Here is a 72089-nt window from a genome sequence, read left to right as displayed (position 1 = left end):
GATGTGAAGTTACTCAAGGCCTCAAACTACTGAACAACACGCTAGAGCTCAAAACAACCGGTCGATTCGTTATATTCTCCCTCTCTTAAATATAAGTTCACCCTCAAACGTGCCAAGAACTATTCCGGAGTTGTCCAAAATTGTTGTTTAACACCTCGTGTACCTGCCCGTGCCACCATGACCCAGTTGAGCACATGAGCTCCAGCCAGACTGAAGATTATCCCTGCAACCTTAGCTAACAAGCTTTAGAGCTAAATTCAAACATCCGAAATTCTCCACGACGCTCGATTCTAATACAAACATCATATCAATCTCCATATACTGAACCAACACATGATCAAGCACTTTTGCTGAAACCACACCATGCACCGCATGCCCATAATAACATTCCCCGACATCAATAGCTGCAATTTCACAAATCTGATGGCCAAAATATGCCTCATAACACACGTACGCCCTATTCAACTCTCACAATACTGCCATGACGAAGGAGACATGTAGAAACTCATAACCACCTGCCAGAACAATAAATCATGGGGTCTCTCCTCCTAACAAGAACCATTACCTCATTATGAACTGAATAGCTAAATTTGCTCTTTAATATACCTTATATAAATCTGATTGCACTTATTTCAGGTCCAAGAAGGTCGTCTCGCCCAGTACAAGCTGGTCAGGCAATAAGCCATTTCAAAAACTGCCAAAATCTCATATGACGCAAACAATGTGCCAACAAGCTACAAACTCGAACATAACTCATAAGCAAGAACGAACTCTAATAGGGAATTACCCAGCCCGCGTAATGAATAGAACAACCGAATAGGTGCTATGAACCTACCTAAGGGATGAAAAAGGCACACAAAATAAGTGTAAGGGATTATGCTCAACATCTCACTGTTGCGGCGTGCAACCCGATCCAATGTGACACTATTGCGGCGTGCAACTCGGTCCAAATATAACAATGTTGTGGCGTGCAACCCGATCCACACAACATTCCTGTGGTGGCGTGCAACCCGATCCACACAACATACCTTTGGCGGCGTGCCACCCGATCTGCACATAACAATCAAGAAGAACACACACACATCAAGTCGTAACGCTTATAGTCTTATACTTACGAAATGCACGAATATCGACTACAAGCACACCAAGTGCATAATACAAATCCCGGGGAGACAGATAGTGCCATATGATAGGAAATCCAAACACAACTAAGGTGCAATAAATGACCTGCATCTGGAGAGTCATCCTGCTCATATGATACCCCAAGTTACATGGGACCACAATACAAGTGTGAATAAGCAAGTAGCTTACAACCCACATAGCACAATGAAGTAAAACACGGAATAACTGATGATGGAATAACATCCAATGCCCGATGACTCCCTTATAGGAAATGCTATGATGAATGAACACATCCGACCTGACGTAGAATACCTATTCACATTAGACCCACCGACGGACCTCAAACCGACCCTTATCATACCATACTAGGACAATAATTCTTCAAGGATCCACAAGGGACCTACTCATGACACACACAAGCAGCTGTCCAATCTGGAACAAACTTCTAGAGTACACAACCAACCGAATAAATCGTTGTTAACACATAAACTCTCACATTAGCTACAATACCAAAATCTCCATACTTGGTCGTAATCTTTGATCATACAGTGACTAAAATGTCACACTTATACAAATTTCTCCGTGGGATACGTTCTCATGACCTTACATACAGGATAGCAAAGCTCTTGCCATCAATGGCCATCGAGCATGATATTTTTGTAATGCCAATTAAGAATTTACAAACCAAGGCACAATGCCTCTTACACAAAACACCATTCTCAGGTGTCACTAAGATAAATCCAGCTTACCGTGAACATTTGAATCCTTCCTTGCTCATCCGAGCTCGTGACATCCTTAACAACACTGAGTCGCGACCTTGATTCTCAAAATCCAATTCTCATGCCGCTTACTGCACCTATCATACCGCTACGCGAGAGTACCAAAACCTTATCATAACTCCTGAACCACAAGTGTAATAAACACTTCATCGGTTAGAAGCCTTTCACTTAGCTCATATCAAAAGAACCAATGCAACACGCGACTGAATTCCTTAAACTGTAGAAAATACAAACCTCAATTCATGATCTAAACCGCCATGACTCTTTCGGAATCCATTTACACCACAAGGCCTTTTGAATCAAATACCTCCCAAATCAATCAAGATGTGGTGACTATCAAGCCCGCACGTACAACAACAAACCACATGTATAATTTTGCACATTGAAGGAGTTAATCAGTGCCACAATCGCCAATTCAACCATTACTAACTGACCCAACTTATTACAATTTACTCTTGACCTGACTCGAGAATAATAATAGCCCCCTTAATAGCATAACGAACTCATTAGAACCACTATTGAGAGTCACCCACTCTGACTTGGTCCTGAATATAAGCCAAACTCTAGTGCGTTGTCAGTAGATGAACACTCCCAAAGAAACAAATAAATGAATTATCTTTCTATGTATATCACATCTACTAGAAGCATAGACTCTGTGTCTTCCCAAAATTTGCGCATGAATTGATAAGGCAAAATATATCAAACATTCATCAAACCCTTTGCTCGAATTACCCTTGATGTTTTCTTTTCCTAATCATAAATAATCCATAAATGCACCGATAACTAGAATCCGTACAAGAAGACAACCACGCGATCCAATCATAGACGGTGGGATCCCCCACTTAGCTTTAAGCTACCATCACATACTATAGGACCCACAAAGATTTCTCCTTCTCAATCATCCTGATCTCGCATCGTTAACCCGCCAAATTTCTCGAAGTCTTTTGTTAAGTTTTTCATGAACATTAAGACTTATCATTCACAATCACATATTCGACCTCTTATCGAGTAGCAAGTAGTATTCTTCGTAGAAGCTTCATCAACATCATGCAACTGCTAACCTGCTCACGGGAAATAACGCACATGTGGAAATTCCATGCCGACATCTTCCAACGGTTCTGCACTGGGTACAACCACTACAAAATCAATAGGCCCTCCTGAGCCCATGCTCACCCACCTGCTGTACAAGTCCGTTCATTCCCCATTGACATCAACTAAAGGTGCGACAATACATTCGGAACTCGAAGTCATGTTGCATCCCAATGATAATCATGTTTTCACATCCTTCTTTATTTCAAGCAAACTCCTTCCTACTATGTACAATGTACTTCAGTACATTAGCCATCATCCTAAATGGCATTTATAGACTTGGTCACTGTCCACCATGATTCCCAAATCGATCTAAACTTCTCGCAAGGTATGTGGCTACCCTACCACAAAATTCATATGCTACTCTACCACTCCCACTTAGGTTAATCCATCTTCTTTAAGCAACTTCTCGACCTCTGCTTTCCATACTTGACCTGCTAGTAATTCAACCACCGCGAGACATTTCCTATGCCCTTCCTCATACTTCGCTATTCGAATATTTCCTCATACCAAATCCATACCTATAGCACTTGAACAAATGAGTCGCTACCAACTCTAGACTTCCTAGCAGATCATTTTTCTCAAGCCATCAACATTAGAAATACCAATTTGATTCTGAACCACTACATATCGCCATCTCTGACACCCACTCCTCAGACACCATTTCTCAACACCCTACAACAAAGGCCAAAAATCAAAGAAGACCATAACATCGGTGAACCTTAATGCATTCCAACAAGGATGATGACACCACATCACAAATGAGAATTCCACCATGCTCTAAAATATCAAGTCTTGTTACTCCATCAACCAAAGCCTGAACATCCATAGTCTGATTGCCTTTCCTCCGCTAGAATCAAATGTCGAACCTCCAAAGCATGGACCGAAACACACAAAAAGCACCATACTATTTATACCAACAATGCGCGATAACCACTCATGAATATCATAATACACTGTACGTATCAGCGAAACCATAGGCAATACTAACATTGCGTCGAAATGACAAAACATCCCTTCACGATGCGGTAACAATAGCCCAATTGAATATACAGGGAGAAACATCATGCACTACATCTGTAGTACCATTACAACTCATTTATACCCAATTGATAACCAACGCTCCACGTCGCATAAGATTGAGTAGAAAGGAAATGAAGGCATAAGCTTCAATGTAATCAAATCGCACAACGAGGAATCAAGAAGGGAAGTGCTCCTAACAGCCCTATAACCTCTCGAAGGTAAGTACAGACGTCTCTGTATCGATCTGCAAGACTCTATTAGACTTGATCATGACTCGTGAGACCCAACTGAACCTGGCTCTAATACCAAGCTATCATGACCAAAAATCAATTAAAGGTCATGATGGCGCCTAACACCGCTGTCAGGTAAGCCAACGGTGAATGATCAGCTTAATTACTCATTTTAGTATATTGAAATCATACATTTTTTTTCCTTAATAAAATTGTTCGAAATAGAATTTACATGGTTAATGATAATATTTTCACAACTACAATAATGAACAACCCGTAAGAACCCCTAAATCCGGTGTCACAACTACATGAGCATTTACTAAGGAGTACAATGATGATACATGATCTTTCTAGAATGTAAATGAGACAGAATAAAATAAATAGTACGATGGAGACTCGATGGACTACGATGCGTAGCCTGAAATGCAGCACACATAAAGACTCCTCAACTGTTGCGCTTACGCGCCAGGATGATTACCAAATGAACCTGTCAGATCCTACACATTTAGTGCAGAAGTATAGCATGAGTACGTAAATCAATGAGTACCCAGTAAGTATCTAGTGTAACCCGATAGAAGTAGTGACGACGGATCGACATCGATACTTAATAGAGGTGCAATAAAACAATATAATAAACCGTAAGTAGATATGAAGCACGCAACAATAATGGGATACTTTGCAAGTTACATAATCTTCCAAATATTTCTTTTAAAGTATGATTTTCTCAGTCTTGTAATCTATTTTAACAGCTCATAAAATGCAAAGTGCCAATATCAAATGAATAGGGAATACCATATAAACTGTCGGGCATCAGTGGAAGGTCTATCTCGTGAATATTTTGACTTCTAGAGATATAATGCACGATTCTGCCGAGGTCGTTTGGCCCGATCCAGAATAATGTGTACACTACTGAGGGTCGACAAACGCGTACCGTAGATGCAATTATATACTGCCGAGGCTTTCGTCCCGCTCCACAAGAAAGGAATGAAGTTACCGACTTACAAGAGACGTGCTTCCAATACAATACATGAGCACAAAATAAATATAATCTTTATCGTTTCTCAACTAACTCGCCCACAACTCAAAAGTGATAAGGCTCTTCCTAGAATAAATATATTTTTTCTAAATAAATTTCAGTTATAATTTTAATTAATTAAGCCAACAGAACTAGTTCAAATAATTCAATTATTACATGATAAAGTCCTAAGTCTACCCAGACATAAATATATTTTAGCTACATACGGACTCTCGTCACATCGTGCGTACGTAGAAATCACAACTAGTTGCACATAACAATAAATATCACCTAGGGGGTTAGACAGGAGACTTACCTTGCTCCGAAGTTCCATAACCGGCTCTAACACCTCTCTAACCCTTCAATTCAAAGCCCAACGATCCGTAACTAGTCAAACAAATGTGCGATTCAATCAAAAAATATACTCTAATGCTTATAATTAATCAATTTATAATAAATTCACAACTCCGCTCGAAAAAGTCAATACAGTCACGGATTCCAAAATATTTCAAAGATAAACATTACCCATAACATTGCGAACTCAAATATATAATTTATTCACAATCCCATGTACAATTTCGTGGCCTAATTCCAAAAATACTAATTTCTAGGTTTTCTCTTAAAATCCCATAATCTCCACAATTTTCCATGAATTTACAAGCCTAAATTCGTATATTTAACTCACAACTTGCATAAATCACCTACCTTATGATTGACGATGAAAATATTGCACCCAAATTTGCTCCAAGATCGACTCACATGGATGAAATGAAATGAAAATGGCTCTCACGACCCAAAATCTACTAGTCGTGATGGCACCTAACCCAACCCGCTAGGTAAGCCAACTGTACTATCCAATTCCCATAATATTTAATAAGGCAGTTTAAACAAGAGAATTATCTAAATCTTATAAACTTTTTGAAGGACTGGTAGTACAAATCATGAGCTTCTAAGAATAGAATTTACATATCTAATATAAAGTATATACATCTTCTATTTGAAAAGTAGATAAACAGAGTTTTATAAATCTACATCTACCATGAACAAGAGGCAGCTACAACCGGAATATAGGTACATCTTTAAATCCAGCAACCTTCGAATACAGCAACAACAACAGACAACATCTGCATGCAATGTGCAGAAGTATATTATCTGTACAACTGACCCCATGTATAGGTAAGTAACAAACCTAACCTTAGGTTGAAAGTAGTGACGAGCTGAAACATAGGTCGGGTCCAACACCAATAACCAATAGCAATTCATAACAACATAAAACATATAAATGAGGAAGTAACTCGGAGATAAAATGCTTAGCTTTTTCATAGTTTTTTTTAAAAATAGTTCTGCTGTTCAAGAATATCAGTGAAACTTAAATCCTTCACCGAAATCGTTGTAATATATGAGATAGTTTAAAAACTATAATTTTTTCTAAAATCTTTTTCACAATAAATAAGATGTTTCATTTTCTTTCCAGATAACAAGTGTGAAATACCTCTCTATGCCACATATCAATATGTGTAAAAGTGATGAATGACGTGATACCATACAACATGATGGAAAATACATCTCTATGCCTATATGTCATGTGTGCATGCCAATGCCATGTATCTCAGAGATAAATCATGCACTCACACTCTCAGAATACTCAATCTCACTGTCTCACACTTTTCACTCATCATGCTCAACCACTCGGTATTGTTTATAGCCATTTGTCCCAGGGAAGATCCATCCCAAAATATATACATCACTGACCATCAGTCACTCAGTATCGAGGAAGTTCCAATCCGACCCCATGGACAAGATCCATCTCCAGGTATATAAATGTTGCCGACAAGATCCATGTCCAGGGAAGATCCATCCCACAATATAATCAATCGCGCTCACTGGGTGTGTGTACAGACTCCGAGGGGGGGCTCCTTTAGCCCAAGCGCTATCACAAGCCAGATCTAGGCATAAATCAATATAACATATTGCGGCGTGCACCCCGATCCCATAACTGTCACTCATAATCAGGCTCTCGGCCTCACTCAATCATCAATCTCTCTAGACCCACCCACAGGCTCACAATGTCATGAAGACTAACCCGGAACAATGATATGTGCCAATGAATAATAACTGAGACTAAGATATGATATAAATGCATGAATATGACTGAGTACGAAATATCAATGAAAACTAGTGGGATGACAACAATAAATGACCACTATAGGTCTCAACAGTATCGGCATAAAGCCTAAACATAATATCTAGCATGATTAACAACTCAATTACTTTATCACATGGTGAAAATACATATATCACCAAGATAGGGCCACTATACAGTGCCATGAAAAATAACATATTCATAATTCACAGGGTGCACGCCTACACCCCCGTCATCTAGCATGTGCGTCACCTCAACATCAATCACATAACACGTAATTCAGGGTTTCATACCCTCAGCACTAAGTTTGGAAGAGTTTCTTACCTCAAACAAGTCAATTCCAATACCGAGCGTTTCGACTTCTAAACGGCTCAAAACTAACCAAAAACAACTCAAATACATCAAATAATACTAAAAGAATCAATCCCAATTGAAAAAGGTCGAATCTTTAATAAAAAGCCCAAAATCGACCAAAAATCCCAAACCTAGGCTCATACCTCATAACCCGAAAAAACTCACAAAATCCGGTAACTCGTTCAATTATGAGTTCAACCATATCAATTTTACTTAAATACAACTCTGAATTGATGTTCTAAACTTAAAAATTCACATTATGAAACTTTAGGCAAAACCCCCCAAATTTCACTTTGAAATTATCAATCAAATCCCAAAAAACAAAGATAGATTCATGCAATATAACCAAACCGAGTAGAAAAAACTTACCTCAATCTATATGGTGAAAATCTCCTCCTCAATTTATATATATATTTTGCCAGTTATTCTGCCTCGTTTCTTATGCCAAACAATCCCAAAACTCACTTTTATGTGCCCAATGGATTCCTTGTGAAATTTTAGTCAAGTTAGGCTTTTAAATCACTCCATTAGACCATATAATGAAGGAGATATGTTGGTTTCAGTATTTGCAAATAGTGCAGATTTCTAAATACGAATTCAGTGGCAATTCCGTAATTAATCTGAAAAATCTGGCAATTCTTAGTAAAATAACCATAAATTCATCATACGATGTCCAAATTCGACGATTCTTTTTTATATGACTCCGTAATTACGATACGGATCTAATGCTTAAATCAAAATAGAAATCAGAGATCATTTGCTTAATATAGTACTATTTATGCTTGAAGAAACGACGTCAAAATATAAGAAAAACGAGCGCAATGCAGCTCAAAACTATCTGAAACTCACCCGAGCCCCTCGGGACCCCGTACAAACATACCAAAAAGTTCCATAACATAACACAGACCAATTCGAGGCCTCAAATGATGCATAACAACATTGAAACGACGAAACACGCCTCAAATCAAACTTAATGAACTTTCGAACTTTCGACTTCCAAAATCTCGCGCCGAAATATATCAAATCAACTCGGAATGAATTCAAATTTTGCACACAAGTCCTAATACATCATACAGAGCTACTTGTGCCCTCAAATTACCGAGCGAAATGCAAATGCCCAAAATCACCGGTCGGGTCGTTACATTCTCCCCCACTTAAATTTACGTTCGTCCTCGAAGGTGCCAAGAGTTGTTTCTAAGCCGTCAAACCACCGTTTAACATTACCATGCACATAACCGAGGGTGATCCCATCACCCTATTCCATATAGGCCCGACAACACAACATTGTTGAAGATCATTACTTAAACCTTAGTCCGTAAGCCACATAATCCAATTTTCAACATCCGAAATTTACTAGAAGACCCGAACTTTGCATATATACACTGTATAAGCCTAAACAAGCTATATCAAGTCATAACCACAGGCCAAGATGTAATCACCCAACATACCACACGACTCGCATACTCATTGTAAATTTCTAATCGCAGTAGCTGCTCAAAACAACCCAATACCAGTAATAAACCTCATGTCAAACTCATAACCATTCATCAGATCAACCATTTGTGGAACTCCCTGTCCTTCGATAGGAACTATAACAAATTTCTAAGTCGATCAGCAACAATATCCTTCCAAATATACCGCAATCAGATCTGATAGCACCCATTCGAGGTCCGATGACCTCATCTTATCTAACATAATTACTATTGTGACATGCCACATCCATACAATATAAATCCATAACCCGTGCAATATGTGCACCAGTAAGCAACAATCCCAATGTACTCAAATCATAGAAAATGACTCAAACGAGAGGATTGTCCCGCAAGCTTAACAAGTACTGCCACAACGAAATACCGAAAATCTATCACACACAATAGGACCATAACATGAATCTAACACAAAGGTTCATACCTTAACATAACCGCGCTGCAATGCGTGACCCCATAGAAATACTGGTCCATGGCATATACCTCAAGCCACCTTGCTCAAAATCAACAACCACGCAAAATTCGACATCAAGTACCCAAAGTGAATTACCATAACCATGGAGAAGCAAATGATACAATGCCACACAAAATCCGAAAGAGCATAACCAATACGCAATCAATTATGCAATACCCAAATACCCATGTCACTTAAACTTCGCTATAAGGCCCCAATAGAACTGCACCATGTGTGGATATAACCAATGAATAACAACTCCTCGTAGCATAGAAGCGTAACTCACATATCATATCAGAACACGAATGAGCTAAATAACAATCAAATGGCACATCCCTCAACCAAAGAATTATGGAGTCAACCAATCCGACCCAGTGTAGAATGCACATCCTAATTGTGCCTACCAATGGACCCCAAATCAACTCTGTTTATCCACAAATCGATAAATAACCCTCTGAAGGTCCATAATGGCCTAACCATAACGTATACCATCCTCTGACTAGGTTTGACCACATTTTCATAGTCCACAACCAAAAATAATTTGCTACCGAGAACTCCCAGACTCCAAATCCATAGAACACATGAATCACCATATCTAATCCCCAACTCCACCGCCTGAATGTCTAACACATATCAAATACACGATCATCACATGAGGAATACTTCTAAAATTCTTCTGTGCCACAAAGCAAAATTTGAATATCAATAGTCGATCAACTAGAAGAGTACCACAATACCAATGAAGTATCCATAAATCAAAATGTCACTCCCCAAACCTGGGGAGGCGTGGCTGGCACTCGGTGTCGTAATGGCCCGAGCGAACCACTCTGTAACTATTCTTTTTTCTTTGTAATTATCATGAGCCAATATGGCCACAACTCGTAATGTAAAATTCTAAGTGGGCAAATGTTATATCAATGAATCATCGTTCATAAAACATGAATACATATAGGTCGTCAAGGCCTCTAACATACTGTACATAGTAAACCTGTGTCTACAAAGCCTATAAGATTATTTGACATAAAATGGGACAGGGTACCGGCCTACCCATAAGTCTGTAGTAAAACTCTGACATGTGACTCATAGACTCGGCTGCACTCCGAATGAGATGAAGTCTTACCTATCCTTCGTTGAATGCCAATCTCGTCTACGATGAAGGCTCGCCAAACTGATTATCTATACCTACAGGCATGAATGCAGTTTTCCCAAAAAAGGACGTAAATATGAATAATGTACTGAGTATGTAAGTCATGTAAATAAGTATATAAAGAATATGGAAGAAAATGTGGAGTAAATGACTCAGCCTGTAAATCTAGATGGCTCTGTAAATCATGAAATATTTATAAGGTCATGCATATGCATATAAATGTCATGTAATGCATAGGTCCGTACGTACATAACATCATCAGGCTTCCGAGGGCATCCCATCATATCATTTCAGCCACTGTGGGCAACATCAACATCATATACCAGCTGATCAGGTGGTGGTGCGTATATAACACCGTAACGTTTTCCCATATCCCATATACATATATTTACATATATAGATGTATATAACACCCATCTAGTGCCATTGTGGGTAAAATCATCAACGTATACCAGCTGATCAAGTGGTGTTACGTATATAATGCCATAACCTTTTTCCCATATCCCATATATATATATATATATATGTACATATATGCGCGTATATAACGTCATCTGGTGCTACTGTGAGCAAAATCATCAATGTATACGAGTTGATCAAGTGGTGGTGCGTATATAACGTCGTAACTTTTTCCCATATTCCATATACATATATATGCGTATATAACACCGTCTGAGTCATGGGTAAATGCACATGTAAACGAGTGCAATGCATGAGAAGTACATTAATAAAACTTCTCGAAATGTCATAAGACCATTATACCTCAAACTAATATCGTGAAATAAAATTTTTTCAACTTACATATATTTCTGATATCCATGAACAGACAATAGAATAATAAGACTTATAGGAATTCAAAAACATAGGCATCTCAAATACTTCTATGAATATAATCATTCATGGAAATTGTGCATTTGCTCGTTTCGCTTTTATCGTATGGATCATGCCAAAAAGAAAGAAGGGATAGCCTTAACATACCTTTCTCGTTTACCTAACCACGCTGTGTATACGAATTTGGAAAATAGTTTGAATTCCCAAATTTTCATTTTCAAGTTCAGCTTCTTTGACTTGTAAAGTGCTACACATTTAGTGCCAAAGTTTGATTTACCACATGCAGCTATAGAGATGGATTGTGATGTTCATTTCTATCTTGGTGGACCCCAAACATTCTGTAACCTGAAGCATCATAACAAAAAGGAATGCAATATGTAACAAAAATAGAATAATTTGGGTAGTTTTTCACAGTAAGGTTCAAAATTCCGTTTTTTTTCCAACTCTTAGACCAATCTCTTCTCCTCACCTTAAAATATGCCAAGAATTGAAGCATCAGATTAATAAAAAAAAAGTGCAACAAGTCTGTATCCAATCTCTTTTCTTCCCATTAAAACATGCCAAAAGTTGAAGCAAACAGGGGGAAAAAATGCAATCTTTTAATACAGTTAACAAATGAAGAATAGGTCTGCTTCCAAAAATATATAATTACAAGAAGAAAATCTCAATTGCGAAGAGAGAAGTCGAAAAGTTCAAGGAGAAATTAATAAGAATCACAATGAATACAAGCAAGGTCAGACCATACAATTATTTTATTAAGGAAAAGTGATGAAGTAAAGGAGAGAAAAAATAAGTTAAACCTGCCAAGAACGGAAGCTAAAATTTTGATATCGAATGAGAGCACACCCCAAAATAAGTAAAATAGTCATAAATCTATATGTTTGAATGGGTGTGTTTCACGTTATTGCCACCTTTCAATTTTATCAATGAGTCACTTTGTTTGATTTGTATTGCTGCCACGTGATGTCTTTCCCAATTATTTTAGATAATTATCAATTTACCTGTATAATTAAAAATTATTTCAACTTACTTAAAATACTATTTATTTTTAATACACTTTATATAATTTATTATCATGATCATGTGGTACAATAAAGAAATTAATATATACACTATATTTCATTAAAATATTTATTTAAAAATACATATATTTTCTCAACTTCTAATTTTCCTAATCTCATATAAAGATTAAAAAAAATTCGTATGCTTAATTCTTAAAATAGTAAAAAGATTACCTTCTTTTTTGTGCAAAAATAATTTCTATTTTTACAATAAAGAAAATCAGATAAACTTTCTTATATTATGAGTATAACTTACCATATCCGAAAATAGTAATATTGGTAACTATTCAAACTTATACTTATAAAATCATTATTAAAATACTCCGCTTAAAAGAAAATACCACACTAACGTAATATCTAACAGTATCAAGGTTGTTAAACTTACGAGGTCTTATAATAACATAGTCACAAATCCTCTATAAACTCATGAATGTTCTTAATCCCTTCAAGCTCATATGGATTACTACGAATCATCTTAATATTAAAGTATGGGATGTAACACGAAACACATTGCCCCTTCTGAATTATATACTCTTATCAAGGCATACCAAATAGTAATGTCATTTAACTAGTCATCTGAAATCATCCATGCTGCTTAAGAAATTATGTCCTTCCCTTCGAAACCGAATCGTGCCTTGCACTTGCCAATTTCAATCCCACACAACACACTGCATATACCATGCCATTATATAAAAATATGAGAACTTCATAATGCACTCCAAGTCACGAGTAACTACATACTCAATTATCCAAGAACCTTCCATTTGATCTCATCCAGGAGAAAATCACAATATGAAACTTGTCCCACACACCAGTAGGAAATGTACATCTCAAATCGTGGTAGAAACCATCAAGAACTCTGTGAAACCCATTTGCATTTAACCAAACCGCCTGGGACTAAATCCCTCTAACTCAACCAAGTTACGCAAGCCATCAAAACCCAAGGGTATCGCCACAAAACACCTATAGAAACTCACTACATCATAAGAACTAAAAGAGCCAATCACATCCGTTACCATACTGATCCAACATGTTACTAAGATGTCCTAATACTTCGAGTCCCATCTGAACTGCCTTCAAAATGATACTTTTCCTTGCTAGACCACTACTATCCTTACCCAAAACTTGCCCCATGAACTAGCATAGGACCACACCGTCTTAAGACTCATAAGCCGCTGAATTCCCTCTAAAGCACCCCAAAAGTATCAAAATCGAGATACCTACTTCGAAGAGACCTTCTGCCGATCTAAAGTTATTCCTCTTACATTCCTGATACTGAAATGTAGAACTCATAAGGATATAGAAATTCCGGAAGTCTCGACATCATCCAATGTAAATCTCAGTTTCTAGCCATATGTAAATCCTGAAGATTGCCAATTTCTACATATAATTCTTGAACCAATTAGAACTATTTTCGAGAGACATCCACTCTGCTCAAATCTAAATTAGACTGATCAAACGGACCGAACGACTTGTACCCCATTAACACACCAACACCCAAGGAAGTAACCCCACCTTAATGCAACCAAATAAATTCCTGCTCCATGCACATTACATCATTCACCTATAACAACTCAAAGCATTCCGTGATTTCTATATACCCATAGATTGTAATACAACCCGTATCCAGAAATCCCCTTACTCAAGTCATCCTCAATCTCACCCTCTGCAGAACATAACTCATTCACAAGTATACCTCAAACTGAAACTAATACAACACATAACCATATAATCAACTTATCAATATCGAACTCCCCCACTTGGCTCAAAGCCATAGATCAAAACACACCATAACCCACAATGCTCATACTTTATTACAGCCATAATACCACAATGAGATTCAACTAAATCCTCCATAAGCTCGTATAACACAAACCATCTAGCATCTCAAATCATCTACAAATCTCCCATTCGCCCTTGTAATAGTCAAGCCAACTCTCATAAGCGCTGCAAACTCAAAATTGCAGCACATATAATTCACTGGTAAAAGAGAACTTGCTACAAAAAAACATAGGGATCACGCAATCTCAGGACACCCGGCAAGAGATAACTCACCTGCTTAGCCTCAAACTGACATCTTTCCATACCCTTCCACAGTCATAATTACTATGAAATTACTTAATTTTCCTAATTCTAAATTCATCAACAAGACAGGAGAATCTAACTCATTCCAAAATCAAACAACATGAAAGATTCCCCAATGTGCTCATAACTCGATTCTATACGTCACATCAAGGTAGAAATCAGACACCCAATAGTCCTTCCTACATTGCAAGCAAACTCTTCTTGTCAAATCCAACACAGATAAAAACATCTTGCAGTCACATCATACTCATCACGTAGTCATGCAACCACAAATTCCACTAATAGAGACATTATCAGACATATAAATCCAAAAGTACGTACTCACACAATCAGCACCTCTGTTCTCAAGCTACAGCCAAAACCCGACCACAAGTCCTCCAGACTAGCCCATCATCAACACACAAAAATCACATCTCGCACCTCATTCATGGAATCACAAGCCGCTGATGCACAACTGATACCGAGCGCTCATGTGTGCATACGAATGCGTGGAAGGAATTCAAAGGATTATGCTTCAAGCTGAATCAATGCTACACAATAAGGAATGAAAGATGGGAAGTATATCCTAAATGCCATGTAGCCTCTCAAAGATAGGTATGGACGTCATCATACCGATCCGCAAGACTCTACTAGACACTTTCTCATGACTTGTAGAACCTATGAACCTAGAGCTATGATACCAAACTCTCATGACCCAAAATCCACTAGTCATGATGGCACCTAAACCAACCTGCTAAATAAGCCAACTATACTATCCAATTCCCATAATATTAGATAAGACAGCTTAAACAAGAGAATTATCTAAATCTTATAAACTTTTCCAAGGACTGGTAGTACAAATCATATGCTTCTAAGAATAGAATTTACAAAGTTGATATAAAGTAAATACATCTTCAGTTTGAAAAGTACATAAATAGAGTTTTATAAATTTACAGCTACCATGAACAAGAGGCATCTACAACTAGAATGCAGGAACATCATCAAATCTAGCAACCATCGAACACAACAACAACAACAACAGACAACATCTGCACGCAATGTATAGAAGTGTAGTATCAGTACAACCGACCCCGTGTACTAGTAAGTAACAATCCTAACTTATGTTAAAAGTCGTGACAAGCTAGAACATAGGTCGGGTCCAACACCAATAACCAACAACAATTCATAACAACATAGAGCATATAAATGAGGAAGTAACTCAAAGATAAAATGCTCAACTTTTTCACAGTTTTCCGAAAATAGTTCCAATTTTCAAGAATATCAGTGAAACTCAAATCCTTTATCGAAATCGTCGTAATATATGAAATAGTTTGAAAACTGTAATTTTTCTAAAAATTCTTTTCACAATAAATAAGATATTTCATTTTCTTTCCATATAACAAGTGTGAAATACCTCTCTATGCCATGTATCAATGTGTGTAAAACTCATGAATGACATGATACCGTACAACATGAGGAAAAATGCATCTCTATGCTTGTATGTCATGCGTGCATACCAATGCCATGTATCTTAAAGATGAATCATGTACTCACATTCTTATAGTACTCAATCTCACTGTCTCACACTTTCCATTCATCATGCTTAACCACTCGGTATTGTATATGGCCCATTTGGACAAGGAAAGATTCATCTCGGAATATATACATCACTGATCATCAGTCATTCACTACCAAGAAAGGCCAATCCGGCCCCATGGAGAAGATCCATCTCCAGGTATATGAATGCTTCAGACAAGATCCATGTCCAAAGAAGATCCATCCCTCAATATAATCAATCGCGCTCACTGGGGGTGTGTACAGACTCCGCAGGGGCTCTTTTAGCCCGAGCACTATAACAAAAAAGACCCAGGCATAAATCAATATAACAGGATGCGGCATGCACCCCGATCCCATAACTGTCACTCAAAATCAAGCTCTCGGCCTCACTCAATCATCAAATTCTCCAAAATCACCCATGGGCTCACAATGCCATGAAGACTAACTCGAAACAATGATATGATGTTGCAATGAATAACAACTAAGACTAAGATATGATATAAATGCATGAATATATGACTAAGTACGAAATACCAATGAAAACCAGTGGGGTGACAACAAGAAATGACCACTATAGGTCCCAACAGTATCAACATAAAGCCTAAACATGATATCTAGCATTATTAGCAACTCAATTACTTTATCACATGGAGAAAACACAGACATCAACAAGATAGGGCTACTATACAGTGCCATGGAGAATAACAGAGTCACAATTCACATGGTGTACGCCCACACGCCCAGCACCTAGCATGTGCGTCACCTCAACACCAATCACATAACACGTAATTCGGGGTTTCACACCCTCAACACTAACATTAGAAGAGCTACTTACCTCGAACAAGACAATTCCAATACCGAGCAAGCCAAGCGGTGGTCCAAAAATGCCATTTCGCGCGTTTCGACCTCTGAACGGCTCAAAACTAAACAAAAACAACTCAAATACATCAAACAATGTTAAAGGAATCAATCCCAAATGAAAAAGGTTGAATCTTTAATCAAAAGCCCAAAATCGGCCAAAAGGTCCAACCTAGACCCGCACCTCGAAACCCAAAAAGACTCACAAAATCTGATAACCCATTCAATTATGAGTCCAACCATACTAGTTTCACTCAAATCCGACTCCGAATCAATATTCAAAACTTAAAAATTCATTTTATTAAACTTTAGGCAAAATCCCCCCAAATTTCACTTTGAAATCATCAATCAATTCCCAAAAACGAAGATGGATTCATGAAATATAACCAAAACCGAGTAGAGAACACTTACTCAATTCATATGGTAAAAATCGCCTCCAAAATCACTCAAATCCGAGCTCCCCAACTCAAAATATGACCAAATGACCAAACCCTTGTTTTATATATATTTTCTACCAGCTATTCTGCCTCGTTTCTCATGCCAAAAAATCCCGAATCTCACATTTTATGCCTCCACTGCATTCCTTGTGAACTTTTAGTCAAGTTAGGCTTTTGAATCACTCCATTTGACCTTATAATGAAGGAGATATGTTGGTTTCAATATTTGTAAATAGTGCAAATTTTAAATACGAATTCAGTGACAGTTTCGTAATTAATATGAAAAATCTAGCAACTCAACTCTTAGTAAAATGACAATAATTCCTCATACGATGTCAAAATTCAACGATTCTTTTTTATATGGCTCCGTAATAATGATACGGATCTAATTCTTCAATCAAAACAGAAATCGGAGATCATTTTCTTAATGTGGTACCATTTATACTTGAAGAAACGACGTCGAAACATAAGAAAAATGAGCGTAACGCAACCCAAACCTATCTGAAACTCACCCGAGCCCCTCAAAACCCCGTACAAACATACCAACAAGTCCCATAACATAACACAGACCAACTTGAGGCCTCAAATCATTCATAACAACATTGAAATGACGAAATGCACCATAAATCAAACTTAATGAACTTCGACTTCCAAAAACTCGCGCCAAAACATATCAAATCAACTCGAAATGAACTCAAATTTTGCACACGAGTCCTAATACATCATATAGAGCTACTCATTCCCCCAAACTACCGAGAAAAATGCAAATGCTCAAAATGATCAGTAGGATCGTTACAATGGCCAAATCCCCGTCTTTAAAAAGACACTGCCTAGTCCGACCTCCTTCGCGAACGCGGAAAGTCCCTCGCGTTCGCGAAGCAATACCAGCTCCAACTTCAACACTGCCCTTCGCGAACACGAGTCCCAGCTCGCGAACGCGGTTCTTTACCAGGAGAACCTTCCCAAACGCAGTTTACCCTTTGCGAACGAAATTTACCCTTCGCAAATGCAAAGTCTAAAAATCTCACAGGACCAGTTTCTTCTTCGCGAATGCAAGGCCTCAATCGCGATCGTGAAGCACAAAATTCAGCATCCAACATATCCTTCTTTGCAAACTCGTGAATCCCTTCACATTCGCGAAGAACAAAATCAGAACTAGACATCAGCAACAGCAACTTAGCCTGACTTGGTACGAAATCACCCCAAAAAACACCTGAGGCCCCAGGACCCTATCCAATCACATCAACCAGTCCTAATACCTTATACAAACTTATCCAAAGCCTTGAAGAGCCATGAATAACATCAAAATCATGAATCAACGATCAAAATCTTTCTTTCAACTTTCAAACTTCCAAACATCGACAAACGCGTTTAAATCATATCAAATCATTCCGGAATGACGCCAAACATTGTGTGCAAGTCAAAAATCATGATACAAACCTATTACAACCTTCAAAACCCCATTGACATTGATAACATCAAAATCCACTTTAAACCAAACTTATGAAATTCTTAAACCTTCAAAATGCCAACTTTCCATAATAAGCACTGAAATGCTTCCGGACCACCCGAACATACGCCCAAATATGAAATCATCATACGAACCTATTGGAACCTTCAAATCGCGATTCCGATGTTGTTTACTCAAAAGTCACACCTTAGTTAATTCTTCTAACTTAAAACTTTCGAAATTAGAATTTTCTTTTCAAGTCAACTCCAAACTTCTCGAAATTCAGTTACAACCAAACGTACAAGTCATAATACCTGAAGTGAAGCTACTCAAGGACTCAAACCACTGAACGACGTGCTAGATCTCAAAATGACCGATTGGGTCGTTATAGGGCTATCCTATTTAATTGGGCTACAAGTGATTAACCCACATTTTTGGGATTAAGATGTCATCTTCCTAGAGGCCCACTTTGGTGTCACATGTGAAATGACGTGGTACACCAATTGAAATGGAAGATCCAGTAGAGTCATGCCACGTGTAAGGCATGCCAAGTCAAATTAAATGGCCAATAAAATTATGCCACATGTGTAAGTGACATATCTGGCCAATCAAATACCACATTGTCTCGCTTCAATTCGATTGGTTAGAAAAAGTTTGTTCTCATCATAACTCTTCTCTTACCACAACTATAAATAGGGGTCTGCATGACTTAGAAAAGACACCAAAAGTCATAACAAGAAGCAAGACAAAGCTCATGGATCAAACACCGCAAATTTTTCTATAAGCTTCAAGTTTCAAGCAATCAAGTTCAAGAAATCAAGTTCAAGATCAAGAACAACGTGAAAATATAAGGCATTCAAGATCAATATTACTTGTTCTTAACAAAATTACCGCTCATTGGCGACCATCAAGGTGTTCTTGATGGATAAATCAAACTCAAATTCAAGATTAAGCTCAAAGGCCCTTGAATTTGTTTACTATTGAAAAGAAGAATTAGATGAATCATAGAGGTTGCACACTCACATTATTTGAAATAAAATAGTACGATTGTTGCAATAATTTTCGATTTCGATTATTTTTTGAAAGTAAATTTATTGTCTACATAATTATTCATCTTATAATTGTAATGTTGAATTAGTTAATCTAATTGTCGATGTTGGTATCACAATCACTAGCTACTAATAATATTTAAAAATACAAGTAGTTTTGTAGTAGTTACTCCATTTTGATTTACTCTCTACTCAATGTCATACCTTTTTATTTAAAAATAATTTAACTTTAAATTTATCATTTTAATAAGATGATTTATAGCTATATTACCCTAGTCTTTTGTGCCACTAAAAGGAATCAGTATCCAGCGCACTAAGACATGAAAATTCATTTTTCGCTGCAGACATGATGTCAGCTTTGTAAATATTTTTATGCCTTTTTCTTTTGAAACCTAGGTTTTCAGAGTTTTAATTTATTCCCATACATCTTTTACAAGTAAAAAGAACCTGGTTCCCTTTGTCACACATTGAGATACACTTAGAAAACGGTGCTTCAATCCTTTGGCATAAACACATTATCTATAGCATGAGAGTGGGACTTACCAACCGTACATGTGTTGATTATGATTCCCTTTTTTTAAAGCCCACACTCCCTTCTTAATAGGCTCTGAGTAAGAGAAAATTATTTCTGTTTTTGGTCATGTGGTAGGAGCAAGCACTATTAACATACTACCGATTTTTGCTTCCTCTCACCTTAGTCTGCAAAATATTTATGGATTAATTTTAGGAACTCAGACTAGCTTAGATCCCTTTCTCCTAGTAAAATGATGAATAATATTCTTTTTAGTCCATCCTGATAGTTTATTAACCTTCTATGAAGGTCTGGGTTTCACTGTTTTTCTTTTCTCAACATGTATAATATTTTTTATGCCTGCTTAGATTTTGGATGGGTATTTTTCCTTGAAGTATCCATTCATTCCACAATGAGTGTAGAGACGATTGCCAGGAATGTCTACATACTTGTTATGTGAATTGTAAGGAATTTTAGTCTTAGTATGTCATTATTAATGTGATTTTCATGTATCTTGAACATTATCTAGGAAGACCTGGTCTATTTCAAGTTCTTTTCTAATTCAAACTTGGCCTTATTTAGGTATTCTTGAAGTATCCTAGCATTTTCAGATCAAATTAGAAGTTTATTATTGGCCTCTTTTATTTCACTTTCTAGTTTCTCTTGAATGTCAGTGGCTGACTCCTTACCTTTATTTGCTGCAAAAGCAATCTATTGTTCTCAGCTTTTAAGGCAGCATTTTAATCTTCTAACACAAAAATCTAGTTCTTAAGATCTACTACAAAGACCTCAACATTTTCTCTACTTATTTCTAGATCTTTGTGTCAAGTCTAAGTGATGCATAGTCAGTCATTAATTGTTCCTTTTCATCAGAATATTTTTGATATGCATCAAATAAGACAGATGATAGAGAAATCAATTTATTTTTAGAGTAGGTATGAATTTTGTCCTTGATGTCTTGAAAGTTTATCTCAAGTTCTTCTTCCTCATCAACGCTGGAGTTTGAATTTTCCATTAATGCCAAGAGATCTTCTGATTCTGAGTCACTATTCTCTTTAGCCATTAATGATTAATCCTTATCTTCACTTTCATCATCACCAGACTCATTAGTTGAGGATGACTGCATAGCAGCCATGGCTCTTTTCGTAATTTTGTTCATTTTCTTATTTGTCATTCTTCGTCCATGAACCCGGTCTTCTGTTGCTTTCCCTTATCAGAACTGTTCTTTGTCCACTCAAGTTCCTACAAGGGGTAGTCTTTGATGAAGTGGCCTTTATTTCCCCAATTGTAGCAGCCATCGGAATTATTGTTGTTGTTGTTGTTGTTCTTCTTCTTCTTCTTCTTCTTCTCCAGAGTCTTGGATTTTGATGACCTACCATTCTTTAAGAAACTACCTTTCCTTATTGCCCTTTGTAAACATTGAGTCATTAATGCCATATCATCTTGTCCAGTGTCCTATTTGTTGGTTGTCTTGAGCATCATGTTAATTGTCTTGCGAGGTTTAGTAGTTTGTCAATCTAGGCGATCCCGATTGAGCTTTAGCTTATAGGTCTCCATATTTCCAATCAGATCATCAAGAGTTATTTTTCAGATTCTTTGCTTCAATGATTGCATTCGCCTTGCTGTCCCATGATGGGTGCAGTATGCTCAGAATTTTTCTCATAATTTTGTGGTGGAGAATCACTTCTCAAAGAGATATTAATTCATTAATAATAGCAGTCAGCTCAGTATGGACCTCCATGATAGTTTTTCCCTCCTTCATCTTGAATAGTTCACATTGCCTAGTTAGCATGTTAATCTTTGACTACTTCACTTGAGAGGTACCTTCATGAGCACACTTCAAGGCATCCCATATAACTTTTGCATCTCTATCGGCCGATATTTTATTGTATTCAACAATGCCAATTCTACAGATCAAGATCTTCTTAGTTTTGGAATTCTTTTGAACTTCTTTAACATCTTCCTCGGGGTATTTTTCACTTGCCTTTGGTCCAGTGAGGACACCCTTGTCATCAAACAACATTGAGATTTTTGGTCCCTTCTCAACTATGTTCCAGAGTTCCAAGTCTTCTTGTTCCAAGAAATCACACATCATTTCCTTCCATCGACCGTAGTATTTTCCATTGAACACTAGTGGCCTTACGGTTGATTGGCCTTCTTGAGCATCTAGTGGTGCAGCCATTGTAGATCCTTTCAAGGTATTAGCCTCTTACAAAAGAACCTGATCTGATAATTATTAATTTAGACTACACTTACACAATAATCAGAATAAAATTATTTCTTGCATGATTTTCGTGTTTTCAAAAACTATGGTTCTTTGAACAAGTTCTGCACACTCAAACAAGAATAATTGCGGAAAAGTAATCAACATAGAGATTTTTACATGGAAAACCTCCTTGCTCAAGGGAGTAAAAATCACGACCTACCCAATTGATGCATGGGCATGTAGAAAAAGTTGAGTTACTGTTCAGATCTATATGTACCTTATCACTTTGAGCTGTCAATTTAACTGAAAGATGTCTACATTTTTGTACATTGATTCTATTATGTTTGTTGAGGTTGAGTTTGTCACTACCATTCAGTCTATAGTTTGAACTCGTTATTTATTGAGTTGGTGTACTCACGTAACCCCCTGCACCTTGTGTGCAAATTCAGGCACTTTTGGACCTAGTGGCAGTTGTTGATAGAGGCTTCAGGCTTAGGTAATTATTGAGGTATCTGCACGGCATTCGCATGCCTGGACTCTTCATCTCTATCTCTAGATGTATTCCAGTTTGTTTTCTTGAACGTTGTAATAGACTATGTTCTTCTTTTAGATGCTCATGCACTTAGTGACACCCTGGTTTTGGACAGGTGTATCTTATTTTGGAATTTTTTATGTTCAAACAGTTTCCTCTAAATGTTCAAAGCTTATATTAAATGTTTTCAAACTTATTGTTGTTGTATTGTGTTGGTTGAGTTGAGGCTGGCCTAGTTCCACGATTGGTGCCATCATGAGGGGTTGAGTTTTAAGTCGTGACAAGTTGGTGTTAGATCCTAGGTTACATAGGTCTTACGAGTCATGAGAGGGTTTAGTAGTGTCTTGCGGATCAGTATGGAGACGTCTATACTTATCTTCGAGAGGTTGCAGAACCCTTAGGAAACTTCACATTCTCAAATTCTTATTGTGCGAATCTATTGATACTAGTAACTAAACTTCTGTTATTCTATTTTCTCATAGATGGTGAGGACACGTGCTACCGGTTGGGGCCACGGGAGGCCGAGGCCGCAGTAGAGGCCATGGTAGGGGCAAGGGTGTTGCCCGCACAGCAGATAGGGAAGCACCTACAGATCCACCAGTTGCCCCAGTATAGGATCAAGTCCCAATTATGGATTCACCAGCACAACCAGCTCAGGCACCAGCAGTGCCCTTCGGGATTCGAGGTCTTCAAAAGACCTTAGCTCAAATTCTGACCATGTTCACCGGTCCTGCTCAGGCGATCTTTGTTTCTACTACAACAGCCACTTCCCAAGTCGGGGAAGGCACTCAGACTCCCGCCAGCCCGCACACCCGAGCAGGTTGTTCAGGGACTCCAGACACCGGGGGAACCATCAGCCCAACTGGTTGCACCTGCTCAGGACTATGTGGTTCCTTCCATGCCTGATGATGAGCAACGTAGATTGGAGAGGTTTGGTAGACTTCAGCATCTAACTTTCAGCGGTAAAAAGGGTGAGGATGCCCAGGGTTTCTTGGATAAGTGTCTGAGGATTCTCCGTGTAGCAGGTATTTTGGAGACTAGTGGGGTCTCGTTCACTACTTATTCTTCAGAGTAGTTGGCTGAGATTTACATCAGAGAGATTGTTCGCCTTCATGGAATTCCAGTTTCCATCATTTCTGATAGAGGCACGCAGTTTACATCGTAGTTTTGGAGAGCCGTGCAGCGAGAGTTGGGCACTCAAGTGGAGTTTAGCACGACATTTCATCCTCAAACGGACGGGCAGTCCGAGTGCACTATTCAAATTTGGGAGGATATGTTACGTGCTTGTGTCATTGATTTTGGTGGTTCATGGGACTAGTTTCTACCACTCGCGGAGTTTGCTTACAACAATAGTTATTAGTCGAGTATTCAGATGACTCCATATGAAGCTTTATATGGGAGACGGTGTAGATCTTCAGTAGGTTGGTTTGAGCTAGGTAAGGCTAGCTTTTTGGGTACAGACTTAGTGCAGGACGCCTTAGACAAGGTGAAAGTGATTCAGGAGCGGCTTCACACAGTGCAGTCAAGGCAAAAGGGTTATGCTAACATAAAGGTTCGTGATGTGTCTTATATGGTTGGGGAGAAGGTTCTACTGAAGGTTTTACCCATAAAGGGTGTTATGAGATTTGGGAAGAAGGAAAAACTGAGCCCTTGATTCATTGGGCCTTTTGAGGTGCTTCGGAGGATTAGGGATGCGGCTTATGAGCTTGCTTTGCCACCTAGCTTGACGGGTGTGCATCTAGTATTTCATGTTTCTATTCTCTGGAAGTATTTTGGAAATCTGTCTCATGTCTTGAATTTCAAAACAGTTTAGTTAGATGGTGATTTGACTTATGATGTAGAGCCACTGGCTATTTCGGAGCGGTATGTTCGAAAGTTGAGATCAAAGGATATAGCTTCAGTGAAAGTGTAGTGGAGAGGTCAGCCCATGGAGGAGGCCACTTGGGAGACAAAGCGGGAGATTTGAATCAGATATCCACATCTATTTGAGACTTCAGGTATGTTTCTAGACTCGTTCGAGGACGAACGTTTGTTTAAGAGGGGGAGGATGTTAAGACCCGACTAGTCGTTTCGAGAGTTATGGCCTCATTCCCCCATTTCCTTCTCTTTTTGTGTTCTTTAGTTGTATTCTGACTTACCCGGTTAGTTGATTTGAGTTCAAAGTGGTTTTACAGTGAATTGAGATACTTAGTCTCTTATGAGAAAGCAAACGTTTGAAGAGTTGACCGAATGTTGACTTATGAGTAAGCAACCTCGGATTTTAATTTTTATGGTTCCGTTAACTCCATTAGGTGATTTTGGACTTAGGAGTGCGTTCGGAATGTGATTTGGAGGTCTGTAATAGAATTGGGCTTGAATTGGAGAAAGTTGGAATTTTAGCGATTTTGATCGGTAGTGGAGATTTTGATATCGGGGTAGGATTGGATTTTTGGAAGTTGGAGTAGGTCTGTGGTGTCAATTTTGACTTGTGTGCAAAATTTCAGGTCATTCATACATGGTTTAGCAGGTTTCAGCATCGGTTGTGGAATTCAGAAGTTTAGAAGTTCTTAGGCTTGAATCCAACTGTAATTTGGTGTTTTGATGTTGTTTTAAGCGATTCAAAGATTCGACTAAGTTTGTATATTGATATATGACTTGTTGGTATGTTTGGTTGAGGTCCCGAAGGCTCGAGGTGATTCCACATAGTTAACGGGGAGTTTTGAACTTGGAAATTGCAGCTGAAGCTGTTGCTGCTGGTGTTTCCGCACCTGCGGAATAGGGATTGCAGGTGCGAGGTCGCAGGTGCACTTGGGGAGCTGCATATGCAGACATAGAGGAGTTTGGTCTTTTCTGCAGAAGTGGAAGGTGAGGTCGCAGGTGCGATGGGTTGGCCGCAATTGTGGAACCTGATGCATTAAGTGAGTTCCACACCTACGATGGAAATTCCACGGGTGCGGTGTCACAGAAGCAGAAATAGGACCGCATGTGCGGTTTTGCTGGGTAGAAAACCCCAACTCAAGTTTTTGTTTCCCATTTTCGATTTTGGGTTTGAGAACTCGAGAGAGAGGCGATTTTTCGAAGGATTTCAAGGAGCAACGTTGGGGTAGGTGATTCTAACCTATAATGGCATAAATTTCATGAATCCATCGCTTTGTTCATCATCTAATTGGGAATTTGAGCTAGAAATTTGGAAATTTAGGGCTTAGAAATTGGAGAGAGGATTTTAAGGATTGGAGTGACCAAATGAGGTTGGATTTTGATAAATTTTGTATGGTTAAACTCATGAGTGAGTGAGCTTTCGGGTTTTGTAGTTTTTATTGGATTTCGAGACGTGGGCTCGGGGGCCAAGTTTGAGCCGATTTCGAATTTTGGCTATGAATTTAGTATTTTCTTGTGGAATTGATTCCTTTAGCCTATATTGATCGTATTTTATTACTTGTGGCTAGATTCGGGGCGTTCGGAGGCCGAATAAAGAGGCAAAGGCATTACAGAGTAGGAGTTTGTGATGTTTGAGGTAAGTAACGCTTTCAAACTTGGTTCTGAGGGTTCGAAACCCCGAACTACGTATTATGTGGTTAGTAATAAAGTGACGCACATGCCAAGTGACGGGCATGCACTGTGAGAATCGTGACCTGGTTCATTCCATGACACCATTTAATGACTCTTTCTTGTTGATATCTGAGTTTCCATTAAGTGATAAGGTAATTGAGTTGTAAACATGCTAGATACTATGTTATGGCTTCATGTCGATACTGCTGGGACCCCTAAAGGTTGTTTCTTGCTGTCATTTCACTTATTTCACTATTATCTTGTACTCAGTCATATTCATGCATTTCATATCATATCTCAATCTCGGATATTATTATTGGTATAGTATATCAGTATTTTCGGGCTAGTTTCTATGACATTGTGAGCCCGTGGGTGAGACTGGAGAGTGATTATTGAGTGAGGCCGAGAGCCTGATTATGAGCGACAATTATGGGGTCGGGCTGCACGCCACATTAGATATATTGATTATGATAGTACTTGGGCTGTAGGATCCCCTCCGTAGTTTGCACACCCATAGTGTGCGCGGTTGATTATATACACGGATAGATCTTCCCTTGGTATGGAGATGGATCTTATCCATGAGGCTGGTTGGCCTATTTTCCTCGGTACTAGAAACTGATGGTCAGTGATGTATATATTCCGGGATAGATCTTCTCTGGGTCGTGTGGGCCATATACAGTACCGAGTGGTTGTGAGGTTATTATTATTATCTAGAGATGGATCTTCTTCATAGGGCTGGATTGACCTTCCTCGGTACTGAGTGACTGCTGTTAGAGATGTATATATTCCGAGATAGATCTTTCCTGGGTCATGTGAGCCATACACAATACTGAGTGGACGAGCTTTTGAGAGTGGGAGCAGATTATGCATTTCATACAGTTGATGCATTGGCATGTAGAAGAAGTTGAGTTATATATCTTAAAATGTTCAAATCTGTATTTATCCTATCACTTTGAGCTATCTATTTAACTGAAAGCATGCCTACGTTTCTGTATATTGATTCTATTATATTTGTTGAGGTTGAGTTCGTCACTACCATTCAGTCCATAGTTTGGACTCGTTACTTACTGAGTTGGTGTACTCACGTTACCTCCTGCACCTTGTGTGCAGATTCAGGCACTTTTGGACCCAGTGGCTGTTGTAGATCGAGGCTTCAGGCTTAGAAGATTATTGAGGTATCTGCACGGCATTCGTAGGCCTTGACTCTCCATCTCTATCTCTAGATGTATTCCAGTTTGTTTCCTTGAACGTTGTAATAGACTATGTCTCCTTTAGACGCTCATGCACTCAATGACACCCTGGTTTTGGGCAGTTGTATCTTATTTTGGAATTTCTTATGTTCAAACAGTTTCCTCTAATTGTTCAAAGCTTCCGTTAAATGTTTTCAAACTTATTGTTGCTGTATTGTTATGGTTGAGTTGAGGCTGGCCTAGTTCCACGATAGGCGCCATTACGATGAGTTGAGTTTTGGGTCGTGACGCCTTTTCTAGACTAACTCTAGCCTAGAAAGCTAACAAAAATAAAGTCTCAATAATAACCTACTACAAAACTTCTATGAAAACGGATATATTACAATTCAGAACAAAAGACTCAACCTAAACTCTAAAGAACTTGAGCAGCTTCATCTTCAAGAACCTATTCTTCAGTTGATTGAGTTGGATCTTCAGAAGTACCTTGTTGCTTTGCTTGCTATTGTCATAAGTATTATCACGCTTTCTCGCGATAGCAGTAGTCTTAAATTATGGCAAAAGGTCTTCTTTTATAGGTGTAAGGTTGGCCGATTCAATTAATGCTCCAAAAACTAAAATATTTCGGTTAAGAAAATCCTTTTCCGCTTAGGCCAGGCTTCCTTATTTGACTCTAATTTGCATCCTTCTTGCTTCCCACAAGTATTTTCCGTATACATATATTCCTTTTGTTAAGCGAAGTCCTCCAAAGCGCGTATTTCTTTTTCACGGACAGGATCTTCTAGGAATCCCTACTCGCATTAGAATGTTGGTCTTCCGCGTCTGACTCGGTAACTTTAGCTAGCCTGTTGTAACGTGGTTCTTTTGACGTTCATCATACTCACTTAGGCACATCTTTACAGCAGTCTTGCAATATTGCAGACTAGGCCTGGTTCTTATCATAGTTTATTAAAAATCAAAACACAGTATGTTCTCAGCTCAACATGATGCAACAATATAATCATCATTTTATGTACTTAAGAGTTCCTTTTTTTATTTGCTTAGACTTAGTATAAAAAATATAGAGATCCTCAACCAGCTCAACCTCGATATAGAAAAAGAATCTTTACTATCTTCGTGATTATTATTTAAGCTAGTCCAGTTACAAACTCTTCTAACGTAATCAATTCCCTCTTTCATAATTAACGATTCTGATTTCATAAACTCATCTTTATCTTAATATATTTTCTTGGAATTAGTATTCAAATTAGACAACCATTTCTATTCTACTAACAGCTCCTTGAGGGCTGACGACACAAATGTCATATATCTTTCTTCTTTTTATTCTATCTCAAAATGATGGTCATACTTTTTTATTTAGAAACTATTTAACTCTAAATTTATTATTTTACCCTTAATAAGGTGATTTATAGTTATATAAATTTTATGGCTTGTTTACCCCACAAATTTTTTAAAAATTCTTTATTTTAAGATTCGGTGGCCAGTCAAATCCGCCACATATAAATTGGATCAGAGAAGTGATGAACAAAAAGGGAGCACTATAGTAGTATATTACTGCATAGTAATTGTACAACAGAGAGGGAGCCTCACGACCCCAGGTTTAATAAATAAACGTTCCCTCAAGAAAACTATACTCAACATATATCTAATATAACCAACATATCATGGCCATCTCCTTGGCATTATTCCTGACACCGTGCTGCTCATTAATAACTGATTCTGCAGCAAAAGACATAAAATCAAAGTCATTACAAAGAACAAAAGATCAGCACATTTCCTCAGTCAACAGTCCCACTACCTATTAATATATACAAGTATACAACTAATAAAAAGAAGAGTTCTTATATGAAATCATTTTCAGGGTAACTTTTTCGCTAAAATTCAGTTTCCTTATCTTTTATTTCTATAGAAGTGAACATGCAAATTCTTTATTGGGAAAAGTGCCTAAACTGCCCCTATAATTGGTTAAAAGGTTTACAGATACCCTGCGTCCATTTATCCGTCCAAAAAAGCACACGACGTTAATTATATTAACAAGTTGCCCTCGCGGCAAAAGTTGGGGGCGTTTAATTTAGTGACGTGAGAATTTCTTACTGGGCCACGTGGCAATCTCGGGCTAAAACAAAAAATTGACCTTATTTTCTTATATGTCTCAAAAATACATTAACCCATCCAATAAAATCCCATTTTTAAATTAGAACGACCCGTACTTCACTAAGATATCCATACTCAAGATTGTTTTTGGGAAATTGATGTAGGTAAAATCTGATTTATAATTCTGATTCCATCTTCACAACTACTAAAATCACAAATTGAGCACTAACACTTTTTTCCTTTAAATCAGAATATTCATGCTTTATAAATGCTTGCAATAATGAGAAGGTTCAAGATCTGAGACACAAATTGATCAGTTTTATGGAGGATTCAAGGGAACGTGGGTGTTCCAAGCTTGCACAGTCTACTGTGCACTGGATAGTTTACCCGGACGAGGAGAAATTAAAGGCGTTAGAAAAGAGAGAAAGCCAGTAGAATCTGTAAATACTAGTGAGTTTGCAAGGATTTTTTTCTGCTTAAAAGAGATTCTAGAAGATTTTATTTTTTAGATACCTATGAGGTACATTATTTACACATCACGCAGTTTGATAGCGCTCCACGAATAAGAAAGCTGATATTTGGCTGCAGAAGCGACGCTCTAGTGGAAGATAAATTCGATCACTTATTAGGTGATGGCCTTCCGAATCTTGTGTAAGAATATCTTTGTGAAATTGTGGGTTAATGTATTATTTTATGTCCTGGTTAAAAACCTTGGGTCGGATTAAGTGGGTCGAAATAAGACCCATTTTTTGTTATAGCCGAGATTGCCACGTGGCCCAGTAAGAAACTTTCAAGTCACTAAATTGAACGCCCCCAAATTTTACCGTTAGACGCGGGGGCAATTTTGTTAATATAATTAATGTCGTGTGTTTTTTTTGGATGGATAGGTGGACATAGGGTATCTATAAACCATATAGCAAAGATAGGGGCAGTTTAGGTCATTTTCTGTTCTTTTTTTATTTATTTATAAATGATTTAACTTATAAACATTTATAGCATAACAAACTTTTGTAATGTCAAGTTGCCCATACTTGTAATTAAGAGGTTTACTTAACTTGTAGTAATTGCTTTTAATAAATTGATATTCCAAATATTTTTTTATAGTTTCAGTGCATAAAACTTACGTATCACAATTGATGGTCTTGGAGACGGGGACGTCCATGGCGACACCACACTTAGAAGCAAGAGCCTGAGCAGCATCATCTTTAAGGTTTGTGTAACGGTTGGCTGCTGCCTTAACACAGTTACAAGCTGTCCTTCTGTCATCTGTGGTTGCAGCCATTCCTTTCAAGTTTTTCACCCCACTGCAGCAAGCTGCTCCTGGCTCACCACCTTGTAAAAGATCGACAACCATAAAATAAAATGAAGAATTTAAGTGAGGCTTTTAGATAGAGTTGAGAAAAGGAAAAAGAATCAGAAAATAGTAAAACAAAATTCACCGGCTTATATATCTTACAAAACAAAACATGAGCCGTGAGCAACACTCAAATAAAATAAGAGTTTAAATTATATCCATATAAATTGATGACATAAACAAATTACACTATTAGTGTAATTGAATCTAACCTGTTATAATGTGTTAAAATGCAAAACTTAAACTTAAAAGTTTCGCAATAATAGAGAGTATATATATATATATATAGTCAAGGCACATAACTTAAACTCATAAAATAACCCACCCTGAGTAAGATATGGTACACAAGGAGCCAAAGCAGCGTCCACTTGACCACAAGTGATGGCATGTGCTGGTTCAGCTATGAACTGAACCATGGCTAACACAACAACAACTGCTACTGCAACAGCCTTCATTTTCTTTCTTTTTTGGATTTGAGGGGACTTTAGTTATATGTCTTTTATATATATGTGCTAAAATCTCTTTGCTGTTTTTCTTTTTTGGTTTGAATGGCCTGTATTTATAGTGGACTGGATAACGGGAAAAGGTTAAATAGAGGATAAAATGTGTCAGGATTTTGCAAAATTAGTTATAGTAATTTGGTTTTTTCTTTGATTCAATACGCGATATGGTGTGCCTAATTTAGCAAAGATGACGAATTATTAGCAGCTGACTGTGGTCCCTTCTTGTTGTTCATATGCGTCAGCATTTCTTCATAACTAACGTTTCATGCATGGATAGAGCAAGTAGCAGAGAGTTTAATTTTTCTGCACTAATGATGTAAATGTCTATAGTAAGCTTAAATTAGTAATATAGAAAATAAAGTAAATAACTTGATGTAATTGGCTAATTTTACAGTATCGATGTATAATAACATGATCACTAATTATGTCACCTCTTTAATAAAAATATTTACGTACTAAAATTTTTTAAAAGCACTATATAGCTGTTTATCCTAAAATTGAATACAATTGAATTTGTACATCGTTTTAAGGATATGTGGATTGATTCAACACAAATAATCAAAAATATTTAATAAACGAGTTAAGGACAGAATAAACGACCAAATCAATGTTATAGTGTAGTCTGAACCCAGGTTGATCAATAATTTTGCCTTTTGATTGAACCTTTGGTTAGAGTCCTGTTATGAACAGAGTACAAAATAATTAAATAAGAACTTCAGCAGTAGCTAAAAGCAAAAATAAATTTATATTGCTTTGATTTGTGAGTTACAATGTCCCATATAAAAGAAAAACTTCCCTTTTATATAGTAAGAGAGTTTCACCCTAGTACAAGTTTTAAAAAGGTAAAAATCTTCCTTTCTCGTTAATTTCTTATTTGTAACCGACATCGAGCGACATTTGCGCTGTGATATCCTTTGAATGCGAATATCACGGACCTCTTCCATCGGCTGTAACGGTTTATCGTGTTTTCCGAGGTCGTAGAACTCGTCCCGAGTCCGGGGTGCGTCGCTTTATCAGCCCCGATGGTGAGCACATCGTTCACTTTTCATGCATCTCGATACAAAGGGCTCACACCCTTGATTTCAATCTCGTGTGTTCATGCCCTTATTCTGTTTTCTTCACCAGAAAATCGGGGTTTACGTTATCCCCGATTTTACCCGTATACAGATAGTCCCCTCGTTTTTTCGGAGAGTAGGTTTGCCGAAATGATGGAAAACGATAGATGAACACCGGTTCCTTCCTTCGTATGTTACAACTGTGGTGACAGATAAACCGAAATGTCCCATCAGTCGCATCGTTCTGACTTTGGACTCGTGTCAGTCACCAGCTGACTGTGTTCGAATGTGAAATGTCATGCATTGACAATTTTTCTCCTATAAAAACTTTGACCTTTTTTACTTCTTTCACTTTTTGATTCTACATTTTACCTTCGAACTTTCTAACAGCTTTTAACTTTTTCAAATCTTCATATGTCGTTTCTTGAATATTCATATCTTTATCTCTAATCTTCGTATATTCTCCTTGGATTTCCAACCCAGATCTTTCTATCGTCGTCCCACCTTCAAATCTTCATATTCTCTCTTCAAATCTTCATACTTTTCCTTCAAATCTTCATATTTTCCCAGATCACAATAGCTAAAACTTCCAAGTCCGTACCTCAATAAATGGCTCCCTCGTCTTCCAACCCGGCCATGGGTGCCAAGGTGGCAGCCCCCGAGGTGGATCAAGAGCATCCCATGAAGAGCTTCACACCCAGGGGCTGCTCTATCGAGGAGACTTCAAGGTCGAGAAGGCCTCTAGTCAAGAAGACCGAGGTGAGGGAGCATGGATATACATATGCTTAATCACTGAAGAAACCCTACCCATAGTCCGAGCAAACTGTAAATGGAAAGGTAAGGAAGTGGCCGTCCCCATAACCAATGACGATATTACTACTCACATGGAGGGGTACTTTAGTGTTTACTCCTACCCCTTTTTGTAAAAGGTACAAGGTGTGCCTTCGGAAAATCCACCTATCGTTTTTTAGGATCGTGATCCTCTTACGTCATTTTGTGGACAATACTGAAAACCCTCGGTTCACCCTCGACCATCTACTCCACCTATATAGTCCCTAAATTTTCCGAGGGGGGCTGAGCAAGCTCGTTCGCCGAGCAAGCAAGGTTTCTTTCTCAAGCATCGATGAGGACCGAGATCGAGGCTGGTAGGGAAGGTTCGTTTGGGTGAAAACTGAATACCTGATCCCTAATTACTTTATGTCATTCTGTGTGAAGTGTAACATGTCTCGTAAGTGTTGTCTTCCTTAACCATTAACTTCTTTTTATTCCTTCTCTTATTGCTCGCATTTGCTGTTGTATAGTTGTTGCCCGAGTTCCCAATGAAATTCCCCGATTCAAGGATTAGATCGATGGGATCTGTAGGCAGAAGTCATACTCTGAGCACGCATGGTGCCAGCTTTCGAAGGGGAAATGGGAAGCTCGTTCTTATGGTGAGGTTTTTCCCTGAATAATTACCACCATGCTCTCGACTTAAACAGTGCTAACCTTCTCACTTTTCTTACAGTTTTGCCTAAGACCACAGATCTTAGGTCGTTGGACATGGACGAGGATCCATCCTCGCTTGCTGAACCCTCCGTTTTGGGGCAGCCTGGGGCTGTCGAGAATGAGGAGAAGAAGAAGAAAAAAAAGAAGAAAAGAAAGTCCTCAGGTTTTCTGGGCGCCGGGTGAAGAAGAGGAAAATGACCATCCGGGTGCAGAAGCCCAAAAAGAGCACCAAGTCTAGGGTACTGAACCTCATTTCTCTCTACCGGCTCAGGGAAGAGCCCGGGGAGAATGACCTTTATGTTGCTCAAGGTCGACCCTCAATAAGGGGGAGCATGTAACGATCGAGAAAGAGGACCATTAGCTCGATCTCCTTCTTACTAGGGAACTAGAGTGAGAGACAAAGGTTGTGGCTGCCCAAGAAGCCAACCCTGTCCCGAAGGAGGCTACCAGTGTCATTGACATCGTAGGACACCCTACTGTACTAAGTCTATACTCGAACAGGCCCAAGCGGGCAAAGAGAAGTCAAGCAAGGTGGCGCAGGGCCCCAACAATGCCCTCAACTCGTTCTTCGACGACATGGATATGGCTGCATTGGAGGACTTTTTTGGGCTTGGTCACATGGAGGTCATGAAGAAGGATGTACCATCGAGAGAGGACGGTCCTAGTTTGAGCCCAAAACTAGTGAAGCAATTCCCCACTTCGAGCGTGGACCCCGAGCGCAAGACAATGGTCGTTCTTACAATTCCAGAGGATGCCCGGGTCATGTCTGCTCTTGTGGGTGTAGCAAACTACCTCCGATGCCTGGTACCAAGAAGGACCATGCAAAGATGATCGAGCTGGGCACGTTGAGCATCTTCAACGAGGTTCAACAGGAACTGAACTGGGTAAGGTGTGAGCCCTTTAGTACCCTTTTGTGAATCTCATTTTGGTTTTTGATGTCCTCTACTAACTTCCTTGTTTTTCAGGCTTCAGTGCTTCATGATGAAAGCTTCCATTGATACCGCTTGGAGAATAGACAGCTTGAGTCCGAGCTTACAGAGCGGGTCCAGAAGAATGACATGTATAGGGTCCTAAGTGAGCAGCAGGACGAGGCCCTCAAAGACCTCCCGATTCTCCAGGCCGAGCTGGAAAAGGCTCATAGGGGGCCTCGGCCTTGAAGCGGGAACATACCGACCTGTTGAGAAGGGAAATATCTTTAAGGCTAAAAATGAGCAGCTAGTCATGGTGAATAACACAACTTTGTCGGTCCAAGAGAAGATAAACCAGATCGACCAACTTCAGGATGAGATGGATGAGGTCAAGGTCATTAACAAAGTATGTAAGGGTAAGATGGACATGCTGGCTTTGGAGAAGGAAGCTGAGAAGGCGGAGCTGGCATTAGTTGAGAATGAACTCCGAGTGGCGAAAGGCAAAGCCGACAAGTGCTCTCGGCTAAATGATGACCTCCGGGCACATTGAGCTCGGTTGTCGCGGAACGGGATGCTCTCGGACAAGAATATGTCGTGCTGAGGTCTAAATTGGATGCAACCCCTAATAATGCCATGGAAATAAAGGCCTAGTACAAGGCTGATAAGGAGGTAGCCAAGACCCACTTAAAGACGAAGACTAAGTAAATGAAGCAGCTATCCGGAGAGAGACCCTTGAGAGATCCATGCCTGAGGTTTTGACCTATCAGCCGAATTTGAAGAAGATCAGAGGCTTGAGGATGAGGTAAAGGAGATTTACAAGCCTGTGGGTCCCGATGGCTCTGAAGGTTCTGAGGGCTCCGGTGATTCTAGCGACGAGTCAGGATCCGGTTAAGAAAAAGCGTAGATTCCTTATTACTTATCTAGTTTTTCCTCATGTACATTTTCTTTTGTTTATTTTGAGGCCATCTATCATGTCTTTGTAAATATATTTTGGAGTATATAAATATTTTGCCTTTCTGTCATTACCGTGTCTGAGTAGGGGTAGCCCGCGGGCTTTAGGATCCGTTATCAAAGAAGTAAAATGCGCAGTAACAAAAGTGCAAGGGAAGTAGAAATTTCTTGCATTTCTAAGTATGCAAGGTACACGATTGAAGGTGCATAAAAACTTGTTCCATGGCTAGAGTGGACTATGCGGGCACGGTTCATACAACCATTTTGCCTTACAATGAATCCTAATCAACAAGCATTAGCTTTTAGCATGTACAATTTTTCCTTGTCTTTATTAAATATCTTAATCCAAGGGCAATGGCCACCAGTATTCGAGGTCGAACTCATGAGGGATTGAATATTGTTGATCTGAAGTAAGCAATCATTGATTTTGGTTTAAAACCGGTCTTCAAATCTAAGGTAGCACATTTTACTGTAGACTCATCAAAAAACATGCTTAAAAATCCACTTCGGGACAAAACCAGTTCAAGGAAAATTAAAATGGCCGATTAGCTGCATACGTTAGTTCGATTTATAACATGATTATAAAGTAATTGAGTTCATACCTTAGAAGTAGTACCATTTTAAGCGTGTCACGTTCTAGTTTTTTGGTAGTTGTACGTCGTCCCCCTTCGTGTTTAGATGAGCTTTTGTTGGTTATTCCGACAACTTGATACAATCATTCCCTGTTCGGGCCAGCTTCCCTTTGTTCAAGTTCTTGGTGTGTTGTTTTACTTTCCTCAACACCATGTCCCCTACTTGAAAGTATCGGAGGCTAGTTCTTCAGTTGTAATACCTCATGTCCTTCAAAATGTGCTTCACTAGTTTCTAAATAAAGCATTATACCTCATGTCCCCTTCGATCACGTAGAACTTTGTCTCTTGCATTGTCCCGGAGGTGTTCACCGGTATGGTTATCTCCCCTTTAGTGGTTTTTCATGCCATGTTAAATCCATTCAACACCCGAACTACTGTCACTATTTGTTATGTAACCCCAGTTTCTCTACGACCCTTGATATGATGATGTTGGCTGAGCTACCAAGATCATTCAACACACGTTTAACTCGATATTGATTGATAAGTACAGATATTACCAGCGCATCATTGTGAGGTTGCATGATGCAATCGGCATCCTCATAGCTGAACAAAATGGTTCCCTCGCGGATATAATTTCGGGTGCATTTTTCCCTCGTGGTAGACATTTAATGCGTTTTATCATTGGTCCTTGGGGGACATAGACCCCTCCGATTACCATGTTGATGACGTGCTGAGGATTCTATTGTTCGATCTGTTTGTTGGCGTCCCTGTTCCTGAAATGGTTTTTGGCCCAATCACTCAGAAACTCTCAGAGGTATCCATAGTTGAATAACTGGGCAACTTCTTTTCTTAGCCGTCAGCAATCCTCTGTCATGTGACCATGAGTGTCGTGATACTTACATATTAAGTTAGGATCTCTTTCGGTAGGTTCAGACCAATGGTTAGGGCCACTTGGTCTCTTTGATGCGCCCGATGGTTGACACGATGTTGGCAGCATCAATGTTGAAGTTATACTCTAATAATCTCGGTGCTTCCCTACTCCTGAGCAGCCTATAAAAACCATATTTGCTCATTAGACCTGAGCTATTGGGCCCTCGATCGCCTCTCTTTTCAATACTTGTGGGATGACGCCCAAACCCATTTTCCCTTCGGTACGCGTTATATGGTTGGTACCGATCCCAGATAGGCCTTGGCTCATGATCAACAACTCTCTTAAACCTGTTCTCGGCCTTGATGGGATAAACAGACCCAGAAGGGGCTCCGGGTTAGTCGTCCTCAACCCTAATTTTTGACTAGTACCTGTTGTGGACGTCGGCCCAATTACCTAATTTTTTTAGCTATTGTGAAGCCAAAGAGCTTCGGGGGGTTAAGCGGCTAAGTGAATGCCTGAATGTCCCAATTATTTGCAACCAGAGATAGGTCCATCTGTTCCATCTAGAACATTGACATGAACTCCCTGAGCATCTCGTCGTCTCTTTGTTTAACCTTGAAAAGGTCTGACTTCATGGTCTCGACATTGATGGCCCCGACATGGTCTTTTACGAAAGTATTTACAAGCATAGCAAACAAGTTAATGAAATTTGGGGGTATGTTATGATACCATATCATCTCTCCATTGGATAGAGTTTCTCTGAACTACTTCAATACCACTGACTCAATCTCATCATCCTCTAAATCATTTCCCTTGATCGCTTATATGTAGGAAGTCACATGTTCATTCGGATTCGTGGTCCCATTGTATTTGGGGATATCAGGCATATGAAACCTCTTTAGGATCAGTTTTGGTGTTGCACTTGGAGGGAAAGGCTTATGGATAAATATTTTGGAGTCCGGCCCTTTTAGGATCGGGGGTGCCCCCGGGATCTGATCAACATTGGAATTGTATGTTTCCATCTTCTTGTTATTAGCGTCAATTTTCTTCTCACCTGACTCTACCCGCTTCGTTAATTCTTCCCTACTCCTGAGCTTAATATTGATGCTTCCCTACTCTTGAGCAGCCTGTCGAAACCATTTTTTCTCATCAGACCTCTACTATTGGGCCCTCGATCGCCTCTCTTTTTGTTCGTTGTGGGCTGATGCACGAATCTATTTCCCCTTAGGTCCCCGTTGCACGATTGGTACCAATCCCGGATAGGCCTTAGCTCATGATCAACATCTCTCTTAGACCTGTCATGGGCCTTGATAGGATAAACAGACCTAGAAGGGGATCCGGGTTGGTCGTCCCCAGCCCTGATTTTTGACTAGTACCTATTATGGATGTCGGCCCAAGTACCAAATTTTGTTTTAGCTGTTGTGAAGCCAAAGAGCTTCGGGGGTTAAGCGCCTAAGTAAATGCTTGAACGGCCAAGTCATCTACAAGCGGAGGTAGGTCCATCCACTCCATCTAGAACCTTGACACGAACTCGTTGTCTCTTTATTTAACCTTGAAAAGGTCTGGCTTCCTTGTCTCGACCTTGATGGCCCCGACATCGTCTTTTACGAAAGCATCAGCAAGGAAAGCGAACAAGTCAATGGAATTTGGGGGTATGTTATGATACCATATCATCTCTCCACTGGATAGAGTTTCTCTAAACTACTTCAATAACACTAACTCGATCTCATCATCCTCTAAATCATTTCCCTTGATTGGGTATATGTAGGAAGTAACAGTTCATTTGGATTCGTAGTCCCATTGTATTTTATCAGGCATAGGAAACCTCTTTAGGATTGGTTTTGGTTTTGCGCTTGGAGGGAAAGGCTTTTGGAAAGATATTTTGGAGTTCGATCCTTTCAGTATTGGGGCTGCCCCGGGATATAATCAACACTAGAATTGTATGTTTCCATCTTTTTGTCATTAGCCTCAATTTTCTTATCACCTGACTCCACCTGCTTCGTTAATACTTCAAGCATTTTCAATATCTCGGGATTGACCCCGGGCTCAGCTACACCTGGTCTCTCGGTGATTTGTTCATTTCTTCGGCCGTTTTCCCGGGATTGTTCGGGCTAGACCCTATTGGGGGCATGGCTTTGATTCTGCAGATGCACTATTGCTGCCTGTTGAGCCTGCAACATTTAGAAGATTAGTCATAGGCTTACCACATCACCTTCGCCTTTTTCCGCTTCTTAAGCTGTTGGTAGGGGTGCCCTGCGAACACTGTTTTTGGGGTCAGCTGGCAAATTAACATTGATGGCCATTTGTGATTTAGCATCGACTGGATCGGTAACTGTGACACCATTGGGATCAGCAGGAGGCACGTCGTTTCTAGGCACTAAATTATTGTTTTTGCCATGACGGCCAGACTCAACATTAACGTTCAAGTGGGTAGACTGAGAATTCAACATTTTTAAGTTGACCTGAATTTAATACTTTAAAGAACAAGCGTAAAACAAAGTGTGTTATAGAGATTTGTGTCAAATCACCACTATTATCCTTAGCCCCATGATGGGGGCTAAACTGCTTACCCAGAAATTGGATAACAATTAAATTTGTACGCAGTTTTAAGGATATGTGGATTGATTTAACAATAAAAATTAAGAATATTAGATAAACAAGTTAAAGATAGAATAAACGATCACACCAGTTGTAATGATATAAACTAGTCTAAACCCAGGTTGAACAGTGATTTTATCTTTGATTGGACCTTTGGTTTGAGCCTAGTTATGAATGGAGGACATAATAATTAAATAAGAACTTCTGCAGTAGCTAAAAGGCAAAAAATGAATTTGTATTGCTTTGATTTGCGTGTTACAATATACTTTATAAAAGAAAAACTTTCCCTTATATAGTAGGAGAGTTTCATCCCAAGCTAGTACAAGTCTAAAAAAGGTAAAAATCTTCTTTTCTCATTAATTACTGTTCCCTAACCGACATTGAGAGAGATCTGCACTGTGATATCCGGTTGGGTGCGAATATCACCACCCTCTATCCATCGAGTGTAACCATCTATCATGTTTTCCAAGGTCTTAGAACTCATCTCAAGTCCAGGGTGCGTCGCTTTATCAGGCCCAATAGTGAGCACATCATTCACTTTTCACGGATCTCAATACAAAGTGATCCCAGCCTCTATTTCCATTTCGTGTGTTCAACCTCATTCCGTTTTATTCACCAGTAAATCGGGGTATGCGTTATCCCCAATTTTACCCATATACAATAGCTAAATCGGGAAAATAAATATGTAGAAGTAGGGAATTTTCCGCACATTATTTTCATTTTTTATACTAACCGCATCAAGAGTTGCATTATCCTCAAGGGCCCCATAATCCTTTTCCCATTGCTCAATTTTAGCCTCCAACTCTTCTCTTTCAGCCAAAGAAGCATCATAAGAAGACTTCAAAGGGGCGAATAATCTCTCATAGAACTTGAGCTTGTCTGAAGATGCACGAAGATCTTCTTGAACCTGAGTGAGCGTTTAAAAAAGCTCTTCGGTATAAATCTCCTTCTAATTAAGTAGTTCTTTCAAACCTCTAATTTCTTCGGTAGCTTTAGAAAGCTTCTCCACAAATGAAGACTCAAGAATGTCTTTGTCCTTTCCCACTTGACTGTAAGAGGCTTTCTCAATTGCCAATTCTAATGCCATCACTTGTACTTGCTGTTCCAAAGCACACTTCTCCTCATCCAAAATTTATTTTTCCAATTGAAGACTCTCGTATTGTTCCCTCTAGGTGTATGCTTTTGTAGGATAATCGTTGACTAGCTGCGCAGTATTAACAATTCTCTTCATAAGCTCTGTGCATATCAAGTTGATCTACAAAAGAAAGGAAAGAAGTGATTATAAAACAAAGATAAAAAATCATGAGGGAAATAAAAGAAAAAGTACAAGGCTTAAACCTTCAAAGATGAATGAAAAATATCATTCATCCATGTTAAAGAACTGTGACTTTCCGATTTAGACTTCTCATCTAGGCCAATCTGAGGTTTTAGCCATACATCAGCTTGGCAAGACTTTTTCAAAAGATTACCATCCTTGGGGACTTCAATGGTAACATTATTTTATCATCTTACTACTTCAAGAACCAACTTCAACACGAGAAGTGGTAGCAGTAGGGACAGTTGAGAAAGTAAAAACAACCATGGGAGGAGCAGTAGTAGTAACGATAGGAGCAAAAACTTGAGAACCAATAGGAGCAGACACTGGAAAGGAGGCGAGAGGTATTTCTTCAGAAACATGGTCAAAATCTTCATTATCAAACCCACAAGAAAATAATTGATTGGTAGAGTCATGAGGTGCAGCATTCATCTCTTCATCAGAGCTCCTTAAAATGACACTTTCGGGCTCTTTCACGGGAACTAATCTTAGAGTAGGGGTGACTTCATCATTTGAAATAACGCACCTCCTAGCCCGAGGCATGCACACTAAGGAACCCTCTTCTTTTTCCTCTTCACCTTCAGAGCCATGAGCTCTCTCAGTTTTCTCTTTGATGAGGAATTCAAAATCATTTCTTGAGCAAGAGAAAAGAAAGCCTTAATAAAGTAATAGACGCGGCACTGATGCCTCGAATGGGAAATCCTAACAGAGAAAAAAGTTAGAAATCCCCAAGTAAATACGAAAGAAAGGAAAAAAATTAAAAGGAGGGATACCATGAGTTTTGACTTTCCAGCCAAACCTATGAGAAAGGTATTTCCAAGACCTTATTTCCATATGAGCAACCGATAACAACTTCTCTACCCAAGCATGGAAGTCTGGTATTTAATCAACAACTTCTATGGTTGCTAAAAAGAGAACAAACGTCCATAAGATCGTCTTCTTCCACTGTCATAAAAGAAGAAAGATAAAAAAAATTACATGAAAAATTCCATTTATCCGAAAAAGGCATGCTCTCCTCACCCACTAAACCACTTGTAGGAGCAGCAACGAAATGGGCATACAAGCCATGATCCTTATCATCTTCAGGGCTAACCAATACCATTTTGCTTCAGGTATATATAGTAAAAACCCCTTAACAGAACAATTTAGGGGAATAAAGATGAAACAAGTGTTGAGAGGTGAAGGGTAAAGAGGCCAAATTAGATAAGTATCATAAACATACAACAACTTTCCATACAATAGGATCGATCTATCCTAAGCAAACGTTGAAGAAATGACAAAATTCAATAATAACAGGATCAATAAGGGGCCTGAAACCTAATGTAAAAGGATATGTGTAAACGAAAGAATAGCCAGCAAGGAACGAAGTTATCCTTTGGTTTGGTCCAGGAACCAAAATCATAAAATCGGGTTTCTTGTAGCATTCTCTTCGCACAAGAGAAATCAAGCCATCAGTAATCTGAGATGGATAGACATCGGCACGATCATAGGAAGTCATAGAAGTAACTTGGTTTCTAATTTGATTCACAATCAGTGGAGAAAGAAAATTCTGCTGGAATAATTTCATCAATTGTTGGTTCTCAAAGAGGCTTACTTGATTCCCTATTTCTGGTAGAAGATCTATGGGTTTAAGAAGCCCTAGTCCTAGATAAAGAAGGGGCAACAACGTTGGTTTGAGAAGTAGACCCACGCACAGATAAGGACCTTAAGCTACGTAACTTACCGCCTCTTCTACTCCTAACAGCAACAGTTGAGGGAGGAAGTTCATCTACAATTATAGTTCTGCGAGGATTTGGGTTTTATGAAGACATGGATGCACGAAAATAATGAGTACTGAAGAATAAGAATGATTAGAGAAGAAGAATATTGTAGATTGAAGGTTTTCGTGAAACTAAAGGCCTTATGGGTTATTTATAAGAAGAAGCAACCATCATGTAAACTAAGTCGTTATGGAGACGTCATAATGAAGCAGACACTTTGTGACTGATGCAGCCGCAAGAAAGCCCTAAAAATCACTGAAGAGTCGTTGACCCAATCGATAGAGGCCACGTGGCATATGCATTAAATGAAAGTGACATATGATGTGTTGGTTTCGAAGAAAACATAATAATACATTGGTAACAGCGGCAAAAATTCCAGCCATAAATACATACCACTTCCCAAATACTCAACTGTAGAATATTCGGCTAGTGGGGGGCTATCTGTATTAGTAAAAAATAAATATGATACATGGAAGTATGTGTGGCTGACAAGTCATGATACGTGGATCACTAAGAAGGTGACAACTGGATTATTGTATTAGAAGATGCATGAGATACAAGAGGTACGAGAAGGGATGCAGTTGCTCGAATCTAAATCATTTAGTAAATATGGGCTGAATGAATCAAGATAGTAAGAAGGGGAAGATTCACGAACCTCTAATTAATGGGGAAGAAGAATTGAAGCCGTTACAGAATCTCCATAAGCAGTTACGATTGCCAGTTATAACAGTTCATTAATGTCATCAATGTTCATAATGATTCGACCATAAAAGGGAAGAAACGTTATGTTTGTAAATTCCTATATAAAGGAAGAGAATTTCATTTGTAAAGCCATCCATCTGAGACAATATTGGAATATATTCACTTTACTGCTATATAAGTACAAAATTTCTTAGTTATCAGTAACCCAAGTTCATCTAAATATAAGCTTTGACCGAAAGATACATTTTTTTGTTAAACAAATTGGTTCCGTTGTCGGGAAGCTGATAATCTTTTTACTTTTTAAATTCATTTTTTCTGTCAAACAATTATGTTGACTGCCAACGACAACAACCAACAAAATCAACAGAATCAACAACAGGATGAAACTCCAATCCCTTCACCCCAAAATTCTCCTCAACACTTCCAAGAAGGGTCACCTGAAAGATCAACATCACATGCGAATAATCAACAAAGGGGACGATCAAATTGTTGAAGATGCATTGAAATAACTAATTGGGAACACGTCAACAATGCTCTTCAAGCTTTCGTTAGTGGATTGCCAACTGTACCACCAACTCCAACTCCAAATAACACTGCAACCATAGAGAACCCACGCCCGGGACTTGCTAATTCAGATAGTGGAGGAACTCCCACCGAATCTCGTGATGGAAGGTCAGGTAACCAAAATAATTCTGATTTACAAAGTTTAATGCAGAAGCACCTTAAGGAGCAGAGCAAGCACATATAGTAGATACCTAGTGTGCACCCTGATTAAAGGAGTGGATATTGATAAATATTCTCAACAGCCCTAGAAGCCAAGTGCCCCTCCCTTGCCGATTTCAGAAAAGTTTAAGATGTCTGATATTCTGAAGTATGATGGAACAACTGACCCACGAGATCATGTAACTGCGTTTACAACTGACGTGAAAGGAAACGACTTAACAAGCAAGAAATTGAGTCAGTGTTGGTCCAAAAAACACTCACAAAAGGAGCCCTAACATGGTATTCTCTTTTACGTGAAAATTATATTGATTTTTTTGCTGAGCTTGCAGATTCATTTATAAAAGCACACTCGGGAGCTCAAAAAGTTGAAAAGAGGATGGAAGACATCTTCAAAATAAAACAAGGAGATACATAGCTACTCAGGGAATTTGTGGATAGATTTTAGCATGAAAGAATGATGTTACCATGTGTACTTGATAATTGGGCAGCCATAGCGTTTGCAAGTAACCAAAATTAAAGAAGCTCAGAAGCTACGAGGAGACTCAAAGAAAGCTTACGAGAATTCCCTGCTACAATTTGGAATGATGTTTATAATAGGTATAGCACAAAACTGCGGATAGAAGAAGATACTATCTCTTAGTTACGGGGAGATGAAAGAACAAGTTCGAGGCGACCAGAAACTGAAAAAAGGTCTAGTAAGAACAGGTACAAACCTTACAAGGGATCAGGAGGAAGGGATTCACTTTCTAAAAATGAAAACCCGAGGTAAGTTTCTAGATTAAGGGATAAAGATGCGGGTTCATCATCCATGTTTGGAAAGGAGCGAGATGCGCATGATAGAAATGTTAGTACAAAGGCAACAATTGATGATTCTAGTTTCAATGTTAGCACTTTAGAGTAAGTAGTTGTTTTAAGAAGTATGGGAGATAAGGTACGGTGGCCAAAAGAAATGAGATCGAACCCTAGTAGAAGAAACCCAGATTTCTGGTGCGAGTTTCATAGTGATCATTGTTATTAAACAGTAGATTGCAGATTGATACAAGGTGAAGTAGAGCACTTGTTAAAACAAGGTTATTTAACCGATTTGTTTAGTGAGAAGGGTAAACCAGCATATATAATGAATAGATAGGAGCCAACACACCCTTCGTCACCAAAAAGAACGGTTAATGTGATAAGCAGAGGAGAGGAGGTCAACTGTATGATGTATACGGCTGCAAAAAAGACGTCAAAATTTACAATCACCCACGGAAAGAGAATTCGCCAAGTTTTGGAAAAAGACAACATAACGTTTGTTGATGTAGATGCATATGGTGTGATTATCCCTCACAATGATGCACTGGTGTTATCTTTACTTGTACATGATACTAATGTGAAATGGATTTTGATTAATCCAGGTAGCTCTATAAATATCATTCTATTAAGAGTGGTAAACGAGATGCAAGCCGATGATAAATTGGTGCACAAAGCACGTACCTTATCTGGATTTGACAATTCGAGCGTTGTTACAAAAGGGGAGATAATGATAACCACATTTGCAAAAGGAACAATCAAAGATACGAAATTTCAAGTGATAGATACGGACATAGCGTATAATATGATTCTCGGCAGACCTTGGATTCATGAGATGGATGTCATTCCGTCTACTTTACATCATGTTATTAAGTTCCCTTTTCAATGGGGAATTAGGCAAATCCATGGTGACCAACAGGCTTCTAGAAGTATCAATTCAGTGGTGGATTCAAGCATAAAAAATGATATTGCAGACAAAAAATAGCAATTGCAGAATTCAGTTGAGGATTTAGTAACACAAACCTCAACTGGAGATGGGCGACTCAAGGCCTAATATCATTCAAGAGCAAGAAGAGAACAAAAACATCAAAACTTCAGTTGAAGTACTCGAAGCGATGCTGCTATTTATAGATTGACCGGACAGAAAAGTTTACATCGGAACTAACCTGAGCGTAGAGATGAAAGGTAAGTTACTTCAATTCTTAAAAGCTAACGTAGACTACTTTGCTTGGTCGCATTCAAATATGACAGGTATACCACCAGAGGTGATGACCCACAAGCTAAATGAAGATCTGACATATCCACCTGTCAAACAGAAGAAAAAGAAACAAGGATCCTTCAAAAACCTGGTGAATCAGGATGAGGTACCAAAGCTCTTAAAAATAGGGTCTATTCGAGAGGTAAAATATCCTAATTGGCCAGCTAATACTGTAGTGGTGCCTAAAAGAATGGTAATTGGCGAGTTTGTGTAGAGTACACTGACTTGAATAAAGCTTTCCCTAAAGATTCTTTACCTTTACTGCACATAGATTAACTAATTAATGCTGATGCAAGACATGAATTGTTGAGTTTTTTAGATACCTATTCAAGATATAATTAGATAAAAATAGATCCTTTAGATGAGGGAAAAACTTCCTTTATTACAGACAAGGAGACTTACTGTTATAAAGTCATACCTTTCGGCCTAAAGAATACTGGAGTCACGTACCAGAGGTTAGAAATGAAAATGTTTCAAGAACGCCTAGGAAAAACTATGGAAGTCTATATCGATTACATGCTAGTCAAGTTAACACAGGCGGGGATCGCATCCAACATTTGTCAGATAGTCGACCACCACCAAGATTTGGTAAAATAATAATGTGCTGCCAGTTTCACCACAAACCAACCACCTTAAACTTACTATTTAAGAGACAACAAACGTGTTAGGGTTAAGAATTTCACATATATGAACATATGTAATATGTCATGCTCCTAATATTATTACCACCTATAACATGCTTTTGTAAGGTTTCATGTTTCATCACGACATGTAAGTGCTTCTGATTGACGTTTTTATTTTCTTCGTTCTCTTTTTTATCGCATTTCTTTACACCCTTTTTTTATCTTCAACCTTAATTTGGATTTGAGAAATATCTCAATCGAACATTTTGGGGGTTGCCTACGCGCCGCATAAATTAGATCATTAAGTAGTTAAATAAAAACGACTTTTCTCTTTTTTATTTTTTATAAAAATTAGTCTTTAACACCATACACACTAGATCGCATAGTTTTTTTTGGAATAATGGACATTTGTACAGTAATCGAGAGAACTTTTTTTGTTCTTTCAATTGATCTATCCCAAATCTGGTTGACAGGAAAGCCTCCCAAATAATGTAATAGGTAGCACATAACATGAACATACTGGTCTCAGCAAGGTGTCTGTCCTAAAATAGAACCCGGTCCCTGTGCCGAGTCCGGCTAAGTCAAATACACGTGACGCAAATAAAATGAGCCTACTAGGGATATCCGGCATGAGGTTTCTTATTCTAGGTTTAAAATCCTAGTGAAAAAGGTATCTAGACTGGCTTAATCAAGCCGACAACTCGAACCGAGGAGGGTTAGCGTACCGGTAGCATTGCTTTCCAACTTAGCTGTTGGTGCTCCCCGCCTAAAATATGTGTGACTAAAAATCATTCACTGGGTGCAAGCACCTCGGTTATCTCAAAGAAAGAGGGCAATGTCAAGCAAATTTCCAATATTAATTTCAAGAAGACTCAGAGGTGCGCGTGAGAAGATAATTTATAATGTTTAGTTCAACAATATCAACGGTAAAAAGCAGACAAGTAGCACATTAGGCCTAAATAAATCATAATATATACAAAACTAAAGACATAAAAGACATAGATGAAATATGGAATAAAGAGATCCATCTGTAAATCTGAATAACTTTGTAAATTATGAAATATTTATAATGTCATGCACGTGCATATAAATTTCGTGTCATGCATGAGTATAGGTGTACATAACATCATCAAGCCACTGAGGGCTTCCCATCATATTGTCTCAGCCACTGTGGGCAACATCATCAACATATACAAACTGATCAGGTGGTGGTGTGTATATAACGCCGTAAACTTTTTCTCATATCCCATATACATATAAATACGCGTATATAATGTCGTCTGGTCATGTGTCACTGTACATGCATAAATGAATAAAATGCATGAAAATAGGTTAAAAATATCAATATTCTTTTCGGATAAACTTTATCCACTGCGTATTATTTTGAGATTTATGAACAGAAGATATAATAATATATCACATGGGGAATCAACAACACAGAGACCCCTAGTATTTCTATGAATAAAGTCATTTATGAAAACCGTGTGTTTGCTCGCTTCTTCTGTATAACTTGGTTCATGCAAAAAAGAAAGAATGGATAGACTTAACATACTTGGAGTAGGGAAAAATTCATATAATAATTTTGGAAAAGATTGCACCGTACTCCTTTAGAATAGCAAAATTTTACGTTGCTACGGTTCTAACAATTCTCGTTGGAATTGTTTGCAAGAATTTCTTGGAAGCTTTTCCAGTTAGAAGCCTAGTGTCTGTTCTTGAACATTTGAATTTAGTAAGAAAGACTTAATAGTTTAATTAGTTATTCTCTGTTCAAAATGAACCGAGCTTTAAAAGAGACCCAAGTTTTTTAAAAGAGACCAAATTATATCTACACCTTAAGTGTTTACACGTTAGATAGCCACTAATCTTCATATGACTACTTAGTCATTGGCTTTGTGAGCTTCCTTGTTGCCACGTATTACCTCACAATTTAATAATTAGCTAGGTAATGTCCCGGTACCCGATAATTAACCAATTACCCGTATAATTAAGAATTATCTCGAATTACCTAAAAATACTACTCATTTCTAATATACTTTATACATCATACTATCATGGTCATATGGTACCTTGTATGGTACTAGTCGATAAATATCAGGTATTATCGCTCGACCCGTATTTTATCCCAAATCTGCAACCTTCAACAAAACTTATTATCCTTCATAACACTTAGTTATCGCTTGTTATAAATAGCATAAATACGTTAACCTCAAGATAAACTCATCGTCGAGTCTACGTTGATTAACTGAAGACGAAACTTTAACGTTTGAAAATGCGAGATGTAACATCCTTCCCCCTTAGAAATATTCGTCCTCGAATGTTTAATTCTACGGGATCTATATAACATTGGTAGAGCCGCCTTTGTAACAATACTACTAGCAACTCTTCCTCTAGAAACTCAATAAGTCAACGCCACATAGGACCACAATAATCAATAATGACCAATGACAATAACTAACACAAGAATCCATACACGTACCTTAAGGTTGTGACGTCTCAATCGGACCCTTCTCTAGAGGAGGAAATAAGTAGGGATATCTAGACTTCATGTCCTCCTTGGCCTCCCAAGGCATTTCTTCCACATTGTTGTTTCTCCAAAGTACTTTCACCGAAGCTACGTCTTTAGTTCTCAATCTCCGAACCTGTCTCTCGTATAGCAATGGGAATTTCTTCATATGATAGCTGCTCTGTGACCTGAACATCGTCAACTGACACAATTCTAGAAGAATCTTCGATACATTTATGGAGCATAGACACATGAAGACTGGATGTACAGACTCCAAGTCCGAAGGCAAGTCTAATTCATATGCTACCTGGCCTACCTTGCGTATGATCCTATATGGTCCAATGTACCGAGGGCTAAGTTTTCCCCTTTTTTCGAACCTCATAACGCCTTTCATCAGTGATACCTTTAGGAATACCAAATCGTCAACCTGAAATTCTAAGTCTCGTCGTCGATTATCCGTATAAGACTTCTAACGACTTTGAGATGCTAATAGCCTTTCTTGTATAAGCTTAATTATCTCGATTACCTGTTGTACCAATTCTGGTCCTACTAACATAGTTTCCCCAACATCGAACCACCCTATAGGCGACCTACACTTACGTCTGTAAAGAGTTTTATATGGAGCCATCTGAATACTAGAATGGTAGATATTATTATATGCAAACTTAATAAGTGACAGATGATCATCCCAGCTACCTTTGAAGTCTATCACACAAGTTTGTAACATATCTTCCAGTGTCTAAATAGTACGCTCAGCCTGTCCGTCTGTCTGAGGATGAAATGTTGTACTAAGATTTACTTGAGTCCCCAATCCTTTTGGAAGGACCTCCAGAAGTTAGCTGTAAATTGAGCTCGTCTATCCGAGATAATAGATACAGGGACACCATGCAGTCATACTATCTCCTTAATATAAAGCCTTGCATAATCCTCTACGGAATATGTAGTCTTAACGGGCAGAAAATAGGCTGACTTTGTAATCCTATAAATAATCACCCATATCGAATCGAGCTTACGCTGGGTACAAGGTAAGCCTACGATAAAATCCATATTGATTACTTCCCATTTCCAAGTCGGAATCTCCATATCCTGCAATTATCCATCGGGTTTTTGGTGCTCAATCTTAACCGGCTGACAGTTAGGACATTGAGCAACAAACTCCGCTATATCCTTTTTCATTCCATCCCACCAATATACATCCCTGATATCATGATACATCTTTGTCACTCCTGGATGGATAGAATAACGAGAATAGTGAGTTTCTTCCATAACCTGTCGACGCAGCCCTGCAACATTAAGGACATATAATCGTCCTCGATATCTGAGGACCCCATCTTCTGTAATTTCAAACGGTATCTTCTCTTTTTGAGGGGTGGTATCCCTATAATGAACTAACACAGGATCCTCGTATTGGCGTTCCTTTACTTCAATTACTAAAGAGGATGTTATCGTATCCTGAATAGTAATTCCAATATCACCTGAGTCCAGTAACCGAACTCCAAGACTAGCTAGCTGATGAACCTCATGGGCTATTCCCCTTTTTTCTAGCTGTAAATATGATAGTCTACCCATAGATCTATGGTTGAGGGCATCGGCTACTATGTTTTTTTTCCTGGATGGTATAAAATATCAACGTCATAGTCTTTAAGTATCTACAACCATCTCCTTTGATATAAATTAAATTCCCTTTGCTTGAAGATATACTAGAGGCTCTTATGATCCGTATAGATATCAACATGACGCTATAAAAGTAGTGCCTCCACATCTTTAGTACATCAATTACCACACTAACTCTAAATCATGTGTCAATTAGTTCTTCTCATGCTTTCTTAGTTTTCTAGAAGCATAAGCTACAATCTTACTATGCTACATCAGCACACAACCCAATCCAATGATTGAAGCGTCACAATAGATCACATAACCATCTGTCCCTTCTGGGAGCGTTAGAACCGGTGCTGAAGTTAATCTATCCTTTAATGCCTGAAAACTCCGTTCACAAGCATCAGCCTATTAAAACTTTGCTCCCTTCTGAGTCAACTTTGCCAAAGGTGCTGAAAGGGAAGAAAATCCCTCTACAAATCTCCTGTAATAACCTGCCAAACCGAGAAAGCTACGAACCTCCGTCGGTGTTGTGGGTCTACGCCAAGTCTTCACTGCCTTAATCTTTTGTGTATCCACCCAGATGCCTTCACTAGAAATGATATGCCCAAGGAAAGCTACAGAGCTTAACCAGAATTTACATTTAGAGAATTTTGCATACAACTTCCCTTTTTGGAGAACTCTGAGCACAATACGTAGGTGATCTGTATGCTCAGCCTCTGAACGAGAATACACCAATATATAGTCGATAAATACAATTATGAACAGATCTAAAAAGGGCAAAAATACACGGTTCATCAAATCCATAAATACTGCTGGGGCATTGGTCAAACCGAACGACATAACACAAAACTCAAAGTGCCTGTATCTAGTCCTAAATGTTGTCTTCGGAATATCTTCCTCTTTAAACCTTACCAGATGGTACCCGGACCTCAATATAAATACAATTGTACAAAGACGAGACTGAGTCACATCATACACATGTGTATATACAAGCATATCCTACCAAAATCAAAAGTCGTTCCGAATCAAGTGGAGCACGCCAACTCTCGCTAATCAAGGATCCTAACAAGGGGGATCGTTAGCTTGCCTACCTACACATGCGGTCATGAAAAGCCCCCCCCCCCCCCGTAAAATAGGGCGTTAGTACGAAAAATATACTGAGTATGTAAGGCATGAAAATCAGTACATAAAAGACATAGATGAAATATGGAATAAAGAGATCCATCTGTAAATTTGAATAACTTTGTAAATTATGAAACATTTATAATGTCATGCACATGCATATAAATTTCGTGTCATTCATGGGTATAGGTGTACATAACATTATCAAGCCACTGAAGGCATCCCATCATATTGTCTCGGCCACTGTGGACAACATCATCAACATATACAAACTGATCAAGTGGTGGTGTGTATATAACGCCGTAACCTTTTTCTCAAATCCCATATACATAAATATATACATATAAATACGCGTATATAATGTCATATGGTCATGGGTCACTGTACATGCATAAATGAATAAAATGTATGAAAATAGGTTAAAAATATCAATATTCTTTTCGGATAAACTTTATCCACTGCGTATTATTTTGAGACCCATGAACAAAAGATATAATAATATATCACATGGGGAATCAAGAACACAGAGACCCCTAGTATTTCTATAGATAAAGTCATTTATGAAAACTGTGTGTTTGCTCGCTTCTTCTGTATAACTTGGATCATGCAAAAAGAAAGAAGGGATAGCCTTAACATACCTGGAGTAGGGAAAATCCATATAATATTTTTGGAAAAGATTGCACCGTACTCTTTTAGAACCGCAAAATTTTACGTTGCTACAGTTCTAACAATTCTCGTTAGAATTGTTTGCAAGTATTTCTTGGAAGCTTTTCCGGTTAAAGCCTAGTGTCTGTTCTTGAGAATTTGAATTTAGTAAGAAAGACATATAGTTTAATTAGTTATTCTCTGTCCAAATGAACCAAGCTTGAAAAGAGACCCAAGTTTTTTAAAAGAGACCAAATTTTATCTACACCTAGATTGTTTACACGTTAGATAGCCACTAATCTTCATATGACTACTTAGTCATTTGCTTTGTGAGCTTCCTTACTGCCATGTATTACCTCATAATTTAATTATTAGCTAGGTAATGTCCCGCTACCCGATAATTGACCAATTACCCGTATAATTAAGAATTATCTCGAACTACCTAAAAATATTATTCATTTCTAATATACTTTATACATCATACTATCACGGTCATATGGTACATTATATGGTACTAGTCCATAAATATTGGGTATTATCGCTCGACCCGTATTTTATCCCTAATCGGCAAACTTCAACGAAACTCATTTTCTTTAATTCGTGTACCCTTTATCTTCATTATACTTACTTATTGCTTGTTATAAATAGCATAAATACGTCAACCTCAAGATACATAAATACGTCAACCTCAAGATAATCTCATCCTCGAGTCTATGTTGATTAACTGAAGACGAAACTTTAAAGTACGAAAATGCGAGATGTAATAGGAACAAACTGACTCGCCATATCCAAGGGGAGGTGTTGTGGTGCTAGTTATTTGTAGACAACAATTTTTTGATTTGACAAGATGCGAGATGGTCTTAACGGGAGGTTAGAATTGTGGAAACAGGCCCTGGAATATAAAGTTTTCAAGCTAATCATAACCAAGAAGAATACTTTGAGTGTAAGTTTAATGGTGCTACTTAGGGAGTGACAGGGGGTGAGGCTGTATTCACAAGTCATTCCTAGGAGGGGAAGTTTTAAGTACATTGGGTCTATTATACAGGGGGTGAGGAGATTGAAGAAGATGTCACACATCGTATTGGGGTGGTATGGATGAAATGGAGACTTGCTTATGGTATTTTGTGTGACAAGAAGGTACCACCAAAACTTAAAGGTATGTTTTATAGTGCGGTGGTCAGACTGTCTATGTTGTATGGGGATGAGTGTTAGTCAGTCAAGAACTCCCATATCTAAAAGATGAAGGTAGCAAAGATGAGGATCTTAAGGTGGATGTGCGGGCACACCGGGTTAGATGGGATTAGGAATGAAGTTATTCGGGACAAGGTAGGTGTGGCCCCTATTGAGGACAAGATGAGGGAAGCACGACTTAGATGGTTTGGACATGGGAGGAGCAGAAGCATAGATGCCCGATAAGGAGGTGTTAGAGGTTGCCATTGGAGGGCCTTAGGAGATGTAGAGGTAGTCCGAAGAAGATTTGGGGTGAGGTGATTTGGCATAACATGGCGCAGCTACAACTGATTAGGGACATGACTCTTGATAGGAAGGTGTGAAGGTCGAGCATTAGGATAGTAGATTAGGTAGTCTAGATTATTCATACTGGTAATATTAGTACGTACTCTCGTATTCGGTTGGTATTAGGTTTCTTTGAATACCTATCATTTTTTTGCATTTCGATCTTCTTACTATCTTGTTATGTATGCAGCTTTTACATGATTTGTAGGTGTTGTCCCATTTTAGGTTCTTGTTATTATTGTTGTAGATATGCTTTCCTAAGCCGAGGATCTATTGGAAAGTTCCTCTCTACCTCCATAAGGTAGGGGTAAGGTCTGCGTACCCACTACCCTCCCAGATCCTACTATATGGGATTATACTAGGTATATTGTTGTTATTGTTTTTGTTGCTTATTTTTAATGAATGAGCTCAAATTTTAATTATCACGACCCAAAACCCAACTAGTCATGATGGCACTTAACCCAATCTTCTAGGTAAGCCAAATAATAGAAAACACAATTTAATGATAAAGATAAGAGTCCAAGTGAAATAACTGAATTTTATACAACTCCCAAGGATTAATAGTACAAATCATGAGCCACTAAGACTTAGATTTACAAAACTAATAAGAAAATAGTACAACATCTGATTGAAATATACATAAATAGAATCCAAATCTAGAACTATCAAGGACAAGTTGTAGCTATGTCCGGAAGTAAGTATGTCTCCAAAGCCAGCTCCTATCATGCACAACAGCATCAACTACAAGATATGCACGTAAGGTGCAAAAGTGTAGTATGAGTATAACTGACCCCATTTACTCAGTAAGTATCCTAACTAACCATGGCGGGGGAATAGAAGAACGAACTGTAAATGATACTCGTTGATGTCCTGAATAGTTCATAAATTCCTAACAGGTATAGAGAAGAAACATGATCAAAGCATAAAAATCTAGGATAAAACAGCCTTGTTGCTCAAAATCCTCTTAACATGTTCTGCTAAGTCAAAAATACGGCATATAAAGAATATGTGCACGTAAATCAAGTAGACAGTCAGGGAAATTGCTAGTAAAGATGAAACGCAAGACCCAAATATCAGTCTGTTACAGTGCACAACTCGATCCAAATAACAATAACTAGCTCTCCCAGGGCTCACATCAACAGAAACATGTCGGTTTCTCACAATCCGCATGTTTACCATCAAAAGGGAAACATGAGAGGGTGACCCTAGAGGGATGGATCCGTGTTCATACGTTTTACGGGCAACTTACATGCTGCATGAACAACTCAAGTGCTAATAATATCAATCTGCACGGATAACTTACGTGTTGCACAAACAACTCACGTGCAATAATCACAATCCGCCCTGCATGGTCACAGGCGCAATATCATACTCTGCACGGCATGGTCACATGCATTAAAACAATATCCGCTCGGGCATCGTCATAGATATAAAAACATAATCTGCTCGGTGTGGTCACAGGCATAACAGTACACTCCGCCTGGCTTGGTCACAGGCATAATAACATAATCCGTCTGGCATGGTCACATGCATCGAGTCCAAATCATATTGCACAGAAGCAAGTAAACAGGAACACATGTACATGATGAATAAATAACAGATTTCATGCTCCTGGGCTGGTATAACAACATGCTAAAGTGTAGGCATGTGCAAAGTATAATATAGTAGCTCAAATTTCCAGTTTCATCACAGAAATAACAGTTACCAAATTTATTCACAGAATTAGCCTTATTGTAACCTCAAACATGGCTCAAATAGTTCACAACAATATCACAAATATAAGAAACATTATAGCTTAAATCTTAACAGTTAATTTTAGGTATATCATAGACCAAGAACTACCCTGAGCATGGATAAATATCCCGATGCTCGCACATGAGCTCAAACCCCACACATATGCACACTCATAGCATGTAGTTATCATAAATAATTTAAGCAACTAGTGCCTTAACCAAGTTTAGATAAGATACTTACCTCAAGTAAGCCAAATCAAATACCGAGCAATCCAAACAATACTCTAAAAGCTCTATCCCGCACAAAGCAACCTCCAAACGGCTCGAAACTAGCCATAAGGAAATCAAAAAAATCAAAAATGATCAATAAAACAAACCCAATCGATAAAGGTTGGACCTTTAATAAAAAAACTCTAGGTAAACCAAAATATAAAACTCGAGCCCACACCTCGAAACCTAACAAAACTCACAAATTCCATAGCCCGTTCAATTAGGAGTCCAACCACACTAATTTTACTCAAATCCGACTCCGAATTAATATTCAAAACTCAATAATTCACTTTAGCAAAGTTAAGACAAAAACCTGAATCTCTCTTTCAAAATCACTAATTAAATACAAAAAATAAAAGATGGAACTATGAAATATAATCAAAACCGAGCAGAAAATACTTACCCCAATCCATGAGGTTAAAACCCTCTCCAAAATTACCCAAAACCATGATCCCCAACTAAAAAATGTGAATTAAATACTCAACCCTCGAATACATAGGAACTCCGGCAATTTTGCATCTGTGAAACAATAACCGCTTCCGCGGAGTCGCTTTTGTGACATCACCTCCACTTATGAAGAAAATTACTTAATTCCAAACCTCTCGCACATGCGGAGCAAGTTTCGCTTCTCTGATATCACATGTGCGAAACTTTCTAGATTCTGTGGAAAACCCAACCAAGCTGCCCTTCCTATCCAACGCATCATTTCCCACTTTTGCGCTCTGGCAGGTGCGTTTCACACTACGTATCTATGATGTTCTCCCCAACCTAGCCTTTTCGCTTCAGCGCCAAAAAACCGCATGTGCGCCCCTGAAGATGCGTACTCTACGTCGTATCTTCGGACACAACCCATCTCTAGCCTTCTTCGCAAGTGCGTCAATGACCTCGCTTCTGCGACCACCATACCTGCGTAAATCTAACCAGTACCAACAGCTACCAGCAACCACACATGAAGGGAAATATGGTCTAAAACATGTCTGAAACTCACCCGAGCCCCTCGGGACCCCATCCGAACATACCAACATGTTCCAAAACATAACATGGACCAACTTGAGGCTTCAAATCACACATAACAACATCAAAACCAAGAATCCCACCTCAAATCAAACTTAATGAACTTTTGAACTTTCAACTTCCAAAACTCCTGTCGAACTATATCGAATCAACTCAGAATTACCTCAAATTTTGCGCATAAGTTCCAAATCACATGAAGAACATGTTCCAACTCCCAGAACCATAATCCGAAAATAATATCATAAAAGTGAACTTCTGGTCAAACTTATGAATATTCCAAATGCAAATCTGAGCATATGCCTAAGTCCAATATTACTATCTGGACCTAACGGAACCATTAAAGCTCTAATTTGAGGTTAAATACATAAAAGTCAAACTTGATGAACTCTTCCAACTTAAAGCTTCCTAGTTGAGAATCCTTATTCCAAATCAATCCTGAATCACCTGAAACCCAAAACCGATGATACATATAAGTCATCATACATCATACGGAGCAAGTCATGCCCTTGAACTATTAAACGGAATGCAAATGCTCAAAACGACCGATCGGGTCGTTAAATTCTCCCCCACCTAAACATACCTTCATCCTCGAACGTGCCAAGAATCCTTCCATAGTTGTCAAATCACTATGTAAACTCTCCAAACACATAATCGTGGGTGATCTCATGTCACCCTAATCCGTATAAACCTGACAATACAACATAGCCGAAGATTTTTATTTCAACCTTAGTTCATAACATAAGTACCCAATGTCCAACATCTGGAACCCAATACAAGACCCGAATCTCACTTCCATACACTATATAAGTCTGAACAAGCTCCATTAGGCCATAACCAAAATCTAAGATGTAATCACATGATATACCACATAACTAAGATACTTATAGCAATAACTTTTGGCCATAATAGTTGCTCAAAACAAACATGGTACCGGTAATAAACCTCATAAGAAATAAAACCTTTTTCTAGCCCTTCGTACACTACCAATGATGAAAGAAACATGTAGAAACTCATAACCTCTCATCAGATTAACAAGTCACAGAGATCTCTCGCCCGACAAGAACCATAACCTAATTCTAAATCGATTAGTGACATTATTCTTTCAAACATATTGTAATCAAATTTGATATCACTCGTTCCAGGTCCAATAACCTCATCTCATCAAATACCAGTTGCTCTACTGACATGCCACACCAATACTACCTAGTGCCACATACCATACAATCCATGTACCAAAAAAGTAATAACTCAAATGCAACCAATGATGAAAGAAGAACCAAATGAGAGGACTGTTTTGCAAGCTCACAGATACCATCAACAATACATAGCTATGAGCCCATCACCCAAGGAGAAACAAAAAACACGAAATTAACACAAAGGATCATACCCTAACATAACTCTGCTGTAATGCGTGACCCCCAATCAAACACCGATCCAAATGAAATATCTCAGGCCATAATGCTCAAAATCAACTACCATATGCATATCCACCACAAACACGCAAAGTACATGACTATAACCATGGAGAAATAGATAGCACAATATACCACAACCAGGAAAACCCATAACCAAGGTGCAATCAACCAATAAAAATTCCAAAAGCCATCTCGCTCGAATTTGCCAAAAGGCCCAAACATAAACGTATCATGTGCAGCTAACCAATATATCACAATCCATCATAGCATAGACAAGTAACACATAATAACATAATAAAATCGACTCTAACCGAATGACACATGCCTCAACAATGGCAGTGTTGAGTCAACAAATCTGACCAGTTGTAGAATACACATCCTCATCAAGCCTACCAATGGGCCCCCAAATCAACTTCGGTTATCCACAAATAGATAAATAACCTTCCAAAAATTCACATCAACCTAACCATAATACAGTTTACTAGTTCTCTAACCTTGCCCATACATTCACCGGCCGCAATCAAGAAATAATCAGCCTCTGTAAACTCCCAAACTCCAAATCCGTAGAATACCAGAACCACCATATCCGATCCCCACTCAACCACTCAAGTGAAGCTCAACAGTTGATCAACCGGTGAGTACCGCAATACCAATGAAGCATTCGTAAGCCAAAACACAATGTGCCTTCTAAAATGCGCACCCTTCACAGGTAACACCAAGTAGTACTAGCATTCATCTAAACATTTGTGATCGTCCATGTTGTCTAAAATTCATGACCTTCCCTTCAAACTGAACCGCAACCTTGTACATGCAAAACTCCCACACGACACACCAGTATATCATGCCATCATATGAAAACACAAGAACCCTATTATCAACTCTGAGCCATAAGAAGAATACATACTTCATCATCCAGAAACCCTGCATTGTGACCAGAGTATTATCCAATGGCACTTTATGTTTAACAGATATCGAAGGAAAATGCACAGACATGGCCATCAATTCCGACGCGGTCAAGAGATATTATGCATGATTTCTTTGTTATAATTGTTGATTGTTTGTACTTGGCATTGTTTCAAAGAATGGAATGACGAAGACAATTTGTTTTGCTATCTAAACACTTTACCCTTTGTTCCCCCTTTTGAGCCGCATTTGTTTCTTTCATACCCCTCTTTTGGAATCAATAAAAGGAAAAGAAAGAAAAAAAGAAAAGATAAAACAAAAGAAGTGAAAAGAGAAAGTATGACAACAAGGAAATTCAGTTGTGAACTACGTTTGACCTGATTCCTGTTAAGGATACGTAGGCAGCCTCACGGTTCGGTCATAGTAAAATAAAATATCAAAATATCCCCAAGTAAGAAACTGGGGCAGAAGTTGTACTTGTAATAAGAAATGTGATTCCAAGAGTTGTAATTTTAAACCCATGTCAAATTGCTTTGAGCCTTTAATACCCTTTCTTCCTAACCCCATCCAAAAGCCCACATTACGGTCCAAAGAAAGACCTTCCGATCAGTCTTCGAGAGATGCCAAGTTGAGCAAATAAAGGTGATTCATATCAGGATAACACTCTGGTCCAAGCAGGAAAAGTAAAATGAGAGAGTCTTATTGGTGAAAACTCTCATGGGCACCATGGGGCGAAAGGTGAGAGAAAGTAAAAATGAGAGAGTCTTATCGGCGAAAACCTTCGCAGGCACCATAAGGCGACAAGGAACTGAGGAACAAACGAACGAGAGAGGTTTGTCGGTGAAAACCCTTCAGGGCACTGCAAGTCGAACAAGGTCCGTAAGTTGGCGGAAAGTAAAATTGGGTTGTGGAAATCTTGGATAACAAAGTAAAACAATTGGAAAAGAGTTTGGTTAAATAGACTGGGTTGATTTATCCAAAATGCATACCATGATCATTGGTGTCATTGACTCCACTCAGATAAGTTCCTTATTCCTATCTCCAACAGTCATCCAAATTTGGATTTTCTTCTTTATTCTTAATTTTCAAAATCGTCACATTTCATTGCTGTTAATTTTTACTCCTCTAAAGCTCTTCTGAGGTTAGCCTTATTCTAACAAATAAGAAGGAATGTCAAGGTATACTACCAAGATTCAAAATTGCACAAGGAAAAATACGGCTAGGATATGCTGGAGGTAATATGATGAAAAATGATACATAGGGTGTAAGCAAAAGTTAAATCGGTGAAATGGTTCAGTAATGTCATGAGAGGTGTATGGTTATGAATAGAAGGGCCAGGAGTGAAAACAACAATTGGGGATCCTACAGTTAAGGATCAATCATGAGGTCAAAACAGTCCTTTCGACCGGTTCAAGGCGGTCTGATGAAGCAAAGCAGGGCAAAGATAAAACCCTCCCTAGCGAGAATGCCACAACTAACTACCACGTTTAATACTGACAAGATTTTCTTTGATTTGAAAACAGGGGCAAAGACGGCATTTGTTTCAGGAAGCACCTGTGAGGAAAGCAAGTACCATGCAAGTTTGATCGTATAAATTCTCAGGACCCTCCTGGAAAATGGGACTTAGCTTTAATTCAAAACATTCATGAATACAAGATCTGGCATAAGCTCTACTTCGTGAAAAAATAAGTTGATTTGAATTTTTTTTTAGACAAGACTCAATTAGAAACTTCAGGACCCTCCTGGAAAATGGTACCTAGGTTAAACCCTAAAACAATCATAAGTAATAAATGTAGGACAAATGTGCACCAAAGGGAATATAAGTTAGCTTCAAAGTTTGCGTAAGAGTTATCAGGACCCTCCTGGATAATGGGACATAGTTTAAAATTGGTTTAGATAACAAGATTTAGTAGAAGTCATGCCTTTAAAAGATATAGTTTAGATTTAAAATTATCGTTTAGTTAAGAGTTGTCAGGACCCCCCTGGATAATGGGACATAACTTTCAAATTCTTAATAATATTTGGTAATATGATTTAGTTTTACAATCACATCTGTCCCCAACTACCAAACTGGGGCAGAAATTTTCTTTGCTTTTGTCTATTTTGTTGAAATCAGGCGTCCACCTGAAGAACAAGGAACAATAGTTGAAGTATCAGCAATCAGGCGTCCACCTGGAAAACAAGGAACAACCGTTAAAGATTCAGTAATCAGGCGTCCACCTGAAGAACAAGGAACGACAATTCAAGTTTCAGCAATCCGGCGACCACCTGGAGAACGAGGGATTACAATTCAAGTTTCCGCTTTCATGTTTTTACTGATGTTTGGTAACATGATTTAATTTACACTCATATATATACCCAGCTACCAAACTGGGGCAAAAATTTTCTTTGCTTTTGTCTATTTTGTTGAAATCAGGAGCCCACCTGGAGAACAAGGGAATACATTTCAAGTCTCAGCAATCAGGAGCCCATCTGGAGAACAAGGGAATACAATTCAAGTTTCAGCAATTAGACATCCACCTGGAAAACAAGGAACAACAGTTGAAGTAGCAGCAATCAGGAGCCCACCTGGATAACAAGGGAATGCAACTCAAGTTTCAGCAATCAGGAGCCCACCTGGAGAACAAGGGAATACATTTCGAGTCGCAACAATCAGGAGCCCACCTGGAGAACAAGGGAATACAATTCAAATTTCGAGTAGTCAGGAGCCCTCCTGGAGAACAAGGGAATGCAATTCAAATTTCAAATAATCAGGAGCCCGCCTGGAGAACAGAGGAAAGGAAACAATAGTCAAAGGAAGACATTTAAAGGGTCAGCAGTCAGGAAGCCCGCCTGAAGAATGGAATGGTGTTATATTTTTAAGAAGTTGTTGAAGTCAGGAGCCCACCTGGAGAGTAGAGGTATTATCTTTAAGAAGTTATATTGAAGTCAGGAGCATGCCTAGAGAATGGAGGTGCTATATTTTAAGAAGCAATTGTTGTTGAAATCAGTAAAGCAGTGGGAAACAACAAAAATCCCCAGCAGAGGAAGGCAGTTCAAGATTCGAAGGAAAATAACGCGAAGGAAATAAACAATTCGAGATCGGCGATCAAGGGAGAATGTAAGTCAAGTCAAAAGTAAAAGCAATATCAGAGGAAACACAAGGCAACGAGGCAACACCAGTCACATGACCAAGTTTGAGAATAAATTTTTGTAATGCATAGATCATAGCTTAGTATAACTTCTTTATCTTTCATCAAGGTGTAATAAGGAGGTCAGTAAGAGGTAACATCAGCAGCAACAGCAGTAACAGCAAAAGGCAGTCCCATCGTAGTCCCAGCTACCCAAAACTTCCCGAACTACATTGACCTGATTCCTTTATAGCCAAGGATATGTAGGAAACCGTTGAAGCAGAGGTTCAGTCAAATCTTTCAAAAAATGCTTCCCACGGAGTATTCAAACAGGCAAAAATCGCTCGTATCCGCTCACTTTATCTTTGTACGAAAACTCTTTGTGTTTCCAGACAAAGAGGGGCAGCTGTGAGCACGTAATTTTTGCCTCATACGAATTGCTCCAAAATAATTCCCAAAATTAGATCTTTTCTTTAATTATGTGTTATTTTTAGGAAATATTGTGCGATTTTTCTGTTTGTTTGCATAGATCTGTGTGCATGTTTAATTTTATTAATGCATTAAAAAATAAAAAAAATGCATAGCATTTGCATTTAGGATTGGATTTTTATATTTTTGGAATTAATTAATAATTAGGTGTTTTACAAAAATAAAAATTCAAAAAATAATAACATATTTTTGTAATTTTAGATAAATAGTGTAATTTTCTTTTAATTTGGCATTTAATTATTTGTGATAACTATTAGTAAGAGTTAATTAGTATTTTTAAGTTAATTTGGTATTTTATAAATTAATTTAAGATTTTTGAGTTTTAATTTTTGAGAGGAAAAAAAGAAAAGAAAAGAAAAAAGAGTTAATAAAGAGAGGAAGTAAAATTTGGGCCAAATCTAAATTAAATCCCAAAGCCCAAATCAATTAACCCAGCCCAAAAACATGCCCCATATCCGGTCCAAACTTCCAGCCTCTGAAACCATCGAAACGACGTAGTATAGGGACAGAACTACGTCGTTTCGATTTCAATAGATCTCAACCGTCCATTCATCTACATCCAACGACCAGAACTTTGCCCCATTTCTATTACCCGACCCTGGGTCCTCCCCCCATGAAACCAAAACGACCCCATTTCATTAAATGAGCCAATCTGAGCCATTGGATTCCAATTATCCAACGGCCCAAATTAATCACCCATTTTAATATACCAAAATCCAAACCCCTTTACCCCTCTCAGAACCCCCCCCCCCTCCTTCGTCTCTCGTCTCTTCAGAGACCCAATGCAACGCCGCCTCACACCACCACCATCCGCCCACCGGAAATCACCTCACGGCGGTTCCGGTGGTCCAATCCCCTTCAAAATTACACCGCAAAACCCCCTCACGTCCCTCATTCCAAATCCCCGCTCCCTTTTCCTCGAATTACCCCCTAACTCTTCGAATCTTGGATCGAAGATCTGACCCTGAACCCTAACTCACCCAATCGACCCCAAATTCACACCGTAGAACCACCACAACTCCCTCTTTACTAATCCATGACCAGTTTCCTTCGAATGGCTCTCGATCTGCTCGAATCTTGAATCCAGGGGTCGAAGTTCTAAGGTCAAACCTAACTCAAGAACTGTTGATAATTGTAGAGCCAGTTTCATCGCAAAATGATATTAATCACTTGTTTTAACAAAGAACAAGTGACTAACATCATTTGGCGATGAAATCAAAAAGAAGAAAATTTGATACCAAGTTGTTCAGTTAAGCCGGTAAGTTTTCTTGATTATTTTTTTTATTTTTGTTTTACTTCTCTGGTTGTTGGTCCACTGACTCAGTCAGTTTAATTAAATCTTTTTATTAAATTCGTTTGAATTTGTTTAGTAACAGGTCTAGTTAATTTGGTGTTGATTATTTTAAGGGTCGAATCACAAATGAGTTCATTCGTTGGTTATTTCTTGCTTGTTTCAATTCTGATCACTCATGTATGGGGTATTTTTTGATTTCTTTTTAATGTCAAACCCTTAAATAATCAAAAATTGATGCTGTTTGGTTTTGGCTGCTTGGTGATTCTGTTTTATAGAATTGTTTGTGCCAACTTGCAAATAATCAAAATTTTCAGTAGTTTTGATCAAATAAAGATTTCAGAGTACAATTTGAGCATTGTTTAATAATTAAATGGGTCATTCACCTAACATAAGAAGATTCTAATACTGGTAGGGTTAGAAGTGCATTAATTGAGTAAGTGGAATCATTTTAAAATATTGAAAGGTCATTTTATGAATCCAAGGGTCATTTCCAGTTGCCTATAAGATAGAGCTTCAGATATGGAAAAAAAACAACATTCTGAGAGAGGAGGAGATAGGAAATAGATACAGAAAGAGAGATTAAGAGATTTATTAGGAGAAAGAGATTTAAACTCTAAGAATTCTGAAAATTGAGGGCTAAGACATACACGGATATACACACACAGGAAGACAATTCTACTGTTCCATTGAAGTTTTCACTTATTGAGAATTATTTTAAACTTCTGAAACAATTTCAACTCACCTGAGGGAGAAAGGTTTAGAATTGGTCTTCAAATTTGGTTTAAAGTTGTACGAGATATTGTTTGATTGGGGATGTTTGTTGCTGCTGGTGATTGTTGTTGTTATTATTGCTGGTCTTACCTCCTTTTGACTTTCATTTCCAGGCATGTAAGGACATTTGAACCTTGAAGTAAATCTAGACCAGAAGCCTATGAAATCGAGCTGAAATTGTTGTTTTGTTCTTTCAAACAGAAGCTATTGCTTTTCTTGTGATTTCTGCACATTTATCTCGTCAATCATTATGAATAGTTAGTCATATAGTTTGTAGTCTATTTCCTTTTCAGACTTGGGATTTTACCAATATGTTATAAATAATGTTAGATTATTGGATTATTATAATGATGTAAATCAGTGTCAAGTTCAGCCACACCTATGTTTTGTTCATGAATGTCATTCATGTCTTTGGGAAACTGTTAGAATGTGTAGAGGAGTTTGACCTTCCCTATATCATGCTCATCTATAATTGTTTAGCTGAAAATCCGCCCTGTTTCGTATTGTGCAAGTGGTGCATTATTCTAGATGCAAATTCTGATTGTGGCTCTCATTGGATAGATTTGATGGTTAGTCCCCATTGAATCTGATTTCTAGTACCTGTTTAACCTTTCAAAATGTAAAAATATGGTTCAGACCATGCTACTCATGATATAGGTTTGGTTACTGAGGAGAATTTGCACAGGACCTACCTGCATTTTTCAGGGAATATGCATTTGTCCTAATGTGTTCATCGTAAGGTTTATTTTTCAGAAGTTGGGGTTTTGTTATCTTTGTCCGTTCTTATATCGAAATTTGTTCTATTCCGTTAAAGTTTATGGGATTCGGGTCATAGCTTTACTGTCAGTCTTCACAATTCAATCGTTAGTTTTTATATATTCCCGGAGGTATGATTCTTTGCAAGGGCGTTTCAAATGAATTATTAGAGAAATAGCTTTGGGCTTTAAGAAATCAGGTTTTGGACAATGGTTTCTGCTAATTCTTGGGGATTATGTCCAGCTCGCCTGGATCTTCGAACTGGTCATGTGACCAGATTTAAAGGATATAATTTCAAGCAAAGAATATGGGCCTAGCAAATAAGCTGCCAGGCCCTTCTCCACATTAACATTTCTGGGCTGCAAATCCATGTGCCTCGAATTAGCCCATTTGCTTTTCACAATGTAGCTAACCCATAACTTGTGGCCCTAGAAATACTAATTCGATTTAGGGATAATTGTTGAATATTCGTAGAGAAACCTCTAAGGCCATTTAAAATACAATTGTGATTGCGCATACGTTCGCGTGGCATGATTACAATTCTAAAAACTAAATTCGGAGTATGCATTCGCGCAACTCCAAGCAAACCTTCTTAATAATAAAAAATGGGTTTTCGGAGGTTATTAAATTAAATTAGCTCATATAGTCTGAGGTGTGCCGCCTACCATTTAATCATACAAAATTGACAAATGTACGTAGTTTGTTTTCGGTTCGCGCAATTGCGGCTAAACTTTTAAAATAGCAATAAAGAGTTATTAATTATGGACAAAAATAGTGTTATAGTCCTTAAGTCACAAATAGGTTAACTTTTTCTAATCATTCTTGTGAACAGACTATAAACTATAATAAACTTTCTTTATAAGATTGTAGTAAGTTTTTTTACATAAATAAAAGTTTGTCTTCTCAAATTGAACATTTATAATTTTAAACTACCTAGCCATGAAAGTTGGAAATTTCTAAGTGTTAATTTAGTAGGAATATTTTTTTTTAAAAAAGGGAAAAGAACAAAAAATAACGTTGGATAAGGTATTTGGAATTATTAAGTTCACTAAGAAATTTTTTTTATATAACAATTTTTTCTTTCTTTCTTTGGGGGCTTAATAATTCCACATCTATCCTAACCTTAAAACAAACATAGGAAACAAATAACTCACAAACCACTAGTATACTTTTAAGCGTATTTAAATAAATTATTGTGATTATGTACACATTCGCGTGACGTAAATACGATTTTTTCATTTTTATTTTATATATATATATATAAAAATCGTAATATGAGTTCGCACAACATCGAACAAGTTTTATTAATAATAACAAAGCACTATTAGTTGTGGACATGTTCGCGTGACATGATTTTTGACGAGCCAAACAAATGGGTACACGTACGCGTGACCCGTTTTAAGATAATTTTCTCAGTTGAAAGCGGTCAAAAAGTTAAAATTACACATAGGTTCAAAAATATTTTAAATTAGATAATTAAGCCGAATATAACAGTTGAGCGACCGTGCTAAAACAACGGAACTCGGAAATGCCTAACACCTTCTCCCGGGTTAACAGAATTCCTTACTCGGATTTCTGGTTCGCGGACTGTAATACAGAGTCAATCTTTTTCTCGATTCAGGATTCGAACTGGTGACTTGGGACACCATAAAATTATCCCAAGTGGCGACTCTGAATTTAATGTAAATAATCCCGTTTCGATTGTCCTTTAATTGGAAAAACTCCCTTATACCCTTTTCCGGGGTGTAGGAAAAAGGGAGGTGTGACACGAGGCTCTGCTTCGTTTCGACTGCCTTGAACATGTTCGAAGGATTGTTTTGACCTTCTGACTGATCCTTAACTGCAGGATCCCCAACTGTTGTTCTCCATTTCTGACCTTTCTGTCTGAACTCGTATATCTCCCACGACATTACTGAACCATTCCACCGATTTAACTTTTGCTTACACCATATGTCCCACTTTTCATCATATCATCTCTAGCATGTTCTAGCCGCATTTTGCTTTGTGCAATTTCGAAACTGATAGTAATCTTTGAAATTCCTTCTTATTTGTTGAAACAAGGCTAAACTTGGAAAAATTAACAGCAATGAAATACAATGATTTTGGGAATTAAGAATGAAAATCCGAATTTGGATGATTGTTGGAGATAGGAAAAAGGAACTTATCTGAGTGGAGTCACTGACACCAATGATCATGGTATGCATTTTGGATTAATCGGCCCAGTCTATTTAACCAATCTCTTTTCCAATATTGTTTTACTTTGTGCTCCAAGATGTTCCACAACGCAATTTACTTTCCGCCAATGTTATGGATCTTGTTCGACTGCAGTGCCCTGAAGGGTTTTCACCGACAAACCTCTCTCATTTGTTGATTCCTCAATTCTTTGTCGCCTGATGGTGCCCGTGAGGGTTTTCACCAATAAGACTCTCTCATTTTCATTACTTTCCCTGCTTGGACCAGAGTTTACCCTGATATGAATCACCTCTATTTTCTCGTCTTGGCATCTCTCGAAAACTGATCGGAAGGTCTTTCTTTGGACCATAATGTGGGCTTTTGGATGGGGTTAGAAAGAAAGGGTATCAAAGGCTCAAAACAATTTGACATGGGTTTAAAATTACAACTTTTGGAATCACATTTCTTATTACAAATACAACCTCTGCCCCAGTTTCTTGCTTGGGGATCTTTTGACTTTTATTTTACTATGACCGAACCGTAAAGCTGCCTACGTATCCTTAACAGTAATCAGGTCAAACGTAGTTCACACATGAATTTCCTTGTTGTTATACTTTTCACTTCCTTTCTTTTCTTTCTTTTTCTTTCTTTTTCGTGATTGATTCCAAAAGAGGGGTATGAAAGAAATAAATAAGGCTCAGAAAGGGGAAACAAAGGGTAAAGTATTTAGATAGCAGAACAAATTGCCTTCGTCATTTCAATCTTTGAAATAATGCCAAATACAAACAATTAACAATTATAACAAAGAAATCATACATAATATCTTTTTACTGCATCAAAATTGATAGTCATGTCTATGCATTTTCCTTCGATATATGTTAAACATAAAGCACCATTGGACAATACTCTGGTTACAATGAATGGCCCTTGCCAATTCGGGGCAAACTTGCCTTTTGCCCCAACCTGATGTGGAAGGATGCATTTCAGCACTTGCTGGCCCACTTCAAACTTCCGGGGATGCACATTTTTATTGTATGCTCTTGCCATTCTCTTTTGATACAATTGGCCATGACACACAGCTGCCAATCGTTTTTCATCAATCAAGCTCAACTGCTCCAAACGGGTTTTGATCCACTCATCATTATCAATCTCAGCCTCAGCGACAATCCGAAGGGACGGGATTTCAACTTCCGCAGGTATCATTGCTTCGGTTCCATATACCAACAAATAAGGGGTTGCACCTATTGAAGTATGGACAGTAGTGCGATAACCTAGCAACGCAAATGGTAATTTTTTATGCCATTTCTTGGAACCTTCTACCATTTTCCGAAGTATCTTCTTTATGTTTTTGTTGGCTGCCTCAACTGCTCCATTCGCCTTGGGACGATATGGGGTGGAATTACGGTGTGCAATCTTAAACTGTTGACATACTTCTTTCATCAAATTGCTGTTAAGATTAGCACCATTATTCGTGATGATCACCTTTGGGATTCCAAATCGACAGATGATATTTAAATGAACAAAATCGACCACTGCTTTCTTGGTTACAGACTTGAAAGTTTTGGCCTCAATCCACTTGGTGAAATAATCAATGGCTACCAGAATGAATCTATTCCCATTGGACGCTGGTGGCTCGATTAGTCCAATGATATCCATGCCCCAAGCAACGAAAGGCCATGGTGCCGACATCGTGTGCAATTCCGATGGTAGAGAATGAATCAAATCTCCGTGTATCTGGCACTGATGACATTTGCGCACAAAACTGATACAATCTTGCTCCATGGTGAGCCAATAATAACCTGCTCGAAGAATTTTCTTTGCCAGCACATATCCGCTCATATGTGGTCCGCAGACTCCTGAATGTACTTTGAACATGACAGTCGTAGCTTGTCTAACATCTATGCATCTTAACAATCCAAGGTCTGGTGTTCTTTTATACAAAACTCCTCCACTTAAGAAGAATCCACTTGCCAACCGTCGAATTATTCTCTTTTGATCCCCCGTGGCTTGCACTGGATATATCCCCATTCTGATGTACTCCTTGATATCATGGAACCATGGTTCGCCATCAAGTTCTTCTTCAATCATGTTGCAGTAAGCATGCTGATCTCATACTTGAATATGCAATGGATCGACATAGTCTTTGTCTGGACGGTGCAACATTGACGCTAGGGTAGTCAAAGCATCGGCGACCTCATTATGGACCCTTGGAATATGCCTAAACTCCACTAATCGAAACTGTTGACAAAGATCATGCAAAAATTGTTGGTATGGTATGAGCTTCAAATCGCGTGTTTCCTATTCTCCTTGAATTTGATGTACCAGAAGATCCGAGTCTCCTAAGACCAAGACTTCCTGGACATCCATGTCTGCAGCTAGCCTTAAACCTAAAATGCATGCTTCGTATTCAGCCATATTGTTGGTACAATGAAAACAAAGCTGAGCTGTAACAGGATAGTGATGCCCTGTTTCAGAAATAAGCACGGCTCCTATTCCCACTCCTTTCATGTTAGCAGCCCCATCAAAGAAAAGTTTCCAACCTGGTTTTTCGGCCTGTTCTAGCTCGTCAATATGCATCACCTCTTCATCGGGAAAATAAGTCCTCAGTGGCTCATACTCTTCATCGATCGGGTTCTCGGCCAAATGATCGGCCAATGCTTGGGCTTTCATCGCAGTCTGAGTCACATAGATGATGTCAACTTCTGTGAGCAAAATCTGCCACTTCGCAAGTCTTCTTGTCGGCATGGGCTTTTGAAAGATATACTTCAATGGATCCAAGCGTGAAATGAGGTAAGTAGTGTAGGATGACAAATAATGTTTCAATTTCTGTGCCACCCAAGTTAGGGCGCAACATGTCCTTTCTAGGTAAGTGTACTTAACCTCATAAGCCGTGAACTTCTTGCTAAGATAGTAGATGGCCTGTTCTTTCCTACCTGTGACGTCATGAGTATCAATAAGCTCTTGCACAGCTGTTTTCAGTTTCCAACACTTCTCTGTATCATGCCCAGGGGCCCCTGAACAGTACTCACAACTCACCGAGTGGTCAAGATTTGTAGGAGGGGGATTTGGCATTTTAGGCTCAATTGGATTCAGCATGCCCAAC

The 72089-nt window shown here is 38.5% G+C and overlaps 2 protein-coding genes across 2 annotated transcripts; one reads left to right on the top strand and one right to left on the bottom strand.

The window, feature by feature from the left end:
- Positions 1-31328: 31328 nt before the first annotated feature.
- Positions 31329-32017, bottom strand: LOC104244404 (non-specific lipid-transfer protein 1-like). Its single transcript, XM_009799813.2, has 2 exons — positions 31888-32017; positions 31329-31540 (listed from the first exon to the last, which is right to left on the bottom strand). The coding sequence occupies exons 1-2, from the start codon at positions 32015-32017 to the stop codon at positions 31329-31331; spliced, it is 342 nt and encodes a 113-aa protein (XP_009798115.2).
- Positions 32018-46206: 14189 nt separating this feature from the next.
- On the top strand, positions 46207-46779 carry LOC138875054 (uncharacterized). The gene has a single exon (XM_070153863.1). It carries the CDS (start codon positions 46207-46209, stop codon positions 46777-46779), a length of 573 nt encoding a protein of 190 aa, XP_070009964.1.
- Positions 46780-72089: the final 25310 nt, after the last annotated feature.

The sequence above is a fragment of the Nicotiana sylvestris genome, chromosome 8 (assembly GCF_000393655.2).
Source record: "Nicotiana sylvestris chromosome 8, ASM39365v2, whole genome shotgun sequence".
Taxonomy (NCBI): Eukaryota; Viridiplantae; Streptophyta; class Magnoliopsida; order Solanales; family Solanaceae; genus Nicotiana; species Nicotiana sylvestris.
The sequence above is the reverse complement of the archived record's forward strand: the minus strand, read 5'-3'. Positions and strand labels throughout refer to the sequence as shown.

Bases quoted from the DNA above. Each gene is read 5' to 3' on its own strand.
- LOC104244404 (XM_009799813.2), bottom strand. From the start codon at position 32,017: ATGAAGGCTGTTGCAGTAGCAGTTGTTGTTGTGTTAGCCATGGTTCAG. The intron at 31,541-31,887 runs GTGGGTTATTTT...ATCTTTTACAAG, and splicing joins TGTACCATATCTTACTCAGG to GTGGTGAGCCAGGAGCAGCT.
- LOC138875054 (XM_070153863.1), top strand. From the start codon at position 46,207: ATGTATACGGCTGCAAAAAAGACGTCAAAATTTACAATCACCCACGGA.